Source organism: Arachis ipaensis, chromosome B8, assembly GCF_059453495.1.
Source record: "Arachis ipaensis isolate K30076 ecotype BB chromosome B8, ASM5945349v1, whole genome shotgun sequence".
In the NCBI taxonomy this organism is placed as follows: Eukaryota; Viridiplantae; Streptophyta; class Magnoliopsida; order Fabales; family Fabaceae; genus Arachis; species Arachis ipaensis.
The window spans coordinates 134,786,825-134,854,582 of record NC_142443.1 but is presented as its reverse complement, the minus strand read 5'-3'; the positions used below and the strand labels follow the sequence as shown (position 1 = coordinate 134,854,582).

General features: G+C 35.7%; 4 protein-coding genes across 8 annotated transcripts; 2 read left to right on the top strand and 2 right to left on the bottom strand.

The window, feature by feature from the left end:
• Positions 1-10,705: 10,705 nt before the first annotated feature.
• Positions 10,706-17,362, top strand: LOC107612765 (Enhancer of polycomb-like transcription factor protein). The gene is made up of 5 exons (XM_016314496.3): positions 10,706-10,959; positions 11,116-13,548; positions 13,746-15,506; positions 16,007-16,262; positions 16,347-17,362. Exons 2-5 carry the CDS (start codon positions 11,191-11,193, stop codon positions 16,910-16,912), a joined length of 4,941 nt encoding a protein of 1,646 aa, XP_016169982.1. The 5' UTR covers positions 10,706-10,959; positions 11,116-11,190; the 3' UTR covers positions 16,913-17,362.
• A 1,293-nt stretch (positions 17,363-18,655) lies between these two features.
• LOC107614533 (uncharacterized) lies at positions 18,656-24,395 on the top strand. Of its 5 annotated transcripts, none has more exons than XM_021109983.2 (14): positions 18,656-18,849; positions 19,159-19,283; positions 19,408-19,469; positions 20,008-20,095; positions 20,173-20,234; positions 20,413-20,506; positions 20,846-21,247; positions 21,419-21,997; positions 22,325-22,480; positions 22,569-22,685; positions 22,862-22,948; positions 23,334-23,481; positions 23,569-23,608; positions 24,047-24,395. In XM_021109983.2, exons 2-14 carry the CDS (start codon positions 19,185-19,187, stop codon positions 24,189-24,191), a joined length of 2,079 nt encoding a protein of 692 aa, XP_020965642.1. In that variant the 5' UTR covers positions 18,656-18,849; positions 19,159-19,184; the 3' UTR covers positions 24,192-24,395. The 5 variants fall into 5 exon arrangements, with proteins under 5 accessions (XP_020965642.1, XP_020965641.1, XP_016172209.1 ...); XM_021109982.2 differs by having other exon boundaries at positions 18,830-18,969; XM_088497127.1 differs by lacking the exon at positions 18,656-18,849 and having other exon boundaries at positions 19,008-19,283; positions 20,846-21,254; positions 21,444-21,997.
• Positions 24,396-43,308: 18,913 nt separating this feature from the next.
• On the bottom strand, positions 43,309-43,993 carry LOC107612472 (uncharacterized). Its single transcript, XM_016314164.3, has 2 exons — positions 43,793-43,993; positions 43,309-43,669 (listed from the first exon to the last, which is right to left on the bottom strand). Exons 1-2 carry the CDS (start codon positions 43,991-43,993, stop codon positions 43,376-43,378), a joined length of 495 nt encoding a protein of 164 aa, XP_016169650.2. The 3' UTR covers positions 43,309-43,375.
• Positions 43,994-55,650: 11,657 nt separating this feature from the next.
• Positions 55,651-58,070, bottom strand: LOC107614555 (molybdate transporter 1-like). Its single transcript, XM_016316744.3, has 2 exons — positions 56,980-58,070; positions 55,651-56,579 (listed from the first exon to the last, which is right to left on the bottom strand). The coding sequence occupies exons 1-2, from the start codon at positions 57,953-57,955 to the stop codon at positions 56,035-56,037; spliced, it is 1,521 nt and encodes a 506-aa protein (XP_016172230.1). The 5' UTR covers positions 57,956-58,070; the 3' UTR covers positions 55,651-56,034.
• Positions 58,071-67,758: the final 9,688 nt, after the last annotated feature.

Here is a 67,758-nt window from a genome sequence, read left to right as displayed (position 1 = left end):
CTTCCAGGAACCGACCACCTCAAGCTTAAAAAAAAAAAAAAAGAGCTACGCGACGCGTCCGCGTCGCAAGGGGAGAAGAGAAAAATAAAAACGAACAGAGAGTTACGCTGGAGAGTGGCTGGAGGCGTGCCAATGGCACAATTCGTCCCACGCGACCGCGTCACCGATGCGTCCGCGTCGTATGGGCGTAATGGCCTCCCACGCGACCGCGTGACCCACGCGGCCGCGTGCCCTGATTTTCGACGTAAAACGGGTTCACAGCTGAAAGTTGTGCTAGAGTGGTGCTGGACTGGTGCTGGACGCACATTTCCCTTCACGCGACCGCATGCCCCACGCGGCCGCGTCGTACCCCATTAACTGCCCACTCGCGCGATCGCATGCCCCATGCGATCGCGTCACCCCAATTTTGGCAATTATATCAATTTGAACAGAGAGTTGTGCTGGCGCGAGGCTGCACTCGCGCCAGAAGCACAAAACTGGGTCACGCGACCGCGTGACCGACGCGATCGCGTCAATCCGTATAAGAGCAATGCGCGCGACCGCGTGCCCCACGCGGCCGCGTCGCTTGCGCCGCCCAGTTTTCTCTCTCTCCCAATCCTAATTCTCTTTTATTCTCTTATCCTTTTATTTTTTTCTTTCATTTAAATATTTGTCTCTTCTATTTTCAGTTCTTCTTTGCTTGAGGACAAGCAAACCTTTAAGTTTGGTGTTGACGCTGCACTTATAGGTTTTCTAGTACAAAAGGGAGGTGAATCATCTTCACGGAGGAACACAACCTGAAGAATAAAACGACCGCTAGGATAATTAAGGTGGTTGAGTTCCTTTCATTTTTATTCCTTCCCTCTTTTTCTACGTTATGTTCCGGTTTCCTGCTATTTTGCTTTGTTTGTTGCATGATCCTTTATTAGTTAGAATCCTAGGAATAGTTTAGTTCTCCCCATTGCTTTAATTATGAAAAAAATGCCTCATGTATTACTCACTAAGCTTAATTTCAAATAAAAAAATACAGGAGTGATATATTGCATGAGAAAGTGGGTCTATATTGAATAATAGTCTTATTTACTTAAATGTGGTGGTATTTTCTGTGATTCTGAATGTATGACATGAACAGTGCATATTTTTTGATAGTGAAGTTTATGAATGTTAAAATTGTTGGCTCTTGAAAGAATGATGAAAAAGAGAAATGTTATTGATAATCTGAAAAATTAAAAAAATTGATTCTTGAAGCAAGAAAAAGCAGTGAAAAACACAAAGCTTGCAAAAATAAAATAAAATAAAATAAAAAAAAGAAAAAAGAAAGAAAAAGCAAGCAGAAAAAGCCAATAACCCTTTAAACTAAAAGGCAAAGGGTAAAAAGGATCCAAGACTTTGAGCATTAATGGATAGGAGGGCCCAAAGGAATAAAATCCTGGCCTAAGCGGCTAAATCAAGCTATCCCTAACCATGTGCTTGTGGCATGAAGGTGTCAAGTGAAAAGCTTGAGACTGAGCGGTTAAAGTTGTGATCCAAAGCAAAAAGAGTGTGCTTAAGAACTCTGGGCACTTCTAACCGAGGACTCTAGCAAAGCTGAGTCACAATCTGAAAAGGTTCACCGAGTTATGTGTCTGTGGCATTTATGTATCCGGTGGTAATACTGGAAAACAAAATGCTTAGGGTCACGGCCAAGACTCATAAAGTAGCTGTGTTCAAGAATCAACATACTGAACTAGGAGAATCAATAACACTATCTGATTTCTGAGTTCCTATGGAGGCCAGTCATTCTGAACCTCAAAAGATAAAGTGAGATGCCAAAACTGTTCAGGATTGCAGTTGTAAACCCCACTATAAGACATGAGCTTAATCGAACTCTCATTCTCATGAAAATTCACATCCTAAGCTTATATTAGTTTTGGTTGCTTGAGGACAAGCAACAGTTTAAGTTTGGTGTTGTGATGTGTGAGCATCTTGTCTATCTTTTCCTAGTGAATTTGCATCTAAATTGTTGAATTTAATTAAGAATTAATTATATTTTAGCCACTATGGATGCTATTTTGAGTTTTGTACAATACTGTTTATTTTAGGTAGAATTTGGCGAAATTTGATGGAGTTTCTGCAGAAAAAGAGAAGAAGCCAAGGAGATGACTAGCGAATACCGACGCGGACGCATGGCTCACGCGACCGCGCGGAATGGAGAAAATCACAATGACGCGATCGCGTGCCTGACGCGAACGCGTGGACTGGAATCTGCACAAATGACGCAAACGCGTAGACGACGCGGACGCGTCACATGCGCCACGTGCAGAAAATGTAGAAAAACGCTGGGAGCGATTTCTGGGCTGTTTTAACTCAATTTTCAGCCCAGAAAATACAAATTAGAAGCTGCAGAATGGACAGAACAAGTGGTCCCCACCCATCAACTGAAGATCTGTTAATTAATTCAAATTTAAATTCAAATCTTAAATTAAGAAAAGATATTATTTTAAGTTTAATTTTAAATATTAGAATTTAAATTTATTAGGATTAGTTATAAAAAGGAATCTTATGCCATCAGATTGGAGCTCGGTACATTTTTACCTGAATCCTTATTTCTCTTTTCCATGAGCAACTAAACCTCCATTGTTAAGGTTAGGAGCTCTGTCTATTGTATGGATTGATAATATTATTTTTCTATTTTAATTCATGTTTTGATTTATATTTCAATAATTGTTTTCGTTCTTTATTTTATGAATTTGGGTGGAACGGAAGTATGACCCATGTTCTATTTGAGTTCTTGTAAAACTTGGAAAAGCTCTTTACTTGAACAATAGCTTGAAAACATATTATCCTGAATTTCTAATTGTTTGTATTTAACGGGATACGTGACATATAATCCCTTTATTTTTGAATAATTAGGATTCTTGTGGCATATAAACTAGGATTCGATCATCACCCTCTAATTGGAATTAATTGACCAAGGAATTGGCATTTGATGAATTTTAGAGGAGACTAGGAAGGTCTAAGGAATTAAGGTCTAGTCATAAATAGTTTGCCATGAATTAAATCTTGCATAATTAAAATAGTTAATAAGAAAAGTCAATCCAGAAAATAGATAACTTTAAAACCTTAACTGCCTTCTCCATATATTATTCCCAACTTAATTACTTGCCCTTCTTCAATACTTTTTATATTGTTTAATCTCTTTTATACTGCATCTCAACACCAATTTTTGTTTGTCTAACTAAGCCTATCAAACACTATTGTTGCTTAGTCCATCAATTCTCGTGGGATCGACCCTTACTCACGTAAGGTATTACTTGGTACGACCCGGTGCACTTGTCGGTTAGTAAGTATGGTTGTAAAATACCGCACCAGTGGGTACTCGGGTATACCAATGATCGGGGACTCCGGTATCGACTCTGCTATGTTCAAAGGGTAAGGCGAAAAAGAATACTAGTCTCTGCTAGGGTGAAGCTCGGATAACAGTGTGTCATGGGGAATGTCAGAGTCAAACTCCTGGCTGAGCAGAGGGTGAGAGAAAGGACGGTAGGGAAGATAGTAAGTGCGTATATGCAGACTACTCCAAAGCACCGTGCTCTCGCTGCAGGGTCCACGTAGCTGCCGTACGCTAGGCACTCAAAGAAGATCATGCCGGTCCCCACCTGCGGATGTTGGAAAAAAATTGGTGTGAACCTAAGGTTTCTAGCAGGGTACTATATGAAAAACCTAAAGGGTCTGCAACCTAAGTCTAATCGTTTACAAGGTCACAACAGTAATTAATCATACAAACAAATGCAATCACAAGTATATAACAGTATAACAATCACATATACAAGTAAATAGTCACAAGCAGAGAAATGCAGCAACCAAGTATAATGCATGTATGGTCTTACACAGGTCATGAACTCATGCATCGGTTGACTATCCGCAACCCGATGTTACCCAGTTCAAGTCCGGATATGACTATTCCACTGGGTCGATCGCGCACAAATGCTCGAAATACAGTCGCAACACTAATAAAAGAGTGGCCCAAAAATACAAGATGCTTCCAGTGAGTAACAATCTATATGGCAGGCGTCTTCACGTTCATATAGTCTCTGGTCAGGCGGGATGGAAGTCCGCTCTGCCAGGTATCTCTAGCACCTTGGAGTTTACAGTTTTCTTTTTCGTAGTACATCTCAACAAAATTTTATCTTTAATGAACTTCTCTGCCCTTCTTTTATAAAAACTTGTGCCTGGTCTTTTTTTTTTTTTTAAATATCTCAACCTTGTCACATTTTACTAGCCCTTTTTATTTAACTTCTCTTTTGACCATTTTCTTTAGGTTTTTAATGACACTTTTCCCACTAATGTTATTACTTTACCATTATACTCACATATTTTTCTTACAAGACCTTTTTATTTTTATTAAGTTAATTAATCATTTTTAATTTTGTGCTTTATACCTAAAAATTCTATTTTTGCACCTAAGTACTCTAGTTTTACTGTTTAACCTTGTTTAGCGTCAAAATTTTACCGGATTAATCCTAATAGTTTTTTATGACCAAATTACTCCTAATATTTTATTAAATGTCAATTTTTACCACTAGAGACCAAGAAAACTAATTTACCCTTTATTAATTTATTTACTTGCTCTGATTACCGTTTTACTTTTAATTTTTACTAAATTTTTATTTAAGCCTAAAACTTTGTTTTAAATATAATTTTGACCCAAATAATTTATATAATTATTATTTTACCCATAAACCTATTAAATTTAGAATTTTACTTATATCTTATTTATATTATATTTTTAGGCTTCTTTTTACTCGAAATGATCATAACACCCATTTTAATTTTTACCTACTTGTTCCATAGGATTAAAACTATTTTTCTCACTTTTTTTTTTAACTCTTTTTCACCATAATTTTCGTGCTCTCAATGGCTGAAATTTTTAGAGATGTAGTTTTATATTTTTCTCTACTTTTAGTGACGTTTAAGACTTGAAACTTAAACCCCAGGCGCTTCCATATTTTTTGCTGTTACCACACAAAATCCAGAGATAATTATACTGTATATTACACATATTTATCAAGCCAAAATAGAGATAGCTTATAGAATTTTTAGATTTGCAAAACAAGCACAAATTCACCACAAAGTGGTTCATATGAACACCGAAAACAAGCACAAACATATTCTAACTAATGTTAACTCTTAGCTCTTATCTAATTCAGTTCTTAGACCTTTCAAACACTAGAAAACATGCACACAAAGGTAGAGGCACGACTGTGATTGTGCAGTTTCGTTTTTAGCCGAAAAGTGTCACAAAAAGGTCAAAATTCAACCACTATGAGCTCGAATTTCTCTAGCTGATTAGGTGTGATCCATATAGGCTTCAAGAGGGATTTTCTATAAATGAGGGAGAGCAAGAATTTATCATGACCACTGTTGAAAAAAATAGAAAAGTAAGGAGAAGGAACAATAGATTACATTGCCAAAATTTCAATATAAACACAAGAATTAGTGAAATCAGGCAAGGATTTGTGTTTGTATGACTTGAGTCCTTGAAAAACAATGTAAGAACCTTGAGGAAAAGGGGTGAAAATGCAGGTAATAGGTGCAGAAGTTTCACTTTTTCTCCTCTCTCACTCACGATTTTTATATCTCTCTTTGTGGTAAAATATTGTTAAATTTTTGCTTGATAATTGTCTTAAATAAAATGCTGAAGTCTAACTTAATTAATATAGTAAAAGAGTGATGGAAAAAGAAAAATTAGAGAAGAATGGGCTGAGAATAAGAGAGAAAGAGCATGATTTCGGGAAAACACAGTCAGTTTCATAATGACGTGTTTATCTGCAGTTAACCGCAATTAATTATTCGTGGTTAAAAAATATAGCAGAGAGGGATAAGAGACTAAGATAATATCGGCCTAGAGGCTAAGAGAGGGGGACGAGTTACTTGGGTGGCAAGTAAGAGGATTTGGGATCTCTAGGAGTCATTTGTGGAATACTAGTCAAAAATTCGGTTCGGATAACTTTTACCGTGCGGTAAAATAATTAGTGGCTAATATTTATTCTTAAAGAATTAAATCATGAGTAGATGGCTAATATAAATCTCGAGACACATTTACTCAGGTAGAAATTATTTTTACCATTGGTTCCGAGGTCTTTGGTTACTAGAGTTTTTCTCGGCGTGCGCAAAACCGTCACTAAAAGTGTTTTCCCGGCTCAAAAAGTCTCTAGTGAGAAAAATAAGCCAATAGTAAACTAATATTTAATACCAACTAGACAAATTTGACTTAGAGAAATTAATTACCCTCATAAAGTCAAGTTTAACCTCATAAATTTTCTTTTTCTATTTAAATTTTTATTTTTAACCCTTGGGCCTTCTTCACTATTTCTTATTGGGCCGGAGTTTTGAATTTTGCAGGATAAATTTTAAAATAGTCAGAATAGTCTGTTTACCGAAAATTGAGTTCTTACATGTTAAATGGTGTCCTTGTGAAATTGTTACTGAATTGGTCCTGAGTTTCTTAAAAATTACCTGTCAGAAGTACGTTTGTTGCAAATCGAAAATTTTTGGGACAAAAAATATTCATTACCCTATTTTTTTATGCATTATCAAACAAAAATAAGCAACTTCATCTACATTGAGGGTCGATCATTTTACAAAAAGATATTGCATTCCTAATTGATCTCCCTTGTTGCAGTCATTTTTCTAATAGAAGATCATAATAGTTTTTCTTGGAGAGGAAAAATTCTTCAGGATTCAATCTAAAAAGATCTCATCCAGAAGCACTTTATACAACATCCTATGTTCTACATTGGCCTAATGGCTTGGTGGATGTCAGAAAGAAAGTAAAGTCACTTTTAGTTAAGAGATCTGGTAGAAAAAATTAAAAATCCTAAACTAGCTTAGTTTTCTTGGCGAATTCAACCACAAAGTCCACGATGTAAAATTTGTCAGATGAACTACAACGTTGATCTATATTTTATTAGCAACAATCATGACTCAAATATATGTTTTTCTATATATATTTTTATATGTTTGTAATGCATCCTTTTTTATATTGCACTGCTTTGTGATTTGTTAGTATTATTGGACTCTTCTTTTTTACTTGTCTATATTGAGCGACTTGTCACTTATAATTACTCATCCAAATCAACATCTTTAAGCTCTCATGGTTTCCTTCTATCAATGACTTGCTGACTAGATCCAAGTACTACTTCCCTTTATCATTGGTAGCACAAACTTAGTATTTGTTGACCTACTTATCTCTTCTCATACTGCATATAAGATGAAGCATTTTTTTTTTATCATTGTCCTCAACAACGACTCATAAAAACTAAATTGGGTTGGTCTAGTAGTGGTTAGCTCACTAGCCCGCTTAAGCAAGTGTCGGGGGTTCGAATCCCGCCTTGTGCATGCAGCAATCCATTGACTAGCTGCAAATCCTTAAATAGACCTCAGTACCGTGACAGATTAGTCTTTAGCCTGTCGGGCTAAGGGATACCATGAAAAACCAAAAAAACAAGGACCCATGGCCTTTAAAGGCTCTATCACCATAAGGTACTTTGAATCTCATATACAATTATACTTGAAAGTAAGTGTTATTGGATACCAGAAGTCAAAAGAACATTGCACTATCCATATCAGTAGAGAGACATATAAAATCAATCTGTAGTTAATAGTAAGTGAATTGTGTTTTTCAGATAAATCCACTCATACCTTCTACACTCCACATGCAATATTATTCTATTTCTATTATATGTCGTTGCCATCATTGGCCTACCTCCCTTAGGGAAAATACTAGTTATGTTGCAATGCTATTCGAGACGAGTTACCAATCTCTTTCAATGTTAGCATTCTCTAAATCAATATAAGTACTCCCTCTTCGAGTTAAGAAGAGAAACCCTAAATTGAACAAAGTTCAACATTCAATTCTATAATTCCTTGAGAATTCTAAAACTGTTATGTGAGAATCAGCCAATGGTAACCATATCTGATATCATCGAACATTGGAAATTCGTAATGGAATTAAGTTTTTTTTTTTGGCATAGAAGACTCTCAATAAAACACCAATTTTGCAATTCTATTTGAGATGAGTTACTAATTTTCAAAGAATTCTAAAGAATTGACAAATTCATTAATTTTTTCATACTCAATATAATGACTCAATACTCTTATTTATATTCCTAACAAACTCTAATGTGCTAACCAACTAATTAAGCGGCCCAATCTTAGTTGGGTCATAACAAGTTACCACTAAATCAAGAACGAGATCAATTATCCCAACCTTTCTTTCACCACCTACCAAAATTTCTTCCATAACAATAAAGGTAAATAAGAAGACCTTGTTCTTGACGACGAGCATGTAACATTCCTTTTTTATTGGCTAAGTGGCATTATCTTCTGTCCTTGAAGTATTTAGATTGAGACTAGTTTTTTGACGATATGCATTACACATTCCATGTACACAGACGAAAAAAATCATTAATAATGCAAACGGGGTACTGTGTACCTAGAATATGATACAGTTAAAAAAATTATACGATTACACCTGTGATATGATACAACTGCATAATTGTACATAAACCAGTGCTGAGTACTTAGGATATGTTTATATAGAAATTTGGGTCTGTGTGCTTGGGATGTGTGCATATTTATCTACGTTCTTAGTACCCTTAATAACTACATAAAAAAAATTCCTATATAAGGTTCTTAACTCAAGCTCATCACAATACACTAATTCCATTATTCTCTATTCTCCTCCTTATTCTTCATATACATGACTATTAGTAAGTCTTTGAGTGCAATTCACCTATGATGTTGCGTACTTGCCATCATAATTCTCCAGACGCCGTGAAGAATGTCATATTGAGCAACATGGGTGCAATATGTTCTAAGGAGGTTTGGAGAGTTGCATATAGATTTCTCTCCACACTGCCGAGTGAAAGATTTATTAACATGGCATTTTGGGTCGAAACTGATTATCATGTGTGGGTAATATTTGATGTATATGCTAGGTTAATATCACAACATGTGATGGAGTGGTATGTAGCGGTTCGTGACGGAGGTGGTAGTTGTGGGATGTCCTCTTTGATCCCGCAAGCAATTTTGGTAGAGGCAACACCGATTCACTTTGCCGTACCTCACGATATTGTCGAAGAAGATGAGAGTAAGTCTTATTCGGATTGTGTTGTTGAAATCGGTTCGTCTAAAGAGAATGATTCATCCGACGAGTATGTGCCAGAGACTCCAACAGATGGGGTGCTCGATTTCTTTTTCCTCCCCCTTTGGCCATTCACAATTATTAGAAGTTCCAAGCCACTATCACACTCTTAACTAGATGATCCTTTCAACTGTAGCAAAGAAGAAGATTACAACATGGATAGCGGTGTAAAATTTCCGGTCGACTATAGGTTTAAGAGTAGAGATGCTGTTCTCATGGAAGTAAAAAACTACAGTATTCGAAAAAATGCTAAATATATAGTTTTGGAATTGGATAGATTGAAATACTATCGTTGATGCAAGCAATTCTCTGCTGGATGTCTATGAAATTTTTTGTAGCACTTTGGCAGAATTTGAACTACTGATAAATATTATCTTTTGCATTTTATAAAATTAACAAGTAAATGTTGATTATATTATATATTAGAGGATGAGATTTACGATTACTTTTGTAGAAAGGTGCATAGGTTTGGAGTGCCACATGATATTTGGCACCACATCTTTGTGAGCTATATATGCTTTTCAAGCTTTCCAAAACTAACAAAAACCCCTTAGATGAATAAACATCTTAACCACACCCTATATATAGTTGAGCTGAACATATATCAGCTACTAAGGCTTAAAATTCATTAGTCATATATCTCGAGTACTCAGTATCTATTTTCAACATTTATTACATATTTTAGATGCATTTGGATTCGAGATGTGTAACAGTCAGCGTGTATCACTTTTTAGTAATTACATATTTAAGATGCGTTTTTAAAGTGTTTCAGTGTACAATGATATATCACATCATGTTTATAGAATATTTTTCTATTTACATATTTCAATAAATATTATATTTTATTAATTTAATATTATATTTTATTAATTTAAATTAAAAATTCCTTTCTTATGAGGAGTATTTTTCTTAAGATTCGAAAAAAATATTGAATAGAAGGAAATGGATCTTTTCTAGTTTTTTCAACACTTAAAGAAAATGTAGTGTGATCTCTCACCATTAATTTTATAAGTGGGGCCAAAATTAAAAATGAGAGAGAGAAAATAATAAAAAGTAAAAGATCACAATTAACACCATCCAATTTTTTTTCATTGGAGAGAATCCACTCCCTAAATATAATAGAAATTAGAAATTGAAAATACATTTCCAAGGGATCCTTAAAAGCTCAATGGCATTTCCGAATTTTACCAAAGACGAGGGCCCCATTACCAAACCACTCAGTGGAAATTGATTTCACTTTCCATTTTCTCGTCAGAAAACAGTGCGCATAAATCTTATCGCCTATGTCTCGTGCAACCGCGAGAACATTACGGAATCTTCGTGCTCGTCTCATGCCAAAAATCCAATCGAGCTGTTCATATTTCAATCGTATGCTCATGAACCTTTCATAAAGTCCTGCTTATCGTAGACCACGAAATAGACGATTGTAGACAGCACCGATAATTTCCGATCCATCGGACCCTACAGTGCCACGTGTCATTAAAAAACAATCTGTGTTTTCCGAGCTATTTTCCATTTCAACTACTTCAATATTTTGATATTTTTCGATCTAAAAACCCTTTCTCGCGAAACTGAAAAGAAACCCTAGCTCTCGTCCGTCTCTCGCGGTTTTTGAAAAAAACAAAAAAAGCAAAATTGAAATCGAAATTTATCGGTGAATTTCAATCCCAAATTCACAATTAGATTAGGGTTTTTGTTCGAAGAGGTGAGATTCAAACCCTAACTCATGATCCGTGGTGGTGATCCTCGCGATTTGGGGGCGGAATCAACTGCTCTGCGGTGTGTCGGTTGAGGTACGTGTATGAATTTGTTACGAATTTGTTTTTAATATGTTCGGTGTTGTTTAATGCGATTATTCCAATGCATGCGTAGAATTCTCGTGATCTTAGTACTTTGAAAATGGTGTAGGGATTAGTTGTGATTTTTCTTTTCCTTTTTTGGTGGTTCAGATCTGGAAAAAGCGTTCCGATATGTATGATGGAATGTGAAAATTTGGGAATTTGGTACTGTACTGCCGATTGTTCATGGAAGATAGAGAAGGGAACTCACATGGCGCTGCAATTCCCAAAAAATCGAGATCTTTGGATCTGAAGAGTTTGTATAAATCAAAAGTTACAAACGAGGCCCCTGAGAAGAACCTAAAGAGGAAAGGGAGTAATCATGGTGGGGGTGGTGATGAGAAGAGGAGCAAGAAAAAGAGGAGTAGAAAGGAACTGCCTCTAAGCAGCCTAGAAAATGCTGATGGTTGCATCAAGAAGGTTGTTGATGAAGAATCTCACAAAGGGCCTGGCTCCAGTAGGCAGGATTTGTGTGAACATAAGTTGGAGGCCAAGCAGGGATTGAGTAGCAGTAGTGGGGTTAATAGACATTCACTAATTCTCAGTGATGGTCCTGTATGTATTCCAAAGCGAAAGAGGGATTTTGTGGGGCGGAAGAAATTTGAAGTTCGTCAAGCACCGAACCTGGCAGGTCAGCCAAGTGGTAGAAGTTGCAATGGCGATCAGTTGCCTAAGTTAAGCATTGATGATTTGGACAGGGGGGTTGAGTCTTCAAAGACTAAACAGAAGGATGTTGATGAGATTAAGGAAAGTAGGAGTTGTGATTCAAGTTCTGTGCAGCATTTCAAGGGTAAGGAGGAGAGTGCCTGTCATTCTGCTGTAAATAGTGGTGATTCCTCTTTAAAGAGGCCACGGAGGAAGGATAGGAAGCGAAAGGCTTTGTCTTCAGATAGAATTAGGGTTGCCAAGGAGGCTGAGCCTCTAATAGATAGCAGTAAAATATCTGATCATTTGCGGGAGGATGATGAGGCAAATCTTGAGGAGAATGCAGCAAGGATGCTATCTTCACGGTTTGATCCAAACTGTACTGGTCTGTCCTTTTTGCTGCCTTCTAGTAGAAATATTAGTAGTCATGGATCAAAGTCTCCAGGTTCAGAATCAGCGTCAGTTGATACTGCCAATAGAGTCTTGAGACCAAGGAAACTGGACAAAGAGAAGGGTAGTTCCAGGAAGAGGCGGCACTTCTATGAAATTTTGTTAGGTGATTTGGATCCGGACTGGGTATTGAACCAGAGAATTAAGGTTTTTTGGCCGTTGGACCAGAGTTGGTACTATGGCCTTGTTGATGGCTATGACAAAGAAAGTAAGCTTCACCATATCAAATATGATGATCGGGACCAAGAATGGGTTAATCTTCAAACTGAGAGGTTCAAACTCCTTTTATTTCCTAGTGAAGTTCGAAGAGAAGCAGGGGAAAAAAGAACAGTAAAGAAAAGTATGGATTCTGATGCACAAAAAGGGAGCAAGTCCAGAAAAGAAAGGCAAGTAAGAGATGATATTACAGAGGATGATAGCTGTGGAGAAAACTGTATGGACACAGAGCCTATAATCTCATGGTTGGCTCGATCTTCTCATCGGGTTAAATCTTCTGCTTTGCATGGTATTAAAAAACATAGGTCCTCTGGTCCTCTTCCAGGTACAGTCTCATCCTTTTATGATGAACCCGTAAAAGTACAGGGATGCTCAACCAAGAGTTACTTGAGAGAGGGTAAAGGTAGTATCTCCAGTGGTTCTGTTTCACATGATAAATTAGGTGACAATCTTGGGAAGAAGTCCTCATTGCAAAGTGCCAATTGCCACAAAGATGGCAAACAGCCTATTGTCTATGTTAGGACAAGGCGTAGGCCAACATCAAAATCCCCTCTTGTCCCTAAAGAGATGCATGCTAATATAAATGCTTCTTGTTCCATTGTCAGAGAACCAGTTGACAGGAGTGTTGAGACTAAGGGTCCATTGCGGTTGACATATTCAGAAGGAGTAACTAAACTTTGGTTGGACACAGGGTCAGCAGCATTCAAATTCGACTTCAATTTTCCAATACGCTCGGTGCTGAATGACTCGTTTAGATCTGACAATTTGTGGCTGGTCCGTGCTGTTCTGCTGCTTCGTTATGGAACAGTTATAACCATGTGGCCAAGAGTTCATTTGGAGATGCTTTTTGTTGATAATGTGTTTGGGCTTAGGTTCCTGTTGTTCGAAGGATGCTCAAAGATGGCTGCGGCATTTGTCTTTTGGGTCCTTAGAGTATTTAACCAACCTGTCGATCAGGGGGAATATATTGACTTGGAGTTGCCAGTTACATCGATCAGATTCAGGTTTTCAAGTGTTCATGTCATTAAAAAGCCACTTGTATTTGCTTTTTACAATTTCTCAAGAGTGGAGAATTCAAAGTGGATGTACTTGGATTCAAAGCTTAAGAAACATTGCTTACTCAGTAAGCAGCTCCATCTCTCTGAATGCACGTATGATAACATCCAGGCACTTCAAAATGGAACAAGTGGGCATCCTGTTACATCCATCAGTGGGCAGCCATCCACAGTAAAGGTACTTTCTTCTAGTTTTCTAGTTTCTTGATCGGTAGTTCTATTTTGTTCACATCATTTAACCTATTCCTAGCTACATTTATTTATGTCTTGTCTCAAAGCTTGTCAGGCAGACAGGCACTGCAAAGTCTATTATGTTGATTTATTATTATTTATTTATTTATTTTCCTTGGATAAATTGTGACTTTACGAGAACAGATCATGCGAAAGAGGACTAGACCGGGGATTAATATTATGGGTGTTTCTAGAGAGTTCACTCGGGTTGACACCCATCAGTCTTCTGATGCCGGAAAGAGGAAGGTTTTTCCTTTTTCTCTTTCTTTTGCGGCTGCACCCACATTTTTTCTCAGTTTGCATCTTAAGTTGCTGATGGAGCAGTCAGTAGCTCATATAAGCTTTTGTGATAAAGCCTTGGTAGATGCTCAGGAAGACTCTGGTCTGAAGACAGATGGTTGCTCTGAAAGGAGGGAAGAGTTTAATTTGGACAAAGTTATGATGACTTCATCAAAGGATGTTGTGTGTGATGGATTGGTTTGTGCCAAGTCCAATCCGATAATTTGTGCATCTGATTGCAGTGGTGGAATTCTTTCTCAAAATCAACAGAATATCGGTCTTAGTGATGATAGAACTTCTGGTTGTAATGTTCCAGAGAGGCCAGCTGCTATTCAGTTACCAAGGTGGCAATCCGATCATTCTGATGTGTGCACTTTGCCTTCAAGTTCTTTACCTGATGAGGTTAAAGCTGATGATGGCTGCTCACTGTCTCCTACTTCTTTAACTGCTGATGTTAAAGCTAATGATGGTTCTCATTCATTTCGCGGTAATCTCAGTGTTAAAATTCCTTCAGTTGATCATTTTGAGAAATCTGTCGATGGTGATTTACATTATGCTCAGCACTCTTCTGAATTTTCTTGGAATATAAATGGAGGTGTCATTCAAAGCCCCAATCCAACTGCTCCCCGAAGTTCTTGGCATCAAAACAAAACTAATTCCACATTGGGATTCAAGTCACATGGATGGTCCGATGGGAAGGTTGATTCTCTTCAAAATGGCTTTAGTAATGGACCAAAGAAGCCACGGACACAAGTATCTTATTCAGTTCCTTTTGCTGGTTATGATTTTGGCTCGAGGCATAGGGGTCATCAGAAAGGGCTACCTCACAAGAGGATTAGGAAAGCTAATGACAAGAAGTCATCAGATGTTGCTAGAGGTCCTGAAAAGAATTTGGAGTCCTTATCTTGTGATGCAAATGTCTTGATTACCCTTGGGGATAAAGGGTGGAGAGAATATGGTGCCCAGGTTGTTTTAGAGCTGTTTGACCATAATGAGTGGAAACTTTCTGTAAAACTTGCAGGAGTTACTAGGTACTCATACAAAGCACATCAGTTTCTGCAAACTGGATCAACTAATCGCTATACGCATGCTATGATGTGGAAAGGAGGGAAAGATTGGGTCTTAGAATTTCCTGATAGGAGTCAGTGGGCTCTTTTCAAAGAGATGCATGAGGAATGTTACAACCGTAACATCCGTGCGGCTTCAGTTAAAAATATACCTATTCCAGGTGTTATCTTGATTGAAGAAAATGATGGTCATGAATCTGAAGCTAGTTTTGTTCGGAGTTCTAAATATTTTCGCCAAGTTGAAACAGATGTTGATATGGCCCTGAATTCATCAAATGTCCTGTATGATATGGACAGTGAGGATGAGCAGTGGATTTTGACTTTGCAAAATTCTGAAAAAGACAATTATAGCATGGATGGGATCTCGGAGGAAATATTTGAGAAGACAATAGATAGGTTTGAAAAGGCTGCATATGCTCAGAAGCAAGACCAGTTTACACCTATTGAAATAGAAGAACTCATGGTTGATGTTGCAACGATGCCTATAGCCAAAACCATTTATGAATATTGGCAGCAGAAAAGGCAGAAGAGAGGAATGGCTTTGATACGGCATTTTCAGGTATTGTAAAAATTACCTATCTTTACTGAACTGTTTTTGTGACTTAATGTAAAACGAGAGTGGGGGAAGGGAAGGGAGGAGGAAGCGAGGTTAATACTGCAATTGCAAAGTGAGCCATTACCAAGTCAATGCATATAATGCATTTATGGTGGTGAATAACTATGGCATTGATCTATATTCCTGCATACTTTTTGGGTTTTATTAATTCATAAATGTATATCTGACTTCGCATCCAGCCAAGTGTTTCTAAGTTTGCCATTTTTATAACTGACCTTGAGATATGGCTGCATGATGTAACATTGCTAATTTTGAAGTGGTCCTGTTTATTTGAAAGATTGTGGGTTTAATTTCAAAATTGACTGGCTTAAAATTTGGTGGTGTGTAATAGCATTTTGTTTTCTCAAGATTATCTGTTTTCTTCTAGGCACATGATATGTGTGATGTGTGTGCTTGGTTATGATTTGGTTGAAACTTTATATCTTATCTTTAATTCTGTTCAGCCACCTCAATGGGAAAGATACCAACAACAATTGAGAGAGTGGGAAGTAGCCATGAGCAAGAATAACATCCCTCATTCTAATGGATGCCTGGACAAGTTTGCACCTTTGGAGAAGCCTCCCATGTTTGCTTTCTGTTTGAAACCAAGGGGTTTGGAAGTACCGAACAAGGGATCAAAACAACGTTCACAAAAGAGAATTTCAGTGTCAGGGCATGCAAACAGTATTATGTATGAACATGACGGTTTCCACACTCCTGGTGAGTATTTGATTTACTAGCTGTGTAAGTACAGTTTGAACAAATTATGAGCTCCTCCTTACATCTGATTGTTGTAAAACACAGGAAGGAGATTGAATGGATTTGCATTTGGTGATGAAAGGATTTCTTATCCAGGCCACAATTATGATTCTTTGGATGATTCCCCATTGCCTCAGAGCTCACTGAGGGGATTCTCACCACGTGATGCTGGCAGCGTGAGATATTATTTTATGAACAATGGTGGGTTTGACAGGAAATATACACCTAAACATCACCGGAACAAGCCAAGGAATATGTATCATAATGATTCACACTTGATTTCTGATAGTCCGAGATTGTCGGGGTCAGGGAAGAGAAATGGGGTTAATCAATGGAACATGGGCTATTACGACATGATGGGTCACAGGAAGTACCCAATGGATGGCCCTCAAGGGCATGACTTTGAACAATTAGATGGTTCAGATCTTGATGAGTTTAAATTGCGTGATGCCTCAGGTGCTGCTCGGCATGCACATAACATGGCCAGATTAAAGAGAGAGAGGGCTCAAAGACTGCTTTACCGAGCAGATCTAGCAATTCACCGTGCTGTTGCTGCTCTCATGACTGCTGAAGCGATAAAAGCTTCGGAGGACTCGAATGGTGATGGGTAGATTGGATACTATTACAGCTTCATGGATCTCTTCAGTGTGCCACTGAGCTGCATTAGAGGTGAGGAGGCTCAGCAGTGATGTCGGCTAGATGCGACACGGGTTCGGAAGTGCTTCGGCCTCCTCTCGTTATCCATGGACTCCATACTGAGCTCCAAATAATGAGGGGAAATCATTGAGGGGAAGAATTTTTTGTGCAACTCTCTTGCACTTTTGAGTAGCACCTTATTCAGCTTGAGGGTTCTACTTAGTTCAGGGTAATTGTTGCAGTTGATCTTCCTAGTATGGGTCTAAGGAATTTTGTGCAGATTTTTTTTTTCTTTTTTTTTTCCCCCCTTCTCTCTTCCCATATCCTCAGGTTCCCAATGTTAAATATGAAAATAGAAATCGGCAAATAATACCACACCTTGAATGGAAATTACAGTTCTATTTCTGTCATAGAATTTACAAAAATGATTCGCAAATTAACTGCTAACTAGTAACTACTGGTTTCTATGGTATTAGCTTCACCGGTTCACCCGTTGAAGGCAATTTCACCCTTTTCTTTGTAAATATAGTACGGACCAACAAAGAGATTATTCAATTTAACATAGCTTCGGGTGGGAGGGAAAGATTGTGATTTGCGGGTTATGCTGATTGTTGATGAAAGGCATGGAATGGGATATTATGGAATTAGAATGGAAGAGAATTGATGAAATCGTTTAACGTTCTAATGTTATGTAAATGTACCATCTGATATTAGAATGCATCATATAGTAATATTAGTTCTTTATTGTTTGCATATTAAAGATGGTATGGGAAAAGGTAACAATTTACATAAAGATTGGTCAAATCAGGGCAAACTTGAATATGTTCAGCACTTCAGCCCAATTTTTTGTCAGCTATTTGTTTTATAAAAACACATCGTTTGATAATAACAGTATTAAACCATTAATGACTGGATCACTCGATTTAATTCATTTGTCATTTTAGCATTTGTATAGTTTTGAATATTATGCATAATTGCATAGCACTAATATAAACGGCAGGATAGCGAGGCGGAGTTTGGACGGAAGATAAAGTTGATGGTTGATGGAGGAGAAATAATAAAACATTATGTGGCTTCATAGAAGGACTGGAAGAAAAATAAGATATATTAATTTCTAGAACAAACTAATGTGACAATGTTATAGAATATCTAATGTCTATATCAATTTGCGTAGCTACTTTTCGAGACGGATAAATCTCCTTTTGTATCTTAACGCAATTGCTTAGTGTTTCCTCTCATCATTTAAGCTATATGTGAAAGATTGTGCGATAATTGGTATAATATATATATATTTTAAGAGTAGTGCTAGGGAGCCAATGGTCTAAGTGTTGGTTTATGAATCAAATGAACATCATCTATAATATGCAGAATAACCATCCGGATAAGTTCGAACCCTTGACCTTCTAGATCTGGAATTCTTATACAATGTCCTGAAACCACTCATCCCAAAAGTGTAACTTGACAAGACAATGTAACACTAATAATAATATCTCTAATACTTTCCAAACTCTCATTGTACACATTGTACGCTTAGGTCATTGGCTCCCTATACTTTCTCATATTTTAAATACGATACGACAATCAGAGATTCAGAGGCGAAAGTATCCGTTGAAGCCACAAAATTTTTAATTTCTTGATAGTTATATTAAATAGGGGCGTGTTCGATTATTGTTTCTGATATTGTATAAATTTTCATGCACTTAGAATAATAGTTTTTGCAATTAGGGATCACAAAACTATCCGAGAGGAAGGATTCCTGCGGGGACTGCACACGCACATACAAAATCTAAAAATGTTGACCCCCAATTGAGAAATGAAAATGTTGAACTTCTAATTTAAGCCCAAATAAAATATACAAAATCTAAAAATCAAAACGCCAGAGGCCTCCCGCGTTTGGGAACCGGTATTACCGGTAAAGTTTCATTCCCTTTGTTCTGATATTCCTTCTTTCCCTCCCTAACCTAACTTAACGTCTTTTCGCTTTCTCTCTTTGTTCACGCATTCATATTCTATTTCCCTCTTCATACACCAGGTTCATTTTCTAGAAACCCTTCCGTTTTTTCTCTGTTTTATGTCACATTGTGGTGTCACGCTTCAAAAGTTTCAATTGACATGAATTAAATGATTAGAAACATCTTGTGAGCTGGATTGCTTTTCAACTTTTTATTTGTTTAATTAATTATTTTTAATCCATTGTTTTGGTTGTGGTTGTGGTTGTTAGTTAAGGTATTGATCATTTGAGAGACAATGGGAAATTCGAAAAAAGATGAAGCGAAGATTGAAAAAATAATTCGTGGTCTTTTGAAACTTCCTGAAAATCGAAGATGCATCAATTGCAACCTCTTGGTACGCTATGAAATTATTGAATTAATCAATGTTGAAACTTGAAAGTATTGTAACCTATAAAAAAGAAAAGAATTTATAAAAAGAAAGAGATGGTTTATACATGATTTTTCTAATGATGATTCAGGGACCACAATATGTGTGTACAACTTTCTGCACATTTGTCTGCACAAATTGCAGTGGAATACAGTAAGCATTACAAAATCCGTGCTTTCTATTGATTAATCTATTTTATGTTTCTTTTAGCTGCTTTTGTATTTCAAATTGTTATCAGTTTTAGGGTTTTGGATAATCCTCTTTTACTTTAACAACGTGGTTTCATCATGTTACGTAACAACTCCTATATTGAGATGGTCCAAGGTTTATATTTTCATATCAGTTGAGTAGAGAAACGTGGTTCAACAGTTGGTCTCTTTAACATGTTTCGTTTTATCTGTTACTATAACATTTTGGTACATCCATCAACATATTTGAGTACAAAATTGGGATAGTGACAAATAAAAGGGAACTCAGGGAGTAATCTAAGTTAGCATCTTGTGTATGGGAAAAAACTATCATGGCAAGCACAATACTCCAATATTGAACCAATTCGACTCGAGCTAGATTAGTTGGAGTCTAATTGATTTCGAACTCACATAAAGGGGGGGAAAGAAGAAAAGAAATCAACTTAGTGCAGATATATAACATGTTTTTCTTTACTTACCATATGTTTCTATGTATAAAACAGTCGAGAATTTACACATCGAGTAAAATCAGTATCCATGGCTAAATTTACTTTAGAAGAAGTTGAAGCTATTCAAGCAGGTGGTAACGAGGTATGAACAAATTGATCATGCTAAACAAATCTATTTATTTGGTAATTAAAACAAATCTGACATCAATCCATGAACAGAGAGCCAAGGAAATTTATTTTAAATGCTGGGACCCTCAACGACATTCTTACCCTGAATCCAAGTAACTTTGCATCTCATCTCTCGCGGGTTTCTTTAGATTCTTTCTTATTTTTATATTTTTCAGTTGCAATCACAGGTATCCTCCTACCGGAGGTAATCTTGTTTGAGCATTGGAGATGTTTTTATAGATTCTAATTAGTACATTCATCACCTCTTCTAATTCACATCTTTGCATCCAGCAACATGCAGAGACTCCGCGAGTTCATCAAGAATGTGTATGTGGAAAGAAAATTTACCGGTGAACATCATGTGGATCTTCCGAGGATTAGAGAAGTAAGTTCTTTTGTTATCTAGTGGTAGGTTCTTTTGTTATCTTTTGGATTATAGAAAAAAGATACTAGCTAGATAGATTTTTTGGTCAGAATCTGTTTACCAGAACAATGCAGTATGGTATGTGTCTCAATCCTTAGATCAGTAAGTAGGGAATACTACTTTATTCATCTAAAGATCATTGTTGTTTCGGTAGAAAATTACTAAAAATTTTGTTTCTCATTGTTTAACATTGTTCTTAGATTTATTATCACTAGTTAAAACTAAGACATAACTGAAAAGATGAGTTCCTTGTGCTGTGTGCTCCTTTTGTCAAAAATTTTGTTTACTTTACTTGCACAGGAAGGAAAGGAGGAACCATACCAAAGTAAGAAGATTAATTTATTTCGTATTGAGCCAAAAAGTCCATCTTATGAAGCTAGAGTTCAGAGAAGTTCTAGTGCAAGATCTCCTGATATAAGAAGTGATGACAATAACAATGTTAGATTTTACGTTGATGAAAGAAGAAGCCCAAGATATGCCCAAAATTTGGCAAGGCATGGCAGCTTTGCTAGAAAGCCTATACAAATTGAGGTTGTTGACAACAGGTTCCGAGACGGTGAATCAAGAAACAGCAAGGTTACAGATTTAGACACAAAGCTAAAACAGCTTCAACCAGCCAGGCAGAAGACTGTAGACGAATCTCAATTACCTGTCGTACGCCCTTTGGGAGAAGTATCAGGAGAGAATGGTCCATCTCTTAAAGTAAGTGGTATGGTTGTCATTACATTATAAAATCTCATTTGAACTATATCTTGGATGAATTTTAGTTTCCAAATGTCATGCATCAGAGTGGCATTTTTTTTTTTTGAGAAAAATCCATCTGACAAGAAATTGTTCCTCCTGAAAGCTTCATGATTTGGGTACTAATTGCAGGCCTCTAACGCTGCTTCTGTACCAGAAATGCAGTCTATATCACAACCAATTGAAGAAAACTGGGCTATATTTGAAGATTTTCCAGTCGCTAATGCTGCCGAAAACAAAATCTCAAACACAAATATATTCACATCTTCTGTAACAATGACAACACCTCAAGCAACACATACAAATTCCTTAGATTTCTTACTTTCTGAATTGTCAGGTCCATTGGTTGCAACAACTGGGGACATGTCTACGGTCTCAACTTTTAACAATGATCTAACAATTGTGCCTGTAGAAAATTCGAGCACACATGGGGATTTGCAGCACTTGCCACCTTTTCCAATATCCGAGGCAACTGCTTCACCAACCAGTAGTGATGCTTGGTCTATTATACCGATCCAAGCCAATGAGATGGAACAACCTTCTAATGCTTTGCCTTCAAATGATGAGATAAATCATAGAGAAGAGTCCAACAAAGTCTTAGATTGGCAGACATCACCAAGCATGCAATTCTCTCCTGCAGTATCAGTAGGTAGTAGCTCTACAGCACAACCAACAAGTACACCAATCACACCTATAGCTCCAAATGATATGGTGAGAAACTAAATGTCAACTATGTCTGGCTATTTGATAGCCTTAATTTTAGACCTTGATGTTAACATTTGTGGATATAAAGTAAAAAGAGTAGAGTTTGGGTACTGTAAATTACAGAAATGTTTGGAGAAGGCACGGAGGCTCTAGTTTGGAGAGTAGATCAGATAGCAAATAGTTAGGCAGCTTAAGATATAAATATGATATATCTCTGGGTATTATGGAAATTTTGACCTATATCTAGCTGATTCCATCTAGTGGGATAAGACTTAGTTGTTATTGTTTGTTGCTTGCAAAGTTACTCAAGTTTCTGAATTTGTTTATATGCAGCAATCAGATGTTCTAAATTCACATGATCCCTCCAGTGCTTTCACTGAACTCTCTCCTCAGACCAACTCAAAACCAACTCAAGAAACCAAATCTGGTGTTGGCTTAAAACCTTCAACAGTAGAAAACAGGTCTACTGGAAGAATGGAACTTCCAGAGGTAATAGATGAGCTGCTACCTTGTATTGTATAATTTTATTTCTCTTAAGAACTCAGAGAACCTTAAGGCATGAATGAATTCTCTGCAGGACCTTTTCTCTTCAAGCTACTTATCTGGCCCTCCTACACCACTTTCAGGTTGGCAAAATGATCAACCTCAACACCATGGAATGGGATATGGCTTACAGTATTATCCTAATGCACCGGTATATCCTATGCAGATCATCATTTCATTTATCTTTTTGTTGGAACGAGCAATTATCACTATGCCAAAAGCTACCAATAGATTTCTGGCCTAGTGGTAAATGCTTAATCCAACAATATTCTTTTCTCTTTTGGTTTCTGTGTGTATTATGATTTTGTTGATTTTTTTCATTTGCAGTCCCCCTCAGCATTCCCTATTGCAGCAAGATCCTCATCAAATCCATTTGCAGCAACTGAGGACAAACCTTTAGCCCACACCTTATCAGTATGTGCAAACATTAGAACTGTTTTGACTTATTACAGTGAATCTGATAGCCTTTCTGTATATTTCTGCTTCAAAATTTGTCTGCTTTCTTAGATAGATTTACTTATTTTACCTTTTCTTCAACTAGACATTAAACTTCTATGGCAATAGTAAATAGTTATTCCATTCGTTTCAAAATAACTGTCAATTGGGACATTGTGGTGGTACATTGAACATAAAATCAATATATTTTTTAGTTAGACAATGCATCACTTAGTTCAAATTGAACGTTATTTTGAAACTAAGTAGTAAAGAAATAATTATCAAGTTGGCACATGATAACGCTTTTCTCTGAATTTTGAATTCACATATTTGTATTAAGACAATAAACATTGTTTGTCTGCAGCTTCCCAATATGTCATGTACCCTACCTGTATCTCCCGGAGCAGGACTAATGCATGCTTCAAGTTATGGGTCTTCGGGAATGGTTCCTCAGTCCACAAGTTTTGGATCTCCACTTGTTCATCCACAATCTGCATCTGGATTTCCCAATAGTATTGCCCTTTTTCATCTTTCATTTTCTGATGAAATGTTTTCTTAGTTTAATTTAGTTATAGTTATTTCTAACTCTATCCTTTCAGGTGCATACTTTGGCCAAGTTAATAACATGCAACCTCCTAGGTAAATCTTATTCCTTTAGATATTATGTTGAATACAACTATGATACAATGTAACAGGCTGGTTTCTTATTATTCTTAAAACATTGTACTAATCATCTTCCATGTACTTGAAGAGGTACTAGAGAAGTGGAAATGTGGATAATGTGATGAAAATAGGCAGCATGAAACCTTGAGTTGTGTTATTTATTGTATGATTTTCGTGCCGACTTACAGCCGATTCATCATTGAATGGAGTTTAAAATCAATCTAAGAGGGATCTACAAAGGGATGTCAGTCGACATGAGATCTAACGCCTCATATATACACCTAATGTTGTTCTAAAAAAGAAATATTTTTTTACTATCTATCTTCTTTTGTACATCGTGTAGAAACTCATCTAATAACTTAGATTTTGACATGGTTCTTGCTCTAAGGCTAAATTTTGAAATGGTTCTTGTAGATTTGAAAGAGCTGCTAGTACAAGTGATGATGAAAGTGTTTTTGGATCCCTAAGCACCATGAAGCTTTCAAGTGGTGAGTATATGACACAAACCACTCCAAATCCTTTTTCGAAGAAGGGAAGAAATCCATTTGGAGATATATAATGCAACGTTTAGTAAGTGTTTTAGAATAGAAAATACAGAGATAAAGACAGAGACAAAACAAACTATCCTTACCCCAATTATACTAAGTTTTTTAATAAACAAAAATTGGGCAAATTTTGTTGTACAACAAAGACATTTTCTTTGTTTTTGTATATGAATTTGTATCATTTATAAATAAATTTATATTTCTGAGTGTTTTGTATATTATTTATGTCTCAAGACAGCTATCAAATAAGGTTAAATAGATTTGGCAAAATGTCACCTTCTTTTGTGTCCTGTTGGAGGGATGACTATGATCCTGGTTCAAGGTCATTGAACTAAATATGGGTTGGGTTAGTCTCTTCACAAATGCAAAAACCAGTGGCATCTTTTCTAGTACACGAAGAAAATCTTACACTAGATTTAATATGCTATGGAAATAATCTCCTTCAATATAATCTTCTATTTATCATGAATCATATCATATATTAAACAAAAAAAATTGTATATATTAAAATTAGTCATTAAAATTAATTATTATATATTTGTATATAAATACATAGATTATTTAATTTATTTATATATATATTTTATATTTTAATATATATATTAATAATTGATTTTAATGTATAGGTAGGATAGTTTTATATTAAAAAAAGAATAAATTACCATTTATATCCATAAAAGATACAGATGCTGACAAATGCATCTATATAAGAATAAAACGACAATTATAATCACGAAAGATAGCTTCCGTGTGCCAAGAGTACCCGGACGTTGGTTACACAATTGGTCCGTTAGGGTATTCTTGGCACACGGAAGCTATCTTCCGTGGGTACAATTGTCGTTTTATTCTTATATGGATACATTTGTCAGTGTCTGTATCTTTCATGGATACAAATGGTAATTTATTCTTAAAAAAAAACTAAGGTGAAAATTAATTTTAGACACATGATATTTTTTTATTGTGACACCTCAAATTTTTTACCTAGGGCTAGGTAGCATACGGGCGGAAAGACCACATGCAAGCATGGTATAAAGAGGTCACGGATTTGATAAACTAATGCTAATCATATTTGTATGGGCATGTAGCTTATACGTGTGGGAAAAATTGGATTCTCTTATAGTTTATCTGTTAATTTGCGCTTTTTAACGAGTGGATTATTAGTTGAAAAAGTATAAAATTAATTGATTAAGTAAATATTAGTATGAATTTTTGAATTTTGTTAAGGTTCAAACTTTTAAGTGATAGAAAAGGTAGCAAAATTTATTTTAATAAATCTTAAATAGATTGTTGAAACAATACCCCTGTACATCGACACACACATATATATAATTCTACTAAAAGCAATCAATGGACTTGAATTTCATATAGAAATTAGAATCCATAAGTAACTTACTCCGAAAGATATTGTCATCCTTGCAAATCACCATTTGTAATTGGAAATATTATTGATCTTTTAATGATTTTTATTTGTTTAAATGTAAAAGTTATGATCTCATCTATATTCTCTTAAATATCTTAATTTCTATGTTGAATAGCAACAATAAATTATAATACTCCTTGAATTATAGTTATAATATAATAGTTATTATATATTATAAACTATAAGTTAAATTACATAATTAATTCCTATATTTTTAATAAAATTATAATTTGATTTTTACACTTTAAAAATTTGTAAATGTTAGAAATTATATAGAAATCATATATTGAAACTAAGATATTGAGTGGATTAATTGAATGAAAGATAGATGTTCAATCAAAAGCATAAAATAATTTCATGAAATAAGGCTAACAAGAGGTGCATTGTTTGGCTCTTTCAACCTCTAATTACTTTGTCTTTACCATCTCTTGAATGTGTATAAAATATTAAAATCATATACATATCAAGAAGCAATGCTGTGAGAATAAAAGAAAGGTTAAGAGCGCCAATGAGTTATAGCTCAAATGGCATAATCTTTCCATACTCATCTAAGAGGTTGTGGGTTCGAGTCTCCTATTTTTGGTAAAAAAAAAAAAAAGAAAGGTTAAGAGCAAACTTAGGGAGTAAAATAAGATTTGCAAGGAGTTTTAATAGAAAAGAACTTGTAGGGAGTTTTCATAGGAGGAAACTATTCTCATTCATTAAAATTATAGTATAGATGATACTATATATATTTCTGTAATAATCTAGTTAAAACATCATCAAATAAAAAAGAAAGTTAATTCACATCCTATTTTCTCATATTGGCTTTGTTATAGTTAGTGCATTATTGTGGGTAGTGTTCAATTTCATATTACTTTCTATCTATTAGAAGTCAAAATTTCGCTGCAGACTCAACAATTGGTATCAAGAGCCAACGTTATATTATTCATTATTTGAGTGGTAAAATTCAATTTTGAATATAATGACTTCTACTAGTAGTAATGTCAAAGTAGGCAAATATGAAATCGAAAAGTTCAATGGAAAAAATAATTTTTCCTATTGGAGGATGCAGATGAAAAATCTGCTTATATCACAGAAGTTACACAAGGCACTAGCGGGAAAAGAGAAAAAGCCAGAAGGAATGAAAGATGAGGATTGGGAAGAATTAGATCTTGAGGCACGGGCTGCAATAATCTTATTCCTTGAGAGGGATGTTGCTTTCTTGGTGAATGAAGAAGCAACTGCAGCAGGCGTCTGGTTAAAGTTAGAGAGTAACTTCATGACAAAGACTCTAACTAACAGGATCTACTTAAAATCCAAATTGTATACATGCAAGATGGAGGAAGGCACCTCAATCCGAGAATATATCAATAAGTTTGATAGGATCATATCAAACTTAAAGGATATAGATGTGAAGGTTGATGATGAAGACCTGGCACTCATATTGTTACTTTCATTACCGAAGTCCTATGAAAATCTGGTGCAGACATTGATGCTGGTGGGTGACACTCTGACCATGGATGAGACGAGGGCATCACTTTTAGCAGATAATCTACGTAAGGTTGCTACAAGTGTAATGTCATCTTCAAATGGAAGAGAGTATAATGATCAAGCACAAGGATTGTTCGCGGCTAGAGGAAGGACTAATGAAAGAGGAAAAGGTAATAAGCGTGGAAAGTCTAGGCCAAAATCTAGACCTCACGCAGAGAGAACATGCTTTAAATGTGGTGAGGCTGGACACTTCAAAGCAAATTGTCCAAATAAGAAGATAACTTTCAAGAAACAGAACAATGACAACGACAACCCGAAAGAAAAGTAAGAAGCAAGCTACGTCTCAAATGATGAGGAGGATTGTTACTCTGTAACAGAACAATCTTATGAAATCTCCGGTAAGTGGATTCTTGATTCAGGAGCCTCTCACCATATGTGTTCAAATAGGAAGTGGTTTACTACCTATGAAAGCATAAATGGTGGCACAGTTTTAATGGGCAATGATCATGCTTGTAAACTGTGGGGTTGGGTACTATAAAAATTAAGATGTATGATGGAATAATAAGAACCTTAAAGGATGTGAAACATATTCCAGACTTGCGAAAAAATCTTATCTCCATAGGTTTGTTGGAGAAAAATGGTTGCAAAATAGTTGCGGAAAATGGGGTACTAAAAGTTATTCGTGGTTCTTTGGTAGTGATGAAGGGAGTTCGTCACGGTAATCTTTATTCTCTTTTGGGGACAACAGTCACAGGTGAGTTAGCAGTTGGAATCGGTGGAAGTAGAGATCAAACAAATTGCACAAGAATATGGCACATGCGGCTTGGACATATGTCAGAGAAAGGTCTATCATTGCTTTGTGGACAAGGTTTGCTGAAAAATATGAAGAAACCATAAATGGAATTTTGTGAGCATTGTGTGTATGGAAAGGCACATAGGGTGAAGTTTTCTACAAGCAAGCATAAAAGCAGAGAGTTGTTAGACTACGTGCATACTGATGTTTGGGGCCCGGCTAAAGTTACTTCCAAGTGTGGTTCCAGGTATTTTGTTACTTTTGTTGATGATTATTCGAGGTATGTTTGAATTTACTTCCTCAAACATAAGAATGAGGTATTCGATACTTTTAAACGGTGGAGAGCAATGGTTGAAAACCGAACAGGTAGGAAGCTAAAAACTCTACGATCTGATAATGACACAGAGTACACGGATGGGGCTTTCAAGGAGTTCTGTGACCGAGAAGGCATTACAAGACACTAGACAGTTAGAGAAACACCACAATAAAATGGAGTCGCCGAACGACTGAATCGTACACTACTTGAGAAGGCAAGGTGTATGCGCTCTAATTTCGGGTTAGGCAGAGAATGGTGGGCAAAATCAGTTGCTACAGCTTGCTACATAGTGAATCGATCCCCACATTCTTCTCTAGATGGAAACACACCTTATAAGGTGTGGTCAGGGGAACATGTAGATTACGAGAAACTCAGAGTCTTTGGATGCACAGCCTATTATCATGTCAAAAATAATAAGCTTGATGATAGAGCAAAGAAGGCAATCTTTTTGGGGTATCCAAGAGGGGTTCAAGGCTATCGCCTTTAGAGTGTAAATGATTCTAAGTTTGTAATTAGCAGGGATGTTACCTTTGATGAACGATCTATGGTAGCTTTGTCTAAAGATATGGTGCCAGATGATGGTGATGTTGAAAAAACTTCAAATACTCAAGTGGTGGAGATAGAGTCTAAGTACCAACAAATAGACTCTAGTAATGTTCAGGTGGAGCATCCTAATGCTACTCGAGATGACGCAGAGGATGAACTTGATCATGAGAAAATTCAGCGAGAAAATGCACATGCATTACAACAGCTGCAGCAGGATTCTTTGGCATCTACTAGGCCAAAGAGGAATTATAAATTTGTTCAGAAGTTCGGGTCAGACAAGCCTTTGAGACATTATGGGCAGGTAAACTTGGTAGATTATGCACTCTCAGTGGAGGATGATGAGCCGGTCACCTTCAAACATGCTATCAAAGACAAAGATAGAGAGAGTTGGTTTGTCGCTATGGAGGAAGAGATGCAATCTCTTCATAAGAACAAGACATGGGATGTGGTCCCATTGCCCGTGGGAAAAACTGTAATTGGTTGTAAGTGGGTGTATAAAAGAAAAAAAGATCCTACTAAGTCAGATGGTACAAGATTCAAAGCTAGGTTAGTAGCAAAAGGATTTGCACAGAAAGAAAGTGTTGATTACTGTTCATATCCTGGCCCAACGATTAAGGCCCAGGGTCCAAGTAAAAAGGCCCAACCCAAAGGGTTGACCTCACCTTTCACCAGATCAGCCACTACAAAGTCGGTACTCGTGTCGACTTGCTCTAAGGAAGTCGGGAACGAGGGTTAGCTGGCAGATAAGCACTCATTTGAATGAGTAACTGCCCCTAGAATCTCTCTAACCACTTCCACGAGCCATATCTTAACTTCCCTAAGATAAAGGGACGGTTAACACCCTAGAAAAGTGGCACTACTCCAATGGTGGTTATTGGATCACCACTATAAATACACTGACACCCTTCAGGTATCTCTAGGTTCCAATACTCTCTAGACCTGTTAACCCCTTTGCTGACTTAGGCATCGGAGTGTCTTTGCAGGTACCACCCCTCATTCACTCATACTCACAAGTCGGACGGAGGCCCCCAAGGCGCAGACCCTGACAAAGGCTTCCTCCCTCAGACGATTGGGCCAACCAGCGCCATCCAGCCCATTAATCTCCGGTTACCTACCGTAACATTGGCGCCATTACCGGGGACCCGAGAGATCAACCAATGATGGCGGACAGATCCCCTGAGGAGGGTCATGTGGAAACAGATTCTGAACAAGAGAATCTGGACACCGGAAATAATGACGCGGACCTAACCCTCCATCAGGAAACCAACGATCAACACAAAGAAGGAACCTCCGGAGTCAAAACCCCGAAGGTGAATTCCTCTGAAGGCCGTGAGTCAGAGAAAGACGGACAGTCCCACGCAACTGAGCTTATGGGATTAGTCCATGTCCACCAAAGTCGTTTGGAACAACTAGAACAGGAACGGGAGCGACAAAGGGAGATAGAAAAACACCTAAGAGAGGAGATGGATCGACGAAAAGAGTTAGAGAAAAAACTCTTAAAGTTAGAATCCACCCTCAAAGGTCGGAACTCCCGTGACAGTAGAGAAGAATCGCCCCTAGGAGGGGAAGATCCTTTTAGTGAGGACATAATGAGGGCAAAAGTTCCGAGAAACTTTAGAAGCCCCGATATGGACCTCTACGATGGAACCACTGATCCGAAGCATCATTTGAGCAATTTTAAAAGTCGGATGTATCTGGCTGATGCTTCTGATGCTACGCGATGTAAAGCTTTTCCGACAACCTTGTCGAAAGCAGCGATGAAGTGGTTCGACAGCCTCCTCCCGAGGTCGGTTACCAGCTTTGAAGACCTCTCAAGGAAGTTCTTGATGAGGTTCTCTATCCAAAAAGATAAAGTAAAACATGCACCAAGCCTCCTGGGAATAAAACAGGAGATAGGAGAATCCTTACGAGCCTATATGGAAAGGTTCAACAAGGCATGTTTAGAGATTCAAGACCTGCCCACCGAGGCAGTCATAATGGGGTTAGTCAATGGACTCAGAGAAGGTCCCTTCTCACAGTCCATATCAAAAAGACACCCCATCTCCCTAAGCGATGTACAGGAAAGAGCTGAAAAGTACATCAACATGGAGGAAAATGCCAAGTTGAGAGACCTGAGCTGGCGACCTGGGCACTCTCCCCCATCAAAAGAAAGGGAGAGGGAAACCAAGAAGAAGGAGGAACTCGGTCTCGACAGACCAAGGAAATATCACTCTTATACTCCTCTAAAGGTTTCCATAGTGGATGTATACAGAGAGATTTGCAATACTGAAAGGCTGCCTCCTCCCCGACCTATTAAAAATAAAAAAGGGGGGAGCTGCGGTGACTACTGTGAGTACCATAAAATATATGGTCATCCCACAAATGACTGTTACGACCTCAAAAATGTGATAGAAAAGCTGGCCAGAGAAGGTCGACTCGACAGAGATCTCATAGAAAGGTCGGACGGCCATGGGAAGAGAAAGCGAGACGACGTGGATAGAAGAGACCCACCACCACAAACCCCGGAGAGACATATCCATATGATCTCAGGAGGGTTCGCGGGAGGGGGACTCACCAAATCCTCTCGCAAAAGACATCTCAAGAGAGTCTACCAGGTCGGAGGAGAGTCATCCGATCTCCCCACCATTTCATTCACAAAAGAAGATGGGCAAGGAATAATCCCTAGACACGATGATCCAGTGGTAATAACTATGATCTTAGCAAATGCTCATCTCCACAGAACCCTAGTAGACCAAGGAAGCTCAGCGGACATCCTTTTTAAGCCCGCTTTCGACAAACTAGGGTTGGATGAGAAAGAATTAAGAGCCTACCCCGACACCTTATATGGACTAGGCGACACGCCAATAAAGCCACTAGGATTTTTGCCCCTCCACACCACTTTTGGAAAGGGGGAAAAATAAAAAACTCTGAGCATAGACTTCATAGTCATCGAGGTAGGGTCAGCATATAATGCTTTAATTGGCAGAGCTACCCTTAATCGACTCGGAGCGGTGGTATCCACTCCTCACCTTTGTATGAAATTCCCGACCTTAGCGGGGATAGCAACGGTAAGGGGAGATCAGAAATTGGCAAGAAAATGCTACAATGAAAGCCTAAACCTGAGAGGAAAAGGCAGAGAAGTTCACACAGTAGAGCTCGGAGGCGCAAGGGCTAGAGAGGAGCTGCGTCCACAACCGGGAGGAAAAACCGAGGAGATACAGGTTGGAGAGGAGGAGGGAAAAAATACTCACATAGGGGCCAACCTAGGGGAAACCCTAAAACAAGGGTTGACTAAGCTCCTAAGAGATAACTCCGACCTCTTCGCCTGGAAGGCCTCCGACATGCCAGGGATAGACCCCGAACTCATGTCCCATAAGCTCTCGGTTTACCCGGGGTCCCGACCTGTACAACAAAGAAGACGCAAGCTCGGCCCCGAGCGAGCCCTAATAGTAGAGGAGCAAGTACAAGCGCTCCTAGAAGCCGGCTTCATTAGAGAAGTCAAGTACCCAACATGGCTAGCCAATGTAGTGCTAGTCAAAAAACAAAATGGCAAATGGAGAATGTGTGTCGACTACACCAACTTAAATAAGGCATGTCCCAAGGACCCTTATCCACTGCCAAGTATTGACACCCTAGTGGACTCCAGCTCGGGGTATCAATACTTGTCGTTCATGGACGCCTACTCGGGGTATAACCAAATCCCGATGTATGAACCAGACCAGGAGAAAACATCATTCATCACGCCCAGAGCTAATTTTTGCTACGTGGTCATGCCATTCGGACTGAAAAATGCAGGGGCCACATACCAGAGGCTGATGAATAAGGTGTTTGCCTCTCACCTTGGAAGCTTAATGGAAGTATACGTCGACGACATGCTGGTAAAGACCAAGAAAGAAGTCAACCTCTTGGCGGACCTCTCACAAGTCTTCAACACCATAAGGCTACACGGGATGAGACTAAATCCCTCAAAGTGTGCCTTCACAGTAGAGGTAGGAAAATTCCTAGGGTTTATGCTAACACAAAGAGGGATTGAAGCTAATCCCGACAAGTGTAGAGCTATCCTGGAGATGAAAAGCCCGACCTGTTTAAGAGAGGTCCAGCAGCTGAACGGCCGACTTGCAGCCCTCTCCAGATTCTTGGCAGGATCAGCACTAAAATCCCTTCCACTGTTCTCCTTATTGAGAAAGGGATGTCAATTCGAATGGACTCCGGAATGCGAGGAGGCATTCCAAGAGTTCAAAATATTCTTGAGCCAACCTCCTATTCTGACCCGACCTATAGCTGGGGAAGACCTCGTCCTATACTTATCTGTAGCAGACAAGGCCGTCTCGTCGGTCCTGATAAGAGAAGACGAGGTCGGACAGCACCTAGTATATTTCATCAGTAAAGTTCTACAAGGCCCTGAGCTAAGGTACCACAAACTAGAGAAGTTTGCCTACTCCTTAGTAGTAGCCTCACGAAGGCTACGGCCTTACTTTCAAGCTCACACAATAAGAGTTCGCACGAACCAACCCATGAAGCAAATCCTCCAAAAGACGAATGTTGCAGGAAGAATGGTTCAGTGGGCAATAGAACTCTTCGAGTTTGACTTGAAGTATGAAACTCGGACGGCGATCAAAGCCCAGTGCCTCACTGACTTCATTGCAGAATACGCGGGAGACCAAGAGGAAAAACCAACTACATGGAAACTTTATGTAGATGGATCCTCAAACAAAATAGGAAGCGGTGCAGGCATAATATTGGTGGACGAAAGAGGGACCCAAATAGAGGTTTCCCTCAAATTTGAATTCTCAACTTCAAATAATCAGGCGGAGTATGAAGCCTTGATTGCTGGATTGAAGCTGGCGAAAGAAGTCGGTGCTACAAAAGTGATGATATACAGCGATTCGCAAGTAATAACCTCCCAGATAAGTGGAGAGTATCAGGCAAAGGACCCAAATATGAAAAGATACTTGGAAAAAACTCTGGAACATCTTGGGCGCTTTGTAGAAACCGAGGTCAAACACATAACTCGAGATCTAAATAGCAGAGCAGACGCCCTATCCAAGTTGGCAAGTACCAAGCCAGGAGGGAATAACAGAAGCCTGATCCAAGAAACTCTCCAAAAACCCTCCGTGGTAAAAGTAGAAGACAAACAAGAGGTCCTTGAGATAGTCGGATTAAGCCTTGGTTGGATGAACCCCTTGATCGAATACATGAAATTCGACATCCTCCCCAAGGAGGAGAAAGAGGCTAAGAAGATCCGAAGGGAAGTACAACATTACACTTTGGTGAGAAATATCCTCTACAGAAGGGGGATATCAACACCATTACTAAAATGTGTACCGACTTCAAAAACCATTGAAGTGTTGGAAGAAGTCCACAGTGGGATCTGCGGAAATCATCTCGGAGCAAAGTCACTAGCCAGGAAAGTGATCCGAGCTGGATTCTACTGGCCGACCTTGCAGAAAGATGCCACGGAATTTGTGAAAAAGTGCCAACCATGCCAGATGCATGCAAATTTCCATGTGGCTCCCCCGGAGGAGCTAATCAGTATCACTTCTCCATGGCCTTTTGCAAAATGGGGAATGGATTTGTTAGGTCCTTTTCCCCAAGCACCAGGACAAGTTAGATACCTGATTGTGGGAATAGATTATTTCACAAAGTGGATAGAAGCAGAACCATTGGCCACCATCACCGCACAAAGAAGTCGGAGGTTCCTCTACAAAAATATCATCACAAGGTATGGGATACCTTATTCCATCACTACAGATAATGGAACCCAGTTCACCGACTCTACCTTTAGAAGCCTAGTAGCCAGTATGAAAATCAAACACCAGTTCACCTCGGTGGAGCACCCGCAAGCCAATGGGCAAGCCGAGGCAGCCAACAAAGTCATACTGGTAGGGCTAAAGAAGAGATTACAAGATGCAAAAGGAGCTTGGGCCGAAGAGCTCCCCCAAGTGCTATGGGCCTACAGGACGACACCCCAATCCGCCACTGGAGAAACACCCTTCCGACTAGTTTATGGCGTAGAAGCCATGATCCCAATAGAAGTCAGCGAGCAAAGCCCAAGAGTGATTCTCCATGACGAGATCGGGAATATACAGGGGCACAAAGAGGAGCTCGACTTGCTCCCCGAAGTCCGAGAAGAAGCCCAGATAAGAGAAGCAGCATTGAAGCAAAGGATGGCTACAAGATACAACAAAAAAGTCATCCGAAGAACATTCACCCTAAGCGACTTGGACCTGATCAGAAATGACATTGGAGTCAACAAATCAGGAGAAGGAAAGCTCGCTGCAAATTGAAAGGGACCATACAAAATCAATGAGATCTTAGGAAAAGGCTATTATAAAGTGACCGACCTGGACGGCACCGAGTTACCAAGGTCGTGGCATGCTTGTAATATGAAAAGGTACTATAGCTAAAAGCGAACTCTACTCCCTGATGTACTCTTTTCCCAACTTCATGATTTTTTCCCAGAACCAAAGGGTTTTTTCTGAAGAAGGGTTTTTAACGAGGCATCATAGTAGGGGCTAAGGGAAATAGACTGTCAAAAACCCTTAGTAGCAAGGAAGTACCCCCCAATTAATAAAGATATTTTCATCTTACAAATATCTTTTATAAATTCCTTTTTTATTGTTTTCTATTCCTTTCTACGAAACGTACCGACTTAAGCTCGACAAAACCTAAAAATCCCATGACCGACCTAGATGGTCGTCAGGATAAAACGACGAGGTACAAGTCGGCGTAAAGAGGTTATACAAGTTGATCATAATAAACTCGAAAACATCCCGACTTATAAGTCGGAATGAGAAACCGAGTAAAACAGAAATGAATCACGAAAATAGCCTAAGTCATAAAAACTCAATAAAACGAAATTGAGTGCTAGGAATAACTGAAAAGAGATAGGAAAAAACCTAAGAAAAGATTAAAAGGCTACCCTAAAGATCCTTAAATAAAAAGGTTCAGAAAGGCAGACAAAGCCAAAGAAAAGGTTTTTTCAGAAAAGATCAAAGGGAAATTCGAAATCAGAGAAGCATGCACACATAAGGTAACTTAGACCCTTAGTCAAAAAAGGGTATTTTCCGAAGCTCAAAACCCTTATCCAAAAAAAGGGTACTTATAAATATTTTGTTTACGGCCTTAAAAGGCCAAAAGAAATTGTTCAATCACCACCAACACAAACAAAGAAAGAGTTTAAAAAAGGAGGGACCCACAGGCCGGGCCCCCATATAGCCAACAAAATTATTTTTTAGGAAGAAGAGTAGACGGATCACCACCACCAGGGCCGGGAAGAGAGGCATCTATAGGAGAAGGAGAGGAAGTCGGAGGAACTGTGGAGGAACTCGGGGCATCCTTAGGGCGAGGAGGAGACTCTATAATCCTTTGCCCCCGAGTCTTTAAATCTGACTCGGAAATAATCTCGGGGACAGGAGGATCCACAATGGCACCATCGATGACAACCTTATCGGGATCTAAAGGAGAGAGGTCCAAGTCAGGAGCAATGACTCCGACCTGCTCCTTAAAGATCCTCCAAGCCTCCTCAGCGCCATCAGCAATAGAGTCCTCCAACTCGGCGTATGCCTTCCGAGAATTCAGCAGATCATTCTTCACAGACACAAGATCATCAAACAAACTTTGATAGCTATCCTGTGCTGTCTTCCTCAAACCGACCTCCATGTTGCATTGGGCTTGCAACTTCCTCTCCCTCTCCCTCTCCCGGAGGTTATCTCTCTCCTCCCTCAGCCTGGCGACTTCCTCCTTCAACTTCCCCTCATGCTCCTGATATATGAGAAGCCTTCCTTCCAGCTCTTTGACCCTCGAGGTCATCCCTAAAGAGCTGAGAGGAGCCTTCTCGAAAATATCTAAGAGTTTGCCACAAACCCCCGCCGCCTTAAGGCTCTCCTCAACCAGAGTGGTAAGGTGGCACTGAACAGAAATATCATCCATGCTTATACGAACATTGGGATAGATGTTCTTTCGGACGAATGCAAGAGCATCCGCCTTCACCTCACCAGAAGAGCCAGACTCTAAGGTCTTGCGCTTCTTATTCTCTGGCTCAGGAGAAGGTCGAGCAGAGGGGGGCGGCTGAGAGAAAGTTGAAGAAGAAATTACAATGGGCTGAGAGGGAGTCCCAACGTTCCGAGGAGGAGGAGGAGGAGAGATAACCGCCCTGGCGCCACCAGTCCTGGCACGAGATCTTGCTTTAGCCTCCTGGACCCTTTGGTAAGACTCCTGAGCGTTTGCCTTTGCCATCTCTGAAAGGACAATAACAGATAGATCAGACAAGTCGGAAAAGTCAGTCAGACAAGTCGGAAATCTAACAAACAAAAGCTACCTAGCTGTGCCTGGACAAAGGTCGGAGACCCCTGGAGAAACTTTTTACTTTCCAAGTATGGGGCCCTCCCCCACACTTCTCGGAGGAACCCCACAATGGATGCCTCTACCTCATCCAGGTCATCCAGACCATATTTCTCGCAGGGGGAGGCCTCCAGCCAGTATAAAGGAAATCGGGGAGAAGAATTATCATCCAGAAAAAAGGGATGGTGACCCTCTACGGCTTGAACTTTGAAAAAATAATTTTTAAAGTCATGGAAGGATTCATCAAAAAGGGTAAAAACTCTCCGACCCTGTATGGCTCGGAAAGACACCCATTGTTGCTTATTGTTTAGCCCACTGAAGGGTTTGGTCATGTGTAAGAGATAGAAAAAAAATCTTCAAAGAAGTCGGAAACTCCAAAGCCTGGCTAATAAATTGGTAAATTTTCAAAAAACCCCAAGAATTGGGGTGAAGCTGGGTAGGGGCAACTCGGCAGTGATGCAAAACAGATATCTCAAAGCTTGAAAAAGGAAGGAAAACACCCAAACGGGTGATCATGCACTCATACATAAAGAAAAAATGAGGGGCCGCCTCATTGACTCTCCCAAAGCAAACCCGGTCTTCAGGACCCGGGACTACTAATTCGTACTTCGGCTCGTCATCCTTTGAAGTGCAAATTCTGTGGTGAGTGCGAAGGTTGGTGATAAACTCAGTATCGACTGAGGGTTCCTCTCCTAGGACCGTGACATCAACCCATTGAGAAAGGATATCTACGGAAGCCATTTCTTTTTCTTAAAAAGGTAGCAAAAACCTACAAGGGAAAAAGAAAAGGGAAAATAAAAAACACGGTCTCTAAAGGAGGAAGTACGGAACTGAAGTCTACAAACCAACCTATCTACAAAATGAAGGCACGCAAATAAAAAAGCATGTTACAAAAAGAACTAACCTTTATCCGAAAATGAGGGTTGGAGAAAACGAAAGCCTTCGAAAATGCAAAAATGCAGCACGAACGAATGAAGGGGAAATTTGAAAAATCGCAGAAACGAAACAATGAAAGAGAGGGAAAGTATTTATAAGTACGTTAGGGGCACAATGGTAAAAACGGAGCAGTCATTAATGAAAATGCACCGTTACCAAGACCATCAATCCCTACGCACATTCCTAACGGACACGACGCTTGATTAGACATAACTGTCAGAACCAAAAGGTCACAAAAGTCACGTCGGTTTCGAAACATCACATCGGTCACAACCCCGAGTAGTATACTCGAACCCAAATCCTAAAGAGAAATTGGGCTCGAGTAGGGGCACTGTTCATATCCTGGCCCAACGATTAAGGCCCAGGGTCCAAGTAAAAAGGCCCAACCCAAAGGGTTGACCTCACCTTTCACCAGATCAGCCACTACAAAGTCGGTACTCGTGTCGACTTGCTCTAAGGAAGTCGGGAACGAGGGTTAGCTGGCAGATAAGCACTCATTTGAATGAGTAACTGCCCCTAGAATCTCTCTAACCACTTCCACGAGCCATATCTTAACTTCCCTAAGATAAAGGGATGGTTAACACCCTAGAAAAGTGGCACTACTCCAACGGTGGTTATTGGATCACCACTATAAATATACTGACACCCTTCAGGTATCTCTAGGTTCCAATACTCTCTAGACCTGTTAACCCCTTTGCTGACTTAGGCATCGGAGTGTCTTTGCAGGTACCACCCCCCACTCACTCATACTCACAAGTCGGACGGAGGCCCCCAAGGCGCAGACCCTGACAAAGGCTTCCTCCCTCAGACGATTGGGCCAACCAGCGCCATCCAGCCCATTAATCTCCGGTTACCTACCGTAACAATTACAATGAGATATTTTCTCCTGTGGTGAAACACACTTCCATACGGGTGCTTTTAAGTCTTGTCGTTTATGGTGATCTTGAGTTGGAACAACTAGACGTGAAGACTGCATTCTTGCACGGTGACTTAGAGAAAGAAATCTACATGTATCAACCTGAGGGTTTCAAGGTTGAGGGTAAAGAAAGTCAGGTATGTCGCTTGAGGAAATCGCTATATGGATTGAAACAATCTCCTCGGCAATGGTATAAGCGATTTGACTCCTTTATGTTAAAACAAGGTTTTTCCAGAAGTAATTATGATTGTTGTGTATACATTCGTAAGCTTTCTGGAGGTGATTATATCTATCTTTTATTGTATGTGGATGACATGCTTATTGCCTCTAAGAGCAAGGTAGAGATAGATATGTTAAAGGTTCAACTTGGTAAAGAATTTGAAATAAAAGACTTGGATGCTGCAAGAAAAATGTACCTTATGCTAGTGCAATCGGATAAGGCTTACATGGAAAATGTACCTTATGCTAGTGCAATCGGTAGCCTAATGTATGCTATGGTGTGTACGCGCCCAGATATTTCACAGGCAGTCAGTGTTGTTAGCAGGTTCATGACAAACCCGGGTAAGGCATACTGGGAAGTAGTCAAATGGATATTAAGATACTTGAAGGGTACCATTGACAAAGGTTTATGCTTTAGTGAAAAATCATGTCAAATCAGCGGCTTTGTTGATTCTGATTATGCTGGTGATCTAGATAGAAGACGTTCTACGACTGGTTATGTATATAAAATACAAGGTGCTCCAATTAGTTGGCAATCGATGTTACAAGCTACAGTAGCACTATCTACTACAGAAGCTGAGTACATGGCAGTAGCAGAAGGGGTGAAAGAAGCATTGTAGCTAAGGGGTCTTCTAGATGATTTAGGGTTGAAGCAAGATTGCGTGAATCTGAGTTGTGATAGTCAAAGTGCAATTTATTTGGCTAAAAATCAAGTTTATCATGCTCGTACCAAGCATATTGATGTAAGATATCACTTCGTGTGTGATGTTATAGAGAAAGATAATATTTCTCTTATAAAAGTACACACAGATGAAAATCCTACTGATATGTTGACTAAAGTAGTGTCGAAAAACAAGTTCCAACACTGTTTGGAATTGCTCAATATTACTTCATGTTAGGCATTACATGGAGAAATAGAGGAACTACGATTGGTTTGATCCTGAACAAGGGTACGTAGGCAGTCATTGTAAAAAATGATGCAACCAGATATGAATAACACACTTTGATCGTCTAAAATTTGAGTAGATTTCAAATTGTGAACGAGGTGGAGAATTGTGAGAATAAAAGAAAGGTTAAGAGCAAACTTAGGGAGTAAAATAAGGTTTGCAAGGAGTTTTAATAGAAAAGAACTTGTAGGGAGTTTTCATAGGAGAAAACTATTCTCATTCATTACAATTATAGCATAGATGATACTATATATATTTCTGTAATAATCTAGTTGAAACATCATCAAATAAAAAAGAAAGTTAATTCACATCCTATTTTCTCATATTAGCTTTGTTATAGTTAGTGCATTATTGTGGATAGTGTTCAATTTCATATTACTTTCTATCTATTAGAAGTCAAAATTCCACTGCAGACTCAACAAATGCTATAATAACTGAACTAATTAATTTGACTTAGATCAATATATTGCACTTAGCCACTTATTAATGGGAATAAATCTTAGGTAGGTTGACATTATTTTACAAAAGAATTTATTAAATGGATAGACACCATAGAAAAAAAAAGGGTTAAGTACCAATTTGGTATTCAAAAAATTTAGTTGCTGATAAAAATTTTTTTGGAAGATGTTATTGACAAAATAATATTTAAATTATTTAAAAATACGATAAAAATAACTAATAAATATTTTAGCAAACATATTATTCATTTAATCCAAATTTTTGTAATAATATTTAAATAAATATTTAAAAGATTAAAAAAAAATTCAAAGCAAATTTGATCTCTAGATTTTGTTTTTTATTTTTCAAAAAAAAAGTGGTCATTCACACTAATTTTTTTCTAAAAATCTCACTTGATATAAAATTATTAAATTTTAAGAATAAAAAGATCTCATTTTTAATAATAATTACAAAAATTTACATCAAAATCTGATCTCTAAAATCTAATTTAAAATATATATTTAATATCTAATTTTTTTATCGTATTTTTAAATCTTTAGAGAGTTTATTTATTGTTAATATCTTTTGAAATTATTTTTGTCAGCAATGTAAATTTTCGAGTACTATTTTCGAGTACTATTTTAATATTTGACTCAAAGAAAAATATATCCAATTCTACCTTTATAGATACTTTGCCTCACTTTTAATTAATTTTTATTCTTATTATATCTATTTTTCGTATATAAATAAAATTTATTTGAAGGATTATACTTCTAATTTCTAAGAAAACTTTTGTATCGTGTCCCTGTTAGAATAAATAGTTTTTATTAATTTAAATCATTTATTTTAAATCACCAAAAATATATATCATAGTGAAAGTGTATCTATATTCATGAGCATTATTAAAAGAATTTGATTATTTGATCTTTCTTAATCAAAATCTTTTGAGGTAATGACCAATTCGGTACCCGAAAGATTCAAACGCTGACATTTTGGTACCCAACTATTGTTATTGACAAAAAGGTACCTGAATGATTAAAAATTTTGTCAAGCGTGTCCAAGTGCTTGCCGGAACATAGCTCCGGTGAGTACGATGCTTACGTGGACGCCGGTTTTTGCTGACAAGTTTAGTCTTATATTAGATGGAATTTGTAATTAAAGTTATGCTTATCCTACCTGAAAATTAACTTAACCTAATTGAACATTGGTTTTACCCCAAATTAATTTTGCCCTAAAACTCAATTAGCTTATGTTGTTACTAGTTACTGAGTTACTGTGGTTAATGTGTCACTACCAGCATACACTCAAAGGTCACGTAGAGAGGGAGAGACGTTGCTCTGGAAGCTTGGCGCGAAGAAGAACGATACAAGGCCAGAGACATTGTCGAATCAAGGGTAACAGTTCTCAAGTGGCATCGTTGGATCATCATTCTTCGCAAGGAGCAACCCTACGAAGAGGTACGTTCTGCTTCATGTTCTTGGTTTAAGTTCTGGTTTTTTGCGTTTGCTGGTGACATCCTGTTTACTCATTGTATCTTCTCTCTACTATTTCTTAGATGGATCGTGTAGTTATGTTTGTGTATCATCACATGGGTTGCTTGAAAAGGGTTAGAGATGGGAATGTGATATACGAAGGGGGTTTAGTAACTGAGATACACAGGGTGAATGTGGAGACATGCAATTTATTTTTTGTTGAGGAGTTGTTTTTAGACCTGGGTTATCCTGGATATAATGAGGCGTATTGGTTAGAACCTGGTTTCGAATTAGGTCAGGGACTTAGAGTGCTTAGGACAGATGCTGAAGTGATGAGAATGTGTGAGAGTGCAATTAAAAATGACAACACTGTCCATCTCTATTTTGATCACCCCATTGATGCCAACCCTGAAATCATTGATGACGATGTGGTGTTTTATGGTAGCAGTGATAGTGTGGTTGAGGTCAATCCACCTGGTGATGAGAGGGAAACTGAAGTTGTGAGTGAGGAAACTGGCGAGGTTAATCAGTTGAATAAGGCTTTGACAGTTGTTGTGAAGGAGACTTTGAATGAAGTTGTGATTGAGAAGGGTGTTGATGTTAACGAGTCGGATAAATGTGAGGGTGGTGTTATGAATGATGATGTGAATCACGGGAATAGGGATAAAGAGACTGAACAACCTGCAGCTCCAGAGAAAGTTGTTAAGAGGGTGAGAAAGAGGCATCCAAGACCACCACCCAGTGGTTTATCACAAGAAAGAAGAGCTGCTGAATCTGAACAGCCTGAGGGTGATCCTGTAGAAGCTGAAACAGTAAACGAACAAACACATGAGAGGAATGATGATGATGCACATGTTGCTAACGAAGGTGCTAACATTGAAGAACCATTGGTGGATGAGTTGAGGGCAGAGGAAGAAAAAGCCTTCAGCAAGCATCAAGAAATGACCTTACTTTCTTGGGTTTTCATTTTTTTTTAGTTCCATGTTGGACCTGATGTAGATACTATGCAACTAAATGCCATTATGGCATATTGAGTTTTTAGTTCCATGTTGAACCTGATTTAGTAGTACTTGTTAAGAACATAAGTGTCATTATGCCATGTTAGGTTTTTTTGGGGTTCAACTTGTGTTATTTTGGGTCTGAGGTATGTTACTCTGGATACTTATGGATTACGATTTCATGCTATGAGATAGGTGTTTCTATACAACTTCTGTTTATGCCAATTTTTTCATCAATGGCTTACCTTTCTTATATATAGCTTGCTCACAATTCAACAGCAATAACTCAGTAACAGAAGACTAATAAGAGTGCATCCATTAATTCATCTCAATTACAATTAGGAGAACATTACAAAGAAACAAAATTTCATTCTTAAACTCTTAAATTTGACCATTGTCTTCCTACTTAGCCAAACAAAGCAGACTCAAAACCAGATTTAACCCAAACAATATACAGATAACAATCAACAACAACTCAACCCTCTTCAGCTGCTCCTTCATGTCATTCACCACAGAAAGCACCATCATCATTCTATCCCTTTCCCGGCCATCACTACCCTCCTGGTTGATTCTGCTTTTCTTCTTTGGGTCTGCTATGCCCACCATGTTGCTATTCTCCGAAGAAACTTCTCCTTCCACACATTGCTCTTCTATTTCATCCAACCATTGAAAATACCCACAACGTCTTTGTGTGTTCTACCATGGCACAAAAATTTCATGAATCAGAGAAGATCGGAAAGTAAATCTGAAAAAGTGGAGAAAAGAAAGCCAAGAAGAATGCATCATTTCGTCACGTATACATCAACATTTTAAGCTTACCTTCCACATAGGGCAACGTAGAAACCATCTATCAGGGTTGCTACTTGTCTTCGACTTCAACGGAACCACCGGAAGGGGACAAAAACAACACCCATCGTAGATTTTACTATCAACTCCTGAACCACCATCAACGTCGAAGGGTTGAATGGATGAGTGCTTTCTCACGGTTCCACCTTTTTCACGAGACCTAGCTGCTTGCATCTTCCAGATTGGGATTGTGCTCTACGACTGAGCGAAGAAAGCAAAATTGGGTTTTAGGGCAAAATTAATTTGGGGCAAAACCAATGTTCAATTAGGTTAAGTTAATTTCCAGGTAGGATAAGCATAATTTTAATTACAAATTCCATCTAATATAAGACTAAACTTGTCAGCAAAAACCGGCGTCCACGTAAGCATCGTACTCACCGGAGCTATGTTCCGGCAAGCACTTGGACACGCTTAACAAAATTTTTAATCATTCAAGTACCTTTTTGTCAATAACAATAGTTGGGTACCAAAATGTCAGTGTTTGAATCTTTCGGGTACCGAATTGGTCATTACCTCAAATCTTTTATATGCATAATAGGGCTAAATTCACAACTCTTTAATGAAAAAAGAGTTATAGAGGCGGCTTCGATGTGTTAGGGACCAAAATCCTAAAGTCACTATTTATATTTGAGCATGACACCCATTAAACCCTAAAGTTCAAATAAAAATAGTATCTAAAGCCCAAACAAAGATAATATCTGATTTTATTCTGATTTAATTCTAAATAAAAAATAATAATGACTTATTCCATTAGCATTTATAACGGTAACAAAACGGGCAGAATCCGCCAAATTAAACTGTCAAAACCGCCAAAAAAGATAGGCCGGGACAAAATTTTGAACCTGCCAAACCCGCACCGCCAAATTGGTAGGCTTTGGCAGGGCGGGGCAGTTGGCCCGGCGGGCTGCTAATTTTTTTAGGGTATTTTGGACTTTTGTTCATTCATATAAATATTACATTATAAGATTAAGGTTTCTCTTTACACCACTTTCACACGGCCAGAGCCTCCCTCCCCTTGCCCTTTTCAGTCTTCACACTGCCGAGTCGATGACCTCTCTCTCTCTCTCTCTCTCTCTCTCTCTCTCTCTCTCTCTCTCTCTCTCTCTCTCTCTCTCTCTGTGATCGAAGTCACCCGAACCCAAAATGCACCGGAGTCACCACAGCAATGACGACTCAATTCTTTGTCTCGTAGCCCACCAGCGTTCTTGTATCTCTCTTCGTCGCGACCTCGCCTCTCTCTCTCTCTCCCTCACAAGTCATAGTCGCGAAGCCGAAGGCTCTCTCTCTCTCTCTTAGTCTAGCAAACACCAGCGGCGACGATCCCCTCCATCTAGGACGCCCAGCAGCCAACCTCCCCCTCCATCCAATTGTCTCTCTCCTCCACTGTCAACGTGCACCAGTAACCTCTGTGTCTCAACTCAGCTATCAATCACGGCCCAGCCGCGGCAACGCTCCCCTAGCCAGCCAACCCCTTACTCAAGTAGTTTTTTCAGATTCATCCGGTTGAAGTTTTTTTTTTTATCTTTTATTGTTAAAATATTACCAAACTAGTTCTGTTGGGGAACGTTTGATTCCATTATAGGTGCTAATTTGTCCCTAATTTTTTGTTTATCCCTAATTCTTTTGATTCCATTCTAGTTCATTATTTTTTCATTTTGTTTGTCCTCTAAATTACTGTTTTGATTTTGAATGCTGGACTTGTTATATTTAATGTAGATTATTTAAAAAAAATAAAAAAAAAAGAGAGAGAGAAGGTGGGCCGGTCCGTCAACCTGTCGCTCCACCCTTTGGCGGAGTGTGGTAGCAAGTTTGGACCATATCACTTTGGCAGGACGAGCCGGCCCATCTCATTTTATGGCGGGTTTTGACGGGGTAGGGCGGGTTGGCCCGCTTTGCCTCCTCTAAACATTTATAGTAATAAATGAGATCACTTATATAAGTAATATAATATGAAATAGTTAATGTAATTGTGATCAATTATATATATTGTCCACAAATAGATTAGGAAATTATAATTTCCTAAACGTTCCCTCCTACTTTATTTTATTTAGCAATAATTGTTTTTATTTTATCTTAATCTATTATTATTTTACAAATTTAATATTGCTGGAAATTAAACAGTTAGATAATAATCAAATTACAAGTATTTTTATTAGCATTTATTGAGTTTAAAGATATGTTCGGGTGAGTTTTGTAAAAAATAAATTAAGTGAAAAATAATAGTTAAGATGAGAGATTCGGGGTAAGTATACTTGTGAGAAAAACACTTCTATTAATGGCAAAAAAGCAATACGAGAACTAATTATGAGAAATAGAGGTGGAGAACAAATGTTGAGACCTCCGCTAATGTTACAAGAGGATGAATGAGCTTTGTTTAAAGTGGACAGGAGTTGGTTAATGGTTGTTGAGTGTTTTAGTGGAACAGCCAAATGCCAAATTTTACTCGTGAGGGTGATGTATGGAAATGATGAACAATGAGAGGAAGTTTTGGGAAAGAAAAATATGAATTTTTTAGCTTCTCAACTTTAGGAATAAGAAAGGTCTAGAAGAAGGTCAAGGTGAAAGTGAAGGTGAAGGTAAAAGTAAAGGTGAAGGTGAAGGTTTTTAGAAAAGAAGCTCTCAGAAGAGGATGGAGGTGAAGGTGAAAGTAAAGGATGATCTACGGAGGTGGCTTGAGGTCCTTTTTATAGTGTAAAACCATGATGAAGAGAAAATCTATTGTCCAATGGTTTTAGTCTGATATTTGGTTTACTCTTTTTATCCCAGATATCTTTTGGTATTCCCGTGACTTTAAGTCTTTTCAACTGTTCAAAGGAGGAAGTTGATTCCCACACGTTAAACTAAAGCTCCTGACATGTGACATTAGTGAAGGGACATCTAGTTTGATTTTCTTTCAACTAGATGACGCTTTTTATACTCCAAATCCAACCAATTCACTTCCACCAATTTAGTTCCCACTGAAGAGAAATTCAACTCCTCAAAGTGTTCTTTTTGGTTCCATCCTTTTTACCCAATATCTTTAGGAGGAACTTGACTCTTGTTTGACTATGTTTGTAGATCATTCTTAAAATTATTTATGTACAAAAAATGTTTATATTTTTAGTACACAATCATAAGCCCCATGCAGTCTTTGAGGGTACAAAGTATTCCCTCAAGCTGTATTGAACTTTTTTGTACTCAACATAGCTATGATAATTTTTTTTAAATAAAATATCAACATAACATTTTTTTTTTAAAACAGATCATAACTCTAAAGAATCAAATCTCTCCTCTTTTATTTATTTATTTTTATTATAATAATATATGTATTGGTAAATGATATTCAAATATAAATATGTCTGTATAATTTGAATATGATTATGTACTCATAAAAAATGAATAAAAAATGTTATTGTGTAAATATTTTAAATATTAATAAAATAAATAAATAAATAAATAAATAAGATTAATAAATAAATATATTTATAATTTATTTGTATGTACATATATATTTATTTTTTAAAGTAGTGTATGTATATATACATAATATTATTATTATTTATTTATATATATATTTTTTTTAAATGAAGAAAGAAGGTGATTTGATTTAATATAATAATTTAATATATATATATATATATATATATATATATATATATATATATAAGGAAAAAAGAAGGGGAGAAATTCTTACCCTTTTAATTGGGCACATTTTAAATTTGAGTACCTGAATTTGGAGAGACACATAAGGAAAGAGAACACTTGGAAAGGTAGGAAAGAGTTTGTTTCTCATCATCTCTGTTAGGGCATTTTTTACACAGAATAGTATCATTACTGTTATCACCATCACCATCTAAACCCTCTGTCTTCTTCAACAATTGGGAATTTTTCTTAGGGCAAAGGACACTCCCACATTCAACTTTGCTCTGTCTTTTTACTCTGTCTTCTTACTTGGTAAGACCCTTTTTCTTCTTTTCTTGTTTTTGTCTTAACCCCTCTCAACCCCATGTATATTGGGTTGCTAATTTTGGAATTAGCTATAGGAATTCTTTGATAAAGATCTTTCACCTTACAACTTTGGATGTTATATTCTCATTTGTATATGTTTCCAATGAAATCACAAATAAAAAAAGGAAATTGAATTAAAATTATGAGCAATGTTCATTTGTAACCATAAATAGATATTTAAAAATAAAAATAATTTATTTTATTTTTTTTTTATTTTTTTTTGTTTTTTTGCAGGAGGAGGGTATGGTTTTAAGAAGAGCAGGATTTTTTACTGCTATTTTTCTTCTGCTCCCCTTTTTAGGCCAAAAAAAGAAAGTACCCATAACTTTCTTACCCTATTTATGCTCTCTCTTTTTTAGGAGCTTGGAGGATGGGACACTTCACTTTTTTGGAACTATTTTGTACTGCAAATTTCTTAAGATGCATCATTCACATCTTTTGAGTGTATGATTGCTAATGCAGTTTTTTCATGCATTGCAGGATGCTTGCAGCATAATATAACATAAACATTGGCTCTTGATAAAAAAGCCTTTTGGAATTGAAATTCTAACTTCCAAAACTTAACGTACTTGAAATTGATGAGGCCGGTGGTTGTTCTATGATCCGGGTCCAGCAGAATGCAGTGTCCGTTGGGGTGTACTTCAGAAACAATGTAAGGACCCTCCCATTTGAGAGCCCATTTTGGCAAAGACATCTTCCTCATTACTGCGTCTACTGATTTTAGTACCAGATCTCCTTCTAGGAACACCCTGGACCGAATGTGCTTGTCATAAGCTAATGCTAGTCTCCGGTAATATTCTTCCATCTTACTTTCCACAACGTCTCTTTTTTCTTCCAACTCTTGCAACTCAGCTTCACGATCCCTTGCCTTTTAGAATACGTGCCAACTCCCTACGAGTAACTCGGGTGTTCTCGTCTTTCTCTATATTCTCCGGATTCGCGAATGGAGGTGGTGAGAGGGTTCTATACCTCGTTTGATCTCTAGCCATCACGTCGAAGTGTTCCTCCCCAGTGGAGTCGCCAAGTGATTCGGGTGAGTTTTGTGAAAAATAGATTAAGTGAAAAATAATAGTTAAGATGAGAGATTCGGGGTAAGTATACTTGTGAGAAAAACACTTCTATTAATGGCAAAAAAGCAATACGAGAACTAATGATGAGAAATAGAGGTGGAGAACAAGTGTTGAGACCTCCGCTAATGTCACAAGAGAATGAATGAGCTTTGTTTAAAGTGGACAGGGGTTGGTTAATGGTTGTTGAGTGTTTTAGTGGAACAGCCAAATGCCAAATTTTACTCGTGAAGGTGATGCATGGAAATGATGAACAATGAGAGAAAGTTTGGGGAGAGAAAAAGATGAGTTTTTTAACTTCTCAGCTTTAGGAATAAGAAAGGTCTAGAAGAAGGTCAAGGTGAAAGTGAAGGTGAAGGTAAAGATAAAGGTGAAGGTGAAGGTTTTCAGAAAAGAAGCTCTCAGAAGAGGATGGAGGTGAAGGTGAAAGTAAAGGATGATCTACAGAAGTGGCTTGAGGTCCTTTTTATAGTGTAAAACCATGATGGAGAGAAAATCTATTGTCCAATGGTTTTAGTCTGATATATGGTTTACTCTTTTTTATCCCAAATATCTTTTGGTATTCCCGTGACTTTAAGTCTTTTTAACTGTTCAAAGGAGGAAGTTGATTCCCATACGTTAAACTAAAACTCCTGACATGTGACATTAGTGAAGGGACATCTAGTTTGTTTTTTTTTTTTTCAACTAGATGATGTTTTTACACTCCAAATCCAACCAATCCACTTCCACCAATTTAATTCCCACTGAAGAGAAATTCAACTCCTCAAGGTGTTCTTTTGGGTTCCATCCTTTTTACCCAATACCTTTAGGAGGAACTTGACTCTTGTTTGACCATGTTTGTAGATTATTCTTAAAATTATTTATGTACAAAAAAAATTTATATTTTTAGTACACAATCACATATCTATATTAAATTAAGCTAATTATTTTGGATAAACTAAAAAAATGTTTAGGCTGTTCACTGATTTGACTTTTTGTGTATATGTTCATTTATATCATTGACATGATTAATTTCCGGAGAGTAAATTATTAGACGGAAGTAAATTAAAGAACAATTGCAAAAGAAAATAATGAACCATTTTGACCTAATTAATATATGTAACATTAGCTTTTTGAATAAAATTTGAAGATATGATGCTTTATATTTTGGTTTTGACAAAGATATGATGCTTGAATGATTATAGTTTTTGACAATAAGGGCTAGTCCTTAACATGCCTACACAAGTTTTTATCCAAAGAAATGATGACATGACGCCATTCCAACATTGGGGATTCCCCAACAAAAAATTAACAAATTTTGCCACCAAGAGTGCTAATAATTCCTTTTCCTCTAATTTTTCAAATATTGTTTGTTTCATGAGAATGTTTTTTTTAATTATCTTATAGTTTTACTAAATTTTAATTAGATTCTTATATTTTTAATTTTTTAATTGAATTTTTATAATAAATAAAAATTTTAATTAGGTCTTTAATTAAATTTATTAGTTATAAAATAAAATAATTCTAAAATACTTATTTACAGAATATTTTACAACTCTTCCTATATATATATCAAACACAATGATGAATATTTAAAAAATATTTTGTATTTTTTTAATATAAAGCTTAGCAATAACATAATTGAAAGTTTTTATTTAGTATACAAATTCAATAACAAACTTTAAAATTATAAGTATCTAATTGAATATTTAGTAAAATTAATATAAGACCAATAATTAAGCTGTTTTTTTTTTTGTGTACTTACAATAAAAAATAATTTTATAATATTATCCAATAAAAAATTAGAAGATAAAAAAGATTATGATAGATGGTTGTGATATATAGTGGCATTATTTATTTATAACAATTTGACAATCTTTTTGTATTTTTTATTGAATGGCAAAGTAAGAGTATTTTAATATTTTTGCGCATGGAAATTAAATATAATATCGTAATTACTTGGCAAAGATAATTATTGGATGTCAATGGCAATAAAGAATAACCCTTTTTTGCTTTCACCATTCTCTCACCAAATAATGGCCTCTACCTCTAGCAAGGTTAACTTGTGATGATGGTAAAGAATAAGAATAATAATAAGGATTAAAACCTTATCATATGCTCTAATATTAGATATGGACTAAATGAAGATTAACCACATAACATGCTCATACCCATCTTTAAAAAAATTCTATTTATCTCCCACTTAATTAGCTACCACATCTTAGAGTTTCTGTTTATCCCACTTTATTTGCAATGTTGGGAAGATAAAAAAATATAAAAAAATAATAAGATAGAACACAATATCAAAAAGGAAGGAGAAAAAGAAGAAGAAAACAGTTCCTATAAAGTTTGTGCAATATAATTGATCAACAAGAAACAAAATATTCAATTGATTTAGAGAAATGCTTGTAAGAGTATGACCTACCTACACTACCAACAAGTAAAACATGGATCGTTCTTCATGCTAGATTCATTTAATTTCTACTGCCCAATGCTAGAATTTTTTTTTTCCTTTTTATTTTTATTTTAATTTTTTAAATTCAAGGGCCCTCACTCTTTCTCTTACCCAAGAGGCAAAAAGGGTTGAAAGGAGTTAAAAGCACTTGGAAAGTATTAAGCATAAAGTGAAGCTATACCATTAAATTTCAAATGTGTTACTATTTTAAAGTTTTAGTGTTAGTTTGGATTGGTTTTTTTAGTAAAAAAAAAGTATTTTTTTAAATAAAATATTTTTATTCAATTTAAAAATATTTAGATATGTCTTTTAAAAAAAATACTTTTATTAAAAATTTTTTTAAAAGCTAATAATATCTTGCTTTAAAAAAAACAAAAATGAAAGATATTTTTAATACTTAAAAATTCTTTTTAAAAAGTTTATCTAAATATGAAATAATTTTTGTCGATAAAAAAAAATACTTTTTTCAAAAACCAATTCAAATTGAGTCTTATTCTTTTAATTAGAAGTTTTAAATTCAAATTTCGAAAATAAAAAAAAAATTATTGCAAAATTTGTATCCTCAAACTTTTGTGTTGGATCATCAGATTAGTCAAATTATTAATAATATAATCCTTTAATTTCCATTTAAATTAAAAAAAAAAAAAGGTGCTACTAGCTATCTCCTATAGTCCTAACAAGGGCATATTCTCTTTACCACAATCTCCTAAACTACTTACCTATGTAACTTTAGTTTTTAAGTCACCACTTACTTCCTAAGTTTGTTCCACTACACTACTATAGTGTCCTGAAATTGGGATTCTCATGAACATCCATGTCACCATGACACATCCATTATATTTCTTTTAGAGGTAAGAATGGCCTGGAAGGGTGTAGATTTAATACTAAAGATCGAAATGCTAAGTTGCCCTTCAAAAATATATTTCATTTACCACAAAATCATTAAAATATTATATAAATTATGAATGATTTTGGATGATATATTGTCTACGATAAGAGAATACTCAAGGATCACAAAAGATTACCAATCTTAAGAAATAATAGTAATAATAAGAGTGAATACCCCATCCGGTTCGAAAGGACAACGAGGCCCCCAAGAAAAAAAAACACCCAATCCGGCCTCTGATAATTTTTTTTTGGACTGATTAGCCCCTGTGCCAAAAAAAATAACATTAATTTTTTTTTGGCACAGGGACCTCGTTGTCCTTTCGAAGTAATTATCAGGGGCCGGGTTGAGTTTTATTTTTTTGTCAGGGGCCGGGTTGGGGTTTTTTTTTGTCAGGGACTTCGTTGTCTTTCGAAGTAATTGTCAGGGGTTGATTTGGGTTTTTCTCTAATAATCACATGAAAAATTTTAACAGCTATTATATTAGCGGTTACCACAATATTTGATTTTAATACGGTGGTTATACCAACAATTGCTAGAAATCGTCGCAAATCTATTTGCCAACGTCTTAAAGATCAAGGATCCATCAAATATTGCAGAATTGTTTAGGGGCATTTTAAAACTGTCACAAAATAATTAAAAACTTATCACTAAATTGTGTATTTTTTATAGTGATACTTTTAGTTTTACCGATTGCATCTGAATTCTATATATTTATCGATACAATTTAAATTTCTTATGTTCTTTTTTCTTTTATTTTTTTTTTGTATGTTTGCTTTGTCTTCTTTTTCTTTCTTTTTTTTCTAGCCTCTTCTCTTTTTTTATTTTTTATTTTTTGCCTTTTTCTTCCTCTTGCTCTCCTTTTTCTCTTATCTCAATATATACGTTTTATTTTTTTTCTTCTCTTATTCATATTCTTTGCGTTATTTATACAAAATTTTGTATTGCTTTATATAATTATTATGACTTTTTCAAACAAACTTGTGTTAGTTTTAAGAATTTTTTTATGTTATTTTCCTTATAATTTCTGTGTTGTTTTGTGTTAGCTTTAAGAAATTTTTTTATTGGGTTAATATTAAAAAGATAACTTTATGTGAATTTATATAAAAATACTTGTTCATCTAATATTTCTTTAATACAGTATATTAAAATAGGTATCAGTAGAAATTATTCACCGCGGAGACAAAAATGAGATCTGCCAATCTCCCACAAAAATGGAGACTTGCAGCCATGAATAAATGGAGACAGTAGAGGCTAGGAAAGAGGTCTCCATCCTACGTAGACTTGTTAAATTTTATGATCTAAAATTACAGAGAAAATTATAATTTCTCAAGAGAGATGTTAAAATAATATTTTTTTATTTGTAAAATGTACATTTTTTTCTCTTATAATTTTTAAAAAATCGCTTCTTTAATTTATTTTAAATTTTTTGTGTTGACTAATGTTAACTTTACCCATTTTAAAAAAATTATAAAAATATCTTTTAGCAAAATTTTATTTTCTTTTGTGATTAAATTTTGTTTATTAAAATATCTTTTAACAAATTATTTTTTATTAATTAAATTGTATTTTTATTACTAAAATCTTTTTTAAAAAAATTAATGATAAATTATTTTTTTATAAATAACAAATTATTTTTTTAATGATCAAATTATTTTTTTCAAAAACACAAATCACAGTCACCTTTATTTTTGAAAATTGTCCTTGAAAGATTCATGCTTCTCCTTTTTCAGATAGCTTTCTTTTTAAATTTTTCTAAATTTTTTTTTTAAAATGTTTTGGTATAAATACAATTTAATCAATAGAAAAATAATTTGTTAAAGGGTATTTCGAAAACAAAATTTAATCACAAAAAATAAAATATTTGCTAAAGAGTATTTTTTATAAAAATAATTTATTTTTTCTTGAAAAATAGATAAAATTAACATTAATTAACACAAAAATTTAAAATGGATTAAAAATAATTTTTTTTTAAATTATAAAGGAGCGGAGTGTATATTTTACAAATAGAGAGGAAGAGATTATTATTTTAACATCTCTCAAGAGAAAAAAATTTCTCAAAATTATAATATAATAATCGATTCTATTTATATAAGAATTTAAAATTAGAATTTTAATTATTATTGGTTTTATTAATGAGATCTAGGCAATGTTATAGAAGTGTGATAGTCATAGACAATACAGGAATAATTTTATATGTTAAAATAGTTTGATCGTGAAATAATATGGATGGATTTTTATATTGTATTTTAAGTTTATGTTGTGTTAAATAATTATCTTTTAAGAAATTATTTTTTTAGAATTTTATTAAGAAATTTTTTAGAGCGGCATTTGGGTAGGGTTTTTTTTTTGTGACTATATATTTGGGTAGTTAATTAGTCTGCCAATATATAAAAAGATTTAGAGAAATAATTTTTTAACTATTTTATTTTATACATTTTTTATTATATAAAAACAAATTTATTATCCTCTATTACTTGTTATCAATCAATTTTAATATTAAAAACTGAAGATATATAAAAGTAATACATATATAATTACTGAAAGATATAAATATTAAAGCATCAGTAAAATTTATTATTTTTTTGTCAGCAGTTAATTATTAATTTAAAAATATAAATTAAAAATATATTATTGAATTGTTAGACTAAATAAATTAGACTAATGACTAAAAAGACTGATCGAAAACAATAAATTCTAATTCATGATTGTCAATAAAAAAGGAAAAGAAAAAAAAAAAAAAAAACTGATTCGATCTTCTATTTCATTACACCAACTCCTAATAGATAGTAGTGCTTTCACACAAGGAAAAACAGAGAAGACACACAAAAAAAACCCTCCAATCAATGAATTGCTTATATGACATCAAGTATACTTATTGTTACTTAAAAGAAAATGCAGATTCTTGAGGATTAGCTATCTTAATGTATTGTCCTTCCTTATAAGCAATAAAATTCTTTTACATTCTCCTTTGTCCTTTCTATAGCATTGAGATCTCTGTAGCCATTAGTTTGTCCCTTGTCAAACTCAAACTATCATTCATTCAAGCATCAATTCTTCCAAAAATTCTATTCCAAAAGTAGAATTTGTTCTGATCTCATGATTCACTTAGAATGGGAAAATAGCATTTTCTTTTCTAATTTTTGCTACTTTAATGTCATGTATAAAAGCAATATTCCAACCACAGACATCATGAACAATACACCCAATTAAGTCAATATTTATTAAGGCTTTGTGAAATAATTAAACCATATCAATTTTTTTAATAAAGCTTTTATTAGATAAACATTCTTTTTTAAGTTATCACCTTTCAATTCTGATGTGATTTATGTATCTCTAAAATCTCTTGATTTCGATGCGTAAATAACCCAAACTTTTTTTATTAAATAATATAGTAACAAACATTACATTGTACATATCACTTTAACATGGAATCATGTACTCAAGCCACAGTACGGAAACAAAAGCGTACAACAATTGAAGTTCATACAAATCACCTTGTACAGATACATCGTACAAATACAAACAAAAAAAAAACATAAAGAAAACACTATAAATAAGTAATTACACTTATAATTAATTGTAAATACTATTTTCGATCCTAACCATTTGTTTAAAGGACAAAGTATTTTTTAATAATTTAAAATTTTTTAAATAATATCCAACTATGGTGTCTAAGTGATTCCTGAAACATCAACAGGTCACCGTCGTTTAGACCAATCACTTAAATAGTTGGGATTAATTTAAAATTTTTGAATTGTAAAGAGGCGTTTTGTCCGTTGAACATATGGTTAATTAAGCACTAGATGATAATCTGTGACTTAATTAGTTAAATTATTGTTCAAAGGCGAGGGCTTCCGCGCAACCAAAAACTAGAAAGTGGTTTACCCTTTGTCCAATCTCTAAGCCTAAGAATAAGAAAAACAAGCATTCCAGAAAGGAATCCAAGAGCAGCACTTGATCCAACAAGTGAAACAGCTGTGCAAATAAGCATCACAAAGGAATCTTGTTTGTTCTTCATATCCCTTGAAGCCATTGCAAGTTCAATCCCTGCAAATAAAAGCAAAACTCCCAAGATTCCCACTGGGAATTGATTGAATATATGGGCCAATGAACTTCCCAAAACAAAACCCAAAACCAATTTTGCTGCTCCAAGAATTGCCACACACCCTCCACTCCTCCCTCCAAATTTGTATTGCCCTGCTAAGCCACCAGCACCGTGGCAACATGGCATGGCACCAAACCACCCTCCGGCTAGGTTCATGAGCCCCACCGTCACCGACAGCGACGTCGCCGAGAAGTCTTTTCCCGGGAACAAGTCCGAAGTCAGCTTGCAAACCGCGATCACTGAGTTTAGAATTGACAAGGGAAGCTGAGGAATCGTACCTGTAAATTATTGCACAAAGTACTATTAGATTAAAATAATGGTGAATGCTATGTGATGTCTATTTACAAAAAAGTTAAAAATTAATATTTAATTTAAAAGATATAACATAACTAACTTTTAAAAAATCAAAACTTACCAAAAAAAAGCAAGTTAGATAAAATTTATGCAACTACTCATTGACACGAATACATGATAGAATTATGCCTCATTTTGACAGATCAAGATTAATACGTTAAGGAATGGAGTTTCATTCAAAAATTTATTTTTGGCCAATAAATTGCTGTGTACAGTATAAAATTCTAACTCCCAACACTTATTTGAGCGGACCAAACTAACCCAAGTTGATTAATGGACAACAATATTTGTTGCAAATTAAACATGAATATAAATTAGTTGTACCTTTTACGAAACCTTCCTTCCAAGCATGCTTAGTAAACTTGACAACTTCAATTGAAGAAGGTCCTAACTTAATCTCGCGAACAACTTGGGGTCTTCTCACAAAGGCTAAAATCACACCCAAAACAAACACAATAAACGCAGAAGGCAAAGAAAACACAACGTTCTTCACTCTTCTCCCAATTCTACTCGTTCTTCCTTCGTCACTATCATCACCAACAACAACAATTACGCTAGCATTGCTATCAAAATTACTATTACTATTACGTTCACTTTCAACATCACCACCACCAACGCCACCACCGCAACTACGATCTTTGTCACCGGCGCCGTTGACAACAACAATGAAACAAACACAAGCAATGGCCAAAACTAATCCATCAAAACCAAGCCAGTTTCTTTCCTCTAAAGATTTCGATTTTGGCAAATCTTGGACCTTCCTCACGTATTTGACAGCTGTCAAAGCGAAGGAAAGTCCTTGTGCCAGCTGGATACCCCTCACGACGCTGAGCGGAATGAGGGTGTATGCCAGTTGCATAAGGCCGGTCAGGCCTAGTACAAGCAACACGGCTCCGGTTAGGATCCCGGAGGCCATGATCTCCGGGACGGAGAAGGTGGGATCGGCGAGGGCAACGGCGGCAATGGACTTCATGGGCTGGACGGGCATAGGGACACCGTAGATTGCACCGGTGACGATGTTGTAGATTCCGGTGAAGATGAGGGTGGTGCCGAGGTTAAGGTTTCGAGACAAGGTGAGGGCGAGGACGATGGGGATGTAGGTGCCAAGGTCGCCCATGGCGCCGTTAAGCTCCGCCCATTTAGAACGTAGGACAAGGTTAGTTTTGACTTTTTGCATGGCGATGAAAGCTGGCCCTGAAGATGAAGGGTTGTTTGTGTTTGAGATTGGGGTTGCATTTGCGATCTGGGGTGCTTCAGGGTCTATAGTTGAGATTGGATTAGGAGGGATTGGTAATGCCATGGAAGAAGAAGAAGATAGTTCTTTTGGGAATAAGGGAATTATGAGAATCTGATGGGAGTGATAGTAGTTAGTTGAAGAAGTAGTAGGGTTTGTAACTTGTAAGTGTAGGATGGGAAATGGTAATCTTTTCTTTATATAGATTCTCCAAGTCAATATTGAGTAGGACGGGTTTCTTTTTTTTTTTTTTTTTAATAACTACAAAAGGAATTTTGGAATTTCGTGAATTCCGTTAAATTTTGTTGGGTTAGATTCTACAAATTAGGGAAGAAAAGAATGTCACTAAAAGATTTAATAATCTTTCATAAAAATAATTCAAAAACTAGAAGAACAAAAATACACTTACAAAATAAAAAAAAATGACAAAACTATTTACTTCATATCGAGACGTTTTTGTCATGTTTTTAAGTTTTTGATGATATTTTTTGTTATTTTCATCTTTTAAGTTATTTTTGTTCGAAACTCAATCATTAAAAAATATTTGATAGTTTACTACTCATTCTTTTTATAGCATCAAAATTTAGATAGATTTAGTCATTTAGGGTAGGTTTAATTTGATAAAGTTTATTAGGGAGGTGCTTATATTTTTTAAAAATATAAATATTTAAACAGCTTAATTTTGTAAATAAAAAATTATATATTTATATTTATATTTTTAGTTTGTACTTTTTTAAATAAAAAGTCTCATATGAGTATATAATCTTATATATATTATTAATGAGGTAATATTAAAAGAATAAATTTTTATATACAAGTTAATTAATCAAATAAGTTCAATAAGTCATTTACACTCATACATACACGTTTTTTTTTTTTTGTGCTTCTGCTGCACACGTTTTTATTTTTTTTCTTTTGTTATCGTCATCACTAACACCACCTCCTCCTCCTCTTCCTCTTTCTTTTTTCATTAGAATTTCTTCTCCTTCTTTCTTTTTCTCCTTTTCCTCCACCATCTTCATCATCATGATCATCATTGTTATAGTCATCATCTTCTTCTTCTTATACGTATTGCCGTTATTGTTATTGTTATTATTATTGTTATCGTAGATTTTTACCATATTGATGACATTTTCTGATCCAAAATTGATTTGGATGTGTTTTTGTCGATAATTTAGTGTTCTGAATCTGAATTATTATTGTGATGAATCTGTTCTATTCTAGTTTCGATGTATTTTGGAAAACTTTCGGTGTATTTTAGAAAATTTTCAGTGTATTTGTATTCTGATAAATTTTGTATAATTCAAAACTCTTCCTCTTCCTCCTCCTCATTTTCTGCTAGTGCTACTTCTTTTTCATCATCATCATCATCATCTTCTTTTTTTTTTTTCTTATTCATCTTTTTCTTGTTTTACCTTCTCAATTTTCTTCTTATTACTTTCTCTCTTAATAAGAATAAAAACAAAAAAAAAATCAAATAAAGAAGAAGAAAAAATACATAATGATGCAAAATCATTTAGAAGACGATGAACCTACATTCATTTAACTAAAAAAAGAAAGAAATAAGAAAAAAAAGAAGAAAAAAATGCATTAAAAGAAATATTTTTGTGCATTTGTAGCAAATTTTTTGTGTAAGTTTTGAATTTGAATTATTATTATTATGATGAATCTATTCCATTCTCGTTACGGTGTATTTTGGAAAACTTTCAGTGTATTTTAAAAATTTTTCGGTGTATTTGTATTATGATAAGTTCTGTATAATTTAAAACTCTTCCTCTCTCTTCTCCTCCTCATCTTCTGCTACTTCTTCTTTTTCTTCTTCTTCTTCATATTCTTAATTTATTTTCTTATAATTTTTTTTGGAGAAAAAAATCAAACAAAAAAAATACATAATATTGCAAAATCAATAGAAAGAGGAGGAAGAAAAAAATACAGCAACAACAGCAGTAATAAAAAGAACGACGATGAGGATGAAACACGCGAAGAAAATGGAGGAGGAACGCAAAGAAGAAGGAGAAGGAGGAGGAGGAATGTGGGATACAAACGTTGGAGAAGGAACGCAAAGAAAAAAGGCGTGATTTCACACAAAAGTTGGTGTTGTCGGGTTAGGGTTAACTTGTTTGGATTTGTTTGCCAAAAAAACTTGTATGTGTAGCGGGACTGATACCAAAATCATAGTTATCAGAATCGAACTAGTAATTAATTCGGTCAAATGATTGGATTGTTAATTAATTGAGTCAACCGTTAGATTATTGGTTGAACTGACTATAATTAAATAACTATATAAAATTATATTTTATTATTTTTATAATATGTATTTTAATTTTATTTTATATTAAAATTAGCTATTACTTTTAAGTAGGGGTGTTCAAGATCCGGTCTGGTCCGAAATCTGCCCGAGGTATATTTTGTCGGGTTTGGATTTGTCATTTTTTGTCTGGTGCTATTTTTGGATCAGATTCGAGTTATGTTTCGGGTCATCCTGGACAATTTGAAGTTGTTTTTTTACAATAAAAATATATATTTTAGAGTGAAATTAGTAATGTTATATTATATTTTTATACTTTAATTAATATCTTTTATATTATATGGTATTATTTTTGTTTTAAAATAATTTATTTTGATATAAATATGATATAATATTTATTAAATTTAATTTTTTAAAAAAAAATTATTATTTTTTATATATAAAATTTTTAAATTTGTATATACTAATTTTACATCGAGTCAACTCAGTTTAACCTGATTTATTTTGAATAACTTTTGGATTGGGTCAAAATAGACCTGGTAACCTTCTTAGAATTGGATATAGGTCTATTTAAATCCGGTCTAACCCAACCCATAAACACTCTTACTTTTGAGTTTTAATAATTCATTAAATAATTTATATCTATTATATAATTAAGTATTCATTAAAAAATTATATAATTATAGAAAATAAAAATATATTAAGTTTAACGGGAAAGATTCCTCAGCAGCCTACTTTTGTTGTTCTGATTGTTGTGTTGGTGCTTCTTTGCATGACTGCTATTGCAGTTTCAAGGGGATGCTGCATTAAACAGAAAACAGTTCAATAAAATCCCTAAACCCTGAAGATACTAATTATCAAGTGAATGAAAATCAAGAAGCTCACTGAGCCGAACAACATTCATGTGGTGAATAAATAGTTTTAAACTTACATATTATTAGAAGTTTGTTATGTTTGACTTTTCGGAGGGACATAAATAGAGTCATCTTTTAGCAACTCTTCCTTACGAGAACTTGGAAGAGACAACGCAAGAGGAGCTCTAAGGAATGTAAACAAGGAAGTAGTTAATGTTGAATAATTAGAATTAGTTTTGAGAAATGGAAATCTGCACATTGAAAAACTCACATTTTCAAAAGTTCAGAACGAGTTTCTTCTCGAGCCTCAATGATTTGTACCTCAGAATCAGGTGTAGTGCTAGTGACATTTAAACACGTTTTTCGTGTGATTAATTAAACAAAAATTATTACCAAAATATACAAGAGTAATATAAATATTTTCACTTACATTGGTGGAGTTTTAAAACTCTTTCTTGGATAGATTTTCTTTTTTCTAAAATATTTTACCGCGCTTTTCGGGGTATTTTTCCTAAAAAAATATAAAAAATTAAAATTAGAAACCAAGATTAAAAGCAGAGGTCTAAAAATACATGAAATTCATTTTTGGAAACCACTGAACCGAAAGTAAAGACTGCAATGAACCAATTTACCTAGTATTGTCCGGGTCATTTACAAACGGTGTGGAGCTTGCCTAAGTTTGTAAGAGAGGTTTGCTACCGAAATTTACAGTCGACAGTCTAAGCAAGATAAATAAATATTAGTAATTGAATCCAGAGGAATTAGAAAAGGTTATAGAAAAAGTTAGCAAAGAAAAAAATAACTCGGTATAAGAAGCCGAATCTTACGTCTCAGAGAAATCATTTTGTGCCTCCGTCGAGTCAAACCGATCCGGAGCAGCGTTTGCTGTTTGAGCTCCATCATTTCTTTTCTTTGATCTCTTTTCTGTTATCGTCTCCAACGCTTGTCTTTTTCTTTCTGCAACGCTGTCTTCTACTTGTTCAGATCTAAAAGTTCATAAAATAAGTATCAAGGAACTTAAAACGAAAGCATCAATAAAGGAAAAGAAAATATGATTCGAGAAACTTCTTTTCAGATTTGGTTTGTTTTTTTGCCACCCTTTGCAGTTGTTTTCTTTTTACTATGGGTGTTTTTTCGATTTCTTTTTCTCTGCAACACAGACAAACACATTGAATTTATACCAGAGAAAAATATAAGTAAGAAAAAGACACTAACAATCAAGTGAACAAAACTGACAGACTCCACCGAACCGAAAGCAATTCATATGTTGAACAAAACGTGATACTCATTCAATCATAAAAAAAAATTTCTGGATTAAACCAGATGAATATCATACATCATACAATCATATAAATGAACATCACCCAATACTTACTAGCTTTCAGATTTGCTTGTGCCCTCTGAATCTGTCGACACAGGCTTGCTTTTTTTGCTTTATTTTTTAACCACCTTCTATGGTTGTTTTCTTTTCTTTGTGCCAGTTTTTTCAATTTCTTCTTCTCTGTAATACATAAGAACAAGCGTATAAGAACAACTTTAAGCAAATACAAGCTAAATGAAATCAATATGAAGATCAAACTTACTGGTTTTCAGATTCACTTTTGCTTTCTGATTCCATGGGATTGCTTTCAGTTTCACTTGTTGTTTCTGAATCCGTCTCAACAAGCTTTTGTTTTTTAACCACCCTCTTTTGTCTTGTTCTCTTTGCTGGTGGTGTTTTGTCGGTTTCAGATTCAGATTCAGATTCAAAAAATCTTTCTTCTTCCGAAGAAGAATCCAGATCAACAATTTTCTTTTTTTTCTTTCTTTCCTTTTTCTTTCTTCTCTAACTTCTTTGTTTTTATTTTTTCCTTCTTTATTTGCTTTCTGTACAAAAGTCTCTAAAATAGAAACTTATTTAATGAGAAATACAGTAACAATCAGCTGAATCAACATGAGCCACCCACTGAATCGAGAAAGATTTTATGGTGAATAAAACGTGACAAACATTTAATCATCAAGAAAAATATTTTTGAATGCACAAGTATTCAAATGAACACAATAACAATAAGATGAACCAAAGGGAGCAAGCCCACCGAACCGAACAAGAGTCATATGGTGAATAAAACGTGACAAAAGTTAATCATCAAGAAAAATGTTTTTGAATGCACAAGTATTCAAATGAACACAATAACAATCAGGTGAATCAAAGAGAGCAAGCCCCCGAATCGAACAAGATTCATATGGTGAATAAAACGTGACAAACATTTAATCATAAAGAAAAATGTTTCTGTATGCACAAGGATTCAAATAAACACACTAACAATTGCAAGTAGGAGGAATAAATTAATTATAACCTAAAACACAAGCTTATTTAGTTAGTAGAGTGTTTTAGAAACATTTGAAACGAAATTTTAGGGAAAATTTTTTGTTTAATTTACCAATGTGTCTGTTGCTTCCTCTGAAATCCGGTTGAGCATCATTTGCTTTGTCTAATTGGCCACCCACGCTGCCGGGGGAGCATCATGTCTGAATGGGTTATGGAACTTAGTTTCATGGAAGTATATCAGCATCAAAACAAAAACATAGCCGTCAACGGACTGTTTATTTCCTTTTCTCTTGTTTTCGATTCCTTTTCTCAAGAAGCTGAGCACATGTTTTGCCCAATCCCACTCTCGGATGTTGTCCACATGAAAGATAGGTGGCTTATGGATTGGGGAGGCTATGCTTACCGTCGTCGGCAGCAAGAAACACTTTTGTACGAAGATGACAAAAGTCCTCTTGAATTTTTTCCAGTTCTCCTCTCCTTCAACACTCATATCCAGCACAGACCTTGTCATTCGGATTCAGTTTTCTGTAATCAACCTTTTCAGCAAAACGATTTTCTACAATATTTTAATAGCAACAAATCAGCCAAAAAGGTTCAGTTTAATTTTTTGTACACCAACGAACCGAAAATAAGCAGGGAAGTGAAAAGTGTATTATCGTCGTTACTTATACCCAGTGCAGCTGCTACCTTGCAAGGAGTGATGTATATATTCCCATGGAGAGTTTTTAGGTATCCATGATACTCATTATAGCAATTAATCAATTCTCTCAAGAAAGTGTGAGAGACATTCATTTATGGGACATGTGCTAGGGCACCGAATCCCATTTCTTCAACTATATATTTCTTTTATTGACTCATATTCTTGAACACTGTTGCTATTGCCTTTGTTTGGCATCTGCAATCATGAGTTTTCTGCAATTTTTGAAACAGAATGTGATGGTATATTTATAATACAAAATAGATGTTATTCGAATGAAAGCGGATAAATATATTTAATGTGCTTACGTTATAGTGTGGCTTCTCCTTCTTTGTCACTATTGTCTTGTTGTGTTTTGCTGTAATGAAAAAAATTGGTCAATACTTCACTCAATACACCAACAAGCACAAGCATGCATATCTTAATCAAATCAATTAAAATGTCCCAGCCCACTGAACCAAACCCCCTTGATGCACTGAATAAAACATGATAAATAATGAAACAGCTAGAAATGCATTGATGTATGCAATCAGAATAACCATAAATCCCGAACACAGTAAATATCAAGTGAATGAAAATTACCAAGACCACCGAACCGAACAACATTCATGTGGTGAATAAATCGTTATAAACTTTCAATCATCATCAAGACTAGTATTTCTCCATTCAAAAGAAGTCAACTCAACAGAGTAACAACCAAGTTGAAATTAACATACACTATCTACTCACATACATTATCCACTGAACTGAATAAAAATAAGAACAAATTTCATTCAAAATCCTAGTTACATTGTAAAAATGCAATTAGAATAAACCCTAAACCCTGAACACACTAAATATCAAGTGAATGAGAACCACCAAGCCCACCGAACCGAACACAATTCATATGGTGAACAAATCGTTATAAAATTTCAATCATCAAGAATAGTATTTGTTCATGCAATAAAAGTCAACTGAACAGAGTAACAACCAAGTTCAAACCCCTAGTTACACTATCCACTGGATTGAGTGAAAATAAGAACAAATTTCATTCAAGGCCCTAGTTATACCGTAAAAATACAATCAGAATAAACCATAAACCCTGAACACATTGAATATCAAGTACTTGAAATTCAATAAGGCCACCGAACCGAACATAATTCATGTGGTGAATAAATCGTTATAAGCTTTCTATCATCAAGAATAGTATTTGTCTATGCAATAGAAGTCAACTGAACAGAGTAACAACCAAGTTCAAAACCCTAGTTACACTATTCACTGAACTGAATGAAAATAAGAACAAATTTCATTCAAAACCCTAGTAACTATAAAAATACAATCAAAATAAACCCTAAACCCTGAACACACTAAATATTAAGTGAATGAGAATCACCAAGCCCACGAACCGAACACAATTCATGTCGTGAATAAATCGTTATAAACTTTCAATCATCAAGAATAGTATTTGTCCATATAATAGAAGTCAACTGAACAGAGTAATAACCAAGTTCAAACCCCTAGTTACACTATCCACTGAACTGAATGAAAATAAGAACAAATTTCATTCAAGATCCTAGTTATACTGTAAAAATATAATCAGGATAAACCATAAACCCTGAACACACTGAATATCAAGTACTTGAAAATCAATAAGGCCACCGAACCAAACACAATTCATGTGGTGAATAAATCATTATAAGCTTTCTATTATCATGAATAGTATTTCATAACCTTTCAATCATCAAGAATAATATTTCTCTATGCAAAAGAAGAATTTAACAGAGTAACAATCAAGTTCAGAGCGCTAGTTACACTATCCACTGAATTGTATGAAAATAAGAATAAATTTTATTCAAAACCCTAGTTACACTGTAAAAATGCAATCAGAATACGTCGATCTACTAAACGAAGCAAATCAATCCAGTAAACCTAAAATGCAACTAGGAGAAACGCTACATTGCAAAGATTTCAAATGAACAGTAGTTTTTCTCATACCTTTGTCAGTCTCTATTGCTGTTTTCGTTCGTTTTTGCTTGTTTCTTGCGAAATCTTCTCGCAATTCTTCTCTAGTAGTGGTTTTTGCAGAGAATGTGAATGAAGTTTGAGTGATTTTGAGAGAGATTCGAAGAGAAGGAGTGGTTTTGTGTAGTGATTTCGTGTTGAGGAAGAAGTAACGTTTTTTTCATAATGAGCGCGAAAAAAGCAAGAGGCATTTCGTGTCTTTGGCACGTGGAATCACGAGGTGAGTGGATTTGGACTTGGGCCAACTTAGATACATGGATACATGGATGTGTAGTATGACTGTATTTTTATATTAGAAAAAATGTTAAAAGACAAAATAAAAAAAATACAACCGAAAAATTCTATAATTAAAATAATCATGTTAAATTACTTGAAATACCTAAACCAGTATGGACTGATCCTAAAAGGCAATGTTGAAAATTGACGTCACCAACTAACCCTACCACTCACGATTGTCTAATATAATGTTGAGGATCAGCATTACATGTAAAAATATAATGTCACCCTCCTCAGTTTTCTGCACACAAATACCATTAATGTCCCATCAAAGCACCTTAGTTTCTTTGTCACCATTAATGTGCTATTGTCCGAATAATGCTCTACATCCAATATTAACTTGAATATATTCTCATCTTCCTCGTTGCCCCCACCATATAAAATACTACTTAAGCTTCACAATGATATATAATAATGGTAATGTTTTCTTTTATTTTATTAAAAAAAAATCTTTCTAAAGCAGTGTGTTAACTGTGTATAGACATATTGTTACTACATGGATAATGGACTTGAATGTTGAGAGATGTGGGTTGAGTTGTGAAGTAGTATTTATATTGGAATATACTTAAGATAGAAAAGGATGAACTAAATAAAAGAGAAAAATACAAATAGAGATATAGAGAGAAGAGAATCTAAAGACATTCAATAAATTTCAGAACGAGTATTACAATTCAAATTTCTTATATTTATACCATTAATTTTTATCTTCTTGGTAAAACTATTATCTTCTATAGTAACTGGCTTAAGCATAATACTAGTAATTGGAGTATCTTAAACTACTTGGGTTCATACACGTTGCAATTTGCAGCAAAACCCTAAAAATACATGACGTATCTATACAAATTTTTATACGGTTTAATTTGGATGCACTAACAATACAAAACTATTTTATATTATTAAAATTAAATTTATTTTTATACTTAAGTTTTAGTCTGGATATTAAAGACCACATACATATAGTACGTGATAAGGTCTTAGCATACCCAAAATATGGTGACAATAATAGTAAAAAAACAAAAATATAAATAAACAATTCTTAATCAATTAATTTTAAATAATTACAATTAATAATTATTAATTTTATATATTTAAAAGATAAAATTTAAATAATCATTAATTAATATAAAATATAGTTTAAAAATATTTGTTGATTTATTATTAATTAAATTCTTATTAATTACCTAATAAAATTATAGTAAAATTCATGTATAATTATTTTTACGTTAAAAATTACAAAATAATAATTTTCTCAAATATATATATAAAATTATTTAATAATTTTTAACTATCAATTTAACGTTACAACTACATACAAATTTCTACCGAAAATAATTACCATTTTGGAAGTTATCAAGATAACCGCCAAGAGATGGAACATCAGGAAATTGTCTTGTGGCGGTGGCTAGTGGTGGCTGGTGGAGATGTACTATGCATCTTATGCTGTGGAGATAGCCAAAAGGTTCCAAGAGAAAAAAAATACAAAAT

Coding starts and splice junctions, on each gene's coding strand:
- LOC107612765 (XM_016314496.3), top strand. CDS start 11,191: ATGGAAGATAGAGAAGGGAACTCACATGGCGCTGCAATTCCCAAAAAA. Junction 13,549..13,745: donor GGCAGCCATCCACAGTAAAG/GTACTTTCTTCT, acceptor TTACGAGAACAG/ATCATGCGAAAGAGGACTAG. Junction 16,263..16,346: donor TGACGGTTTCCACACTCCTG/GTGAGTATTTGA, acceptor TGTAAAACACAG/GAAGGAGATTGAATGGATTT.
- LOC107614533 (XM_021109983.2), top strand. CDS start 19,185: ATGGGAAATTCGAAAAAAGATGAAGCGAAGATTGAAAAAATAATTCGT. Junction 20,235..20,412: donor CATTCTTACCCTGAATCCAA/GTAACTTTGCAT, acceptor CTTTGCATCCAG/CAACATGCAGAGACTCCGCG. Junction 22,949..23,333: donor CTTTAGCCCACACCTTATCA/GTATGTGCAAAC, acceptor GTTTGTCTGCAG/CTTCCCAATATGTCATGTAC.
- LOC107612472 (XM_016314164.3), bottom strand. CDS start 43,993: ATGCAAGCAGCTAGGTCTCGTGAAAAAGGTGGAACCGTGAGAAAGCAC. Junction 43,670..43,792: donor TACGTTGCCCTATGTGGAAG/GTAAGCTTAAAA, acceptor GTGCCATGGTAG/AACACACAAAGACGTTGTGG.
- LOC107614555 (XM_016316744.3), bottom strand. CDS start 57,955: ATGGCATTACCAATCCCTCCTAATCCAATCTCAACTATAGACCCTGAA. Junction 56,580..56,979: donor GAAGGAAGGTTTCGTAAAAG/GTACAACTAATT, acceptor AATAATTTACAG/GTACGATTCCTCAGCTTCCC.